Source organism: Microcaecilia unicolor, chromosome 2 (genome assembly GCF_901765095.1).
Source record: "Microcaecilia unicolor chromosome 2, aMicUni1.1, whole genome shotgun sequence".
NCBI lineage: Eukaryota > Metazoa > Chordata > Amphibia > Gymnophiona > Siphonopidae > Microcaecilia > Microcaecilia unicolor.
The window spans coordinates 266421629-266490720 of NC_044032.1; the positions used below are offsets into that span (position 1 = coordinate 266421629).

Below are 69092 nucleotides of genomic sequence, written 5' to 3' on the forward strand. Positions count from 1 at the left end.
CGTGACTTTTCCACTGAGGCTTGTTTTTGTGATATGAAATATTACAAGCCAGGGAAGCTGTCATATTACAAGACATCTATATTTCAGGTGAAGAACCAGCCACTTTGTGATTCCAAGAAACCTACGGACAGTAATATTAGAGGTTCCCATTTATACAGTGAGGTTCAGCCTGCCTGGAAGGGAGGGGGGGGAGTCATATGCATCTCAAAAGTAGGCCAAGCTAACCTCAAATCAATGGATCCTCAAAGTGATTCAACAGATCTATCCCTTGGAATGCGCAACCCCTATTCCTGATATCTTGCTAATGTTTACTGTTCCGCCAACAAAAGGCTGACAATTCAGTCATCTCTGGAAAGGCTCCTCTGATGGGTACAGGCTCTGTTTTATGAAGAGAGTGGGGTCATGGCTGTTAGATTTATTTTGTGATTCTGAAGAAGAATGAGATATTTCAGTCCGTTCTTGTTTTAAAAACTGTTAACAGCTGCTTATGAGTTCCCTGGTTTTGTATGGCGACTTTGTGGTCTATGATTGTGACAGATTGCAAGGGAGATTTCCTTTTGTCACTTGAACCTTTCAGAGGTCTACCTCCACCTTTTGATTGAGCACCACAAATTCCTATGTTTCTCAGTCCAGGTCCAGCACTTTCAGTTCCATGTTTTCAGGGTGCCAAAAGCCTTTTTCAAGGTGATGGTGGTGGTGGCCTGCCTTCTTCATAAGGAAGGGGAAATGTTTCACACCTCTCTGGATGACTGACTAAATCAGAGTCAAGTTGGAGCAAGACAGCAGGAGGACCACTGTCAGGTTCGCACAAGGGCTTGAGGCTGTAGGTTGGGTGATCAGGTTTGCGAAGAGCAATCTGGCTCCATCTCAGTTCCTCAAGTATCAGGTATAAAGCTATAGCACCAGGGAAGACAAGGAGTTCTTGAACAGGAAAAAAATATCTAGGGTATTCCAGTAGCAAGCTTACCTAGCATATTTCACACCCAGGGCAGATCATTATTTAACAATGGTCAGAAAAGAAATGCAGGCAGGTTGTTGGGAAGAAGTATTTTATTACTGGCATCGTTTAGAATTGCTAGTGCATAGTAGTGATAAAAAGCCAGTGGCATGCGATGACATTTACAACAGAGAATTCAGTAACTATGCCAAACAGCCCCAACACTATAGATCATCTATACATCTATAAAGAAAACTGACCAAGCCTAATTACTTCAGATCATTAAATAGAAAATTCATACTAACAGAATACCTGGTCCCAATCACACAAACAGAACACAGATACCAGATACAAAATAACTGACCACAAACTGTAAATAAAAATATGTAGATCGAAATTAAACTGAAGCCTCAAGAAGACAGCCTTGTATTTTTATTTATGTTTTATTTGTTACATTTATATCCCACATTTTCCCACCTATTTGTAGGCTTAATGTGGCTTACATAGTACCGCAGAGGTGTTACAAACTCCGGTGTAAACAAATACAAAGTGATGTTGTGGTAAGATAAAGTTCATGTGGCACAGCCACACTAGGGAATCGTACAACGGAAAAGTTGTGTTATGTCCATCACGTATGTAGCACAAAAGAGAAATAGAAAAAGATGCATTTCCCCCTGTGCTGTACAACATATAAAAATGCCCTTGACCCTCTGGCCAAAGATGGCCTCAAGCCTGTCTGAACCTGAAGAACACACAGCTTGGTAGTGGGTGTTGGGGTCCTGTAGGGGTGTTCCTGGTATATCACCTTTGTGTTGAGGCCTATGAACCAAACTCTGACTAGGCCAGGAATCATTTTTTTTAGGACAATACTGTCATGATTGCCTGAATGTTTCCTGCATTTATACACTGTCTGCCAACTCAAGGACACACTGGCATTCCAAAGCATCTACACTTAATTTTTGAGTGTAGATGCTTTGGAATGCCAGTGTGTCCTTGAGTTGGCAGACAGAGTTTGGTTCATAGGCCTCAACACAAAGGTGATATACCAGGAACACCCCTACAGGACCCCAACACCCACTACCAAGCTGTGTGTTCTTCAGGTTCAGACAGGCTTGAGGCCATCTTTGGCCAGAGGGTCAAGAGCATATTTCCTGGTTGCACTGCCCCCCCCCCCCCAAACTCTGTCTCCAATATCTGTCATCTTTATATGTTGCAAACACCCACAGAAGGTGAGCTCTCCACAAGGAAACCAACGATAGGCAAAATACACAGTGGATCCAAAAAAGTCCTCTCACAATGAGTGTCTTCCTGAACAAGGTCTTTATTAACAATAGCAAACTTGACCCGACACGTGACGTGTTTCGGCCGTGCGGCCTGCGTCAGGGGTCTATAAAATAATATACATAAATGCATAAAAAATTCAAATATATATTAAAAACATACATAAAAACATGAACATACACATGAACAAATTTATATGTTTAACAACATCAGAATGAAATATTAATCATAAAAAGAATATGGAAATATAAATATAAATCAATGAGAAAATCAATAAGAAAATAAATTTATCCACATGAAAATAAAAGAGGACAGAAAAGTAAACTACAATGCATAACATTAGATGATATCAAAAATGAAGAACATACCTAGTATTTCTGTAGAGAACAATGCCTTGTAGATCAAGTAAAGAAATGGCACTAAAATAGCTAAAAACGATATCTATAATAAATGTGTAGAACAATGAAATAAATAAATACATATTGTACATTCAATCATATATAAACAAAATAAATCAATAATAATAGAATGACAAGAATGATAGTAGCAGAGAACAGAAGTATGGACAGGGATCCCAAGACAAAAGTGGCACATGAGATGATAACTAGAAAAAATAATAATGGTGAACACATGCATAAAAAATGACAAATCAAAAAAATGTTAAATCAAAAAAATATATAAAAAATATATAATAAAAAAAATATATATAAAAAATATATAATAAAAAAGGATGAAAGATCAAAAAATTATAGTAAAAAATGAGAATGCAGATGAAATTAAAATATGACAAAACTGTGGTGATACGCACAAAAAACTATATAATTGTGATGCGGCATCATGCCGAGAGTTATCTAAATATAGATGAATAAAGCAACAAAAAAAGGGGAAACGAAAAACAAAACCTAAAAAAATACTTGAAATGATGATGAAGTATATAGATAGCGATGAAACTCAAATTGGAATGAAAAAAGTAGCATATACTGAAAAAAACGAGGTCTCACATTAAACTGCAGGAGAAACAAAACACAACGTAAGAAGAATAACCTATATGTCATATATATTGGACTTTGCAGATATGCAGTTGATAAGTGCAAAAAAATTATTGTTGGAACGATGGAAATTATATGAAAAATAACTGGAAATATGCCATAGTATGAGCTGCTGCACCAGACGACATAGCTATCAGTATTGCAGAAATAAAATAAAATAAAATGAAATGGAATAAAACGAAATGAAGCGTGGCCTTGGGAGCACCAATAGAAATGCTAGGTGTTGGAAAACGCGCTTAGTGTGGAGGCAAAATACCTTCATAAAATCATCGCTAGTTGTATAAAGACGCAATGAAAGCTAATTGAACCAAAGGCAAAAAAGAAAAAAATGTGAAAATACTCACCATTGTTGAAAAAACGCTGTGCAGCTATGTCATACACAATTGTAAATAAAACTTAAAAGCCACCGGAATAGAGATAAAAACCGGAAGTGGAGATAACATCGCTTACACGGGAGGAAAATTGTATAAGAAAATGTATATCGTTGTTAAGGTGAAATGACGCATAAACATAATCTATGAACCGGTAAAAGCAACAACACTCCTCAAAAAAATATATATATACTGTATATGAGGTGCCTAAGCCAGTGCTTCGTTAAAGCTGTAAACCATGAAACACGGGAATTGGTATATATACCACATATGATGAAAAATAATGCCGATGTAAAACATAAAAAATTGTTAAAACCGTATACTAACTCAGCACATATAGGGTCGTTATCTATATAAAATTGAATTCCATACTATGAGCTATGGTGCCAGACAGCTTAGCTGGCGGCATGACAAAAAATTGTTTTTTTGGGAGCGCCAAAATCAAATAATGGATATTAGGGAACACGCTAATTTATGCAGAGGCATAATGCCTTAACAATAACAGCGAAGGTAGTATGAAGAAATAATGAAAAGCGATAGATCCAGAAACAATGAAATTAAAAATGCTTACCATGCACGGAAAAACCGCTGTGCTGCTCAATCATACGCGATTTGAAAAGCAAAACGTAAAAAAACCACAAGGGAGCAATATATACCGGAAACGGAGATGACATCACTTACCCAGTGAAAAAAACGTTCCATCGTTGCTATAGTGATATGGCGCATACACCTGGGGGTGGTAATTGGTAATATGAATCAAAAACTACAATCTATAAGGGAATATGGGGAAATGCTAACCATGCACGGAAAAAACTCTGTGCTGCTCAATCATACGCGATTTGAAAGCCCACAAAGGAGGAATATATACCGGAAGCGAAGATGACATCACTTACCCAGTGAAAAAAACGTATTTATCGTTGCTATAGTGATATGGCGCATACACTTGGGGGCGGTATTTAATAGTATGAATCGAAAGGAAAACTATAATCTACAAAGAATATGGGGTACCAGAACCTGTGTTTCATAGAGCTGACAACGGTTGAATAAATACCACACATGATAAAGACCACTATATACTCGAACCTGCGTATTAAAAGAATGAAAAATAATAAAATAATAATAAGAAATGAAAATAAGAAATGCTAATGATAATCATGAAAAATACAAACTTGTACACAATAGCTCATAAAACAATGTTTTATATAATGACTCGGCACATGTGAGGTCCTTGTCTGAAAAATATGATATGTAAAAAAGTGTAAATAAAAAATGAATTATCCTAATATTGACACTGCACCCCACAGATTAAAAAGAAAAAATAAGATTAATAATTAATAATTGATAAATAAGAATTTAAAATTTTGAATCAAAAATAACCAAAAGAAAAATGGATGAAAAATGAAAAAACGAATCAAACTGAACCAAAAAACAAAAAAGAAAAAGGAAAACAATAAAGGGATCAACAAATGAAAGTGAATCATAAAAAAAGAACTGAAATCCATGTCCATATTAAGTCCATGTGGTACAACTGTACCTAATGTATATATAGTTCTCTGTTCTTCCCTTAACAATTTCTCATCTATATTGCCACCTCTCCAAGTCATATGTATCTTTTTGTAAACAAAAAATTTTAAATGTTCAATTGTGTGATTTTTTTCAACCCAATGTGTAACAAGAGGGGCGCTGTGTACCTGCCTTGTGAGACAACTCCTATGTTCTATAATTCTTGTTTTTATGGCTCTCTTGGTTTTTCCTACATAGAGTAAGTCACAGGGACATATTATAATGTAGATAACTCCAGTAGTGTTGCAATCAGAAAAATGTCTAAGGGTATAATTTTGGTTATTGTGCTTATTATAAAATGAAGTAATGGTAAGTGAATGTTTGCACACTGAGCATCTTCCGCATGGTATATGGCCAAAGGAGTCTCCTCTCGTGGGCCTAAGTTCTGGAAGGGTAGAAGGGACCACGAACTCTCTAATGTTACGATTGCGAGAGTGTGCAATGACTGGAACTTGATTTGTGAAACAAGTATGTGTCTCCAGGATATGCCAATGTTTTCTAATGATGTTTCTAATACCACCAGATAAATGTGAAAATTTCAAAGTACAGACCAGATCTGGGCAGAGTTTGTATGGCTTAGCACTAAGGAGATCATTCCTATCTTTATCAATAGCCTTCTTTAAACTGTTGTTTACACATTTATGTGGATATCCTCTGGAGTTAAACCTATTAGACATATCTACTGATTTAGCTTGGAAATCATCGAAATCTGTGCAAAGCCTACGCAACCTCAAGAACTGTGAATATGGTAGATTTTCTTTTAATGATCTGTTATGAAAACTGGTGAAATGTAAATAGTTATTCTTATCTGTGGGCTTCCTATATATAGTAGTTTTAAACCCATATGTGGTTTTTTGTATCAAGATATCCAGAAAAGGTATCTCACTAGGGTGATGGTGCATTTGGAACCGTAGATTAGGGTCCCTAGTGTTCAACCAGGTCATAAAAGAGGAAAGGCTGTCTGTGTTGCCTTTCCATAATAGGAAGATGTCATCAATATAACGTTTGTACATTTTTATCTCTTTTTTATATGGATGTATTCTGAGGAATCTCTCTTCAAATTGGGCAACATATAGATTTGCAATGTCTGGAGCCATGGCTGATCCCATGGCTGTCCCTTTAATCTGTTGGAAGAAATTCCCATCAAAACCAAAATAGTTCTTAGTGAGAGCAATAGTGGCCAAGGCGAGTATAAAGTGATTCGGAATGCGTCGCTCTTGGGTTCTTCTCTTAAGTGTGTTTTCTATTACTATCAGAGCTTCCAACTGAGGAATATTAGTGTAGAGAGCTTCTATGTCCAAAGTTACCATAGTTACATCTTCTAGGTCTCCATCAAACATTTCTAGAATATTGATCATATGGGATGAATCTCTGACGTATGAATCGATCTCTGGAACAAAAGGTCTTAAAAAGTGGTCTACAAACTGAGAAAGTGGCTCTAAAACTGAGCCATTACCTGAGATGATTGGACGACCGGGTGGCTTATCTAACCTTTTGTGTATCTTGGGAAGAGTGTATATGGTGGGAATAGAAGGACACTTGACTGTAAGATAATTTTTTTCTTTTAGAGTAATATATCCGGCATCGAAAGCGTAAGACGCTAATTCTGATATGTCTTTCTGAAGTTGGTCAGTAGGATCTTCTTCCAATTGGATGTAATATTCTATATCAAAGATCTGTCGATGTATTTCCATGATATATTCTTGTCTATTTTGTATAACAATTGCACCACCCTTGTCAGCTGGTTTTATAACAATATCTCGATTCTGAGAGAGTGTTAATAAAGCATCATGCTCATCTTTTGTGAGGTTATAATGAGCCTTACGGTTTTTCTTTTCGAGGCGTTCTATGTCTAAAAGAACACACTTATAAAAAGTGAAGACCACAGGATCTGGAGGACCAGGCGGGATCCATTTGGATTTACCCTTGATCACTGAAGTGTCTTGGTAACTTTCTGTGTTGTTGGAAAAAAAATTTTTAATCAGTAATTTCCTATAAAACCTAAACATGTCTACCCTTGTTTGAAAGGGATCGTATCTTGCCGTAGGGACAAATGAAAGGCCTTTCTTTAAAATGTTCAGTTGATGCTCTGAAAGAATAGAATTAGAAAGGTTAACTATAGGAGTATCTTCATTTTCTTCTCTTATATTTAATATTGTGGGTTGTATTGATAGTGGTAAGGATGGCTGTTGCCTCTTCCTCTTGCCCTGCCTCGGTTGTAACCCCGACCTCTTAGTAGTTGTCCTCTGTATTGTCGTGATTGTTCTAGAGACGGGGTCCTCATGGGCCAAATTTGATCTAAAAAAGTAGTAGAAGGACCAGCTATTGGAACATTGGTGGGACTAGATAAAGGGGAAGTGAAACATTCATCTGAGTCACTCCTAATCCTTTTGTTGTTTCTCCTACTGGGTGATTCTATATTTTCTGCTGGTCTTCTAGATTTTTGATGAATGTCACTAATCATTTGATTGGGATTATAGTTACTTTGAAAACGTGGCCTAGATTTGTGTTGAAAATTTTTTGTATTCCTTTTTGGTTTGGACCAGGGGTAAATAGAACCCCTCCGATAGTCTTCAGAATCTCTATGTAACTTATTGATTTTACTCTTTTTTATTTCATTTCTAAAACTGTCCATCCTTTTATTAACATCCACTATGATCTCATCGAATTTTGGATCAGTATTCTTTAATGTTTCTAATTTTTCATTAACTGATGGTCTCAAAATGTCATTCCTTTTTTTTGACGTTTCTATAATAAGAATCATTAAATCGAGAGAACACTTGTTCAGAATCGAACACCACTGAGTGAGGAAGTCCTCATCATCAGTGAACAGGCGAGGTTCCTTCATAATTCTGAGGCCCCTAGGTATCTTTTTATTCCTGCAATATTGTAATAAAGTAGCATAGTATAGCTCATTTTGTATTATAGATTTATTATTCTTAATCATATCTGTCCATAAATCTACAAGAGATGCAGCGGGGCATTCTTCTGCCTCCAATGGTGTAAAATCTTGCATCAATATTTCCTGGTTGCACTGCCCCCCCCCCCCCCCCAAACTCTGTCTCCAATATCTGTCATCTTTATATGTTGTACAGCACAGGGGGAAATGCATCTTTTTCTATTTCTCTTTTGTGCTACATACGTGATGGACATAACACAACTTTTCCGTTGTACGATTCCCTAGTGTGGCTGTGCCACATGAACTTTATTTATACTGATTTATACTGACACAAGCATGAGATAAGGTTTGTGGGCCTCCTTGGTCAGTGCCAGCACTTTCAGGGAGTTTCTGAATCAACTATGGATATCATTGTTCTCCAGGCCTGCATTTTGTCTGCTGAACAGGAGGAATGTGTGATCTGATGGGGCCAAAACAATCACCTGAGAACAGTAGACAGAAGTCTGGTACCGGAGTTGGTGAAAAACAAGAGAAGAGTTTTGGTGCGGAGCCAGAGCGGATGCACAACTGAGAGTTCTGGAGAGAGAGACTGTCTCTCTATGCCTTCTAAGTACTGAGCCTCTCTGTATAATATTTATAAAGAAGTACAAGTTGATAATTATGACTTCTAGTCTTGTGCTAGACTAGCCACTGGTGCTGGCGAGATCTCTACACTAACCAGATGTTTACTGGTAAGCTCACTGAGTAAGCAGCTGGAGCCAAAGGAAAGAATCCAGCCTTTCATCCAGAGATCCTGCTAGAAAGCAAGGGACTTGTGATAGTGAGAAATCGGGGTTCACTCCTGTAGTTTGGGGACAGTTAGTTACTATTTCTAGTCTGCCAAAGGCTGTGTTAGCTCTCATGGGCATGGTTCATTAGTCGAATGTCTTTGGCTTTTAGTATTCTCTTCTCAGGAATAATTCTTAGTACTGTAACAGAATATATAGCTTCCCCTGTAGAGCATCATCATCTTTGTGTCCATATCCCTTCTCCTATGTCTAGCATTGCTCCTCTGTATCCCTATCCCCCCCCTCCATATGCAGAATCACACCTGTGTCCATGTTTCCCTTTGTTCAGTATCATCCTTGCTTCCCTATTTTCCCATATCCACATCACCCCTTTGTGTCCCCAGTGCCCTGCATCACCCCTGTGTCCTTGTCCCTATACCCTGTCTGTGTCCATAACCCCTGTGTGCAGAGATGGGTAGTAACAAAGTATTTGTACTTTGTTATAGTACTTAAGTACAATTAGTAGTACTTCTACTTGTAACAAGTTACTTTTTTTTTTTTTGCAATACTTTTTACTTGTAACAAGTTACATTTAAGCTGTACTTTTGTACTTCGTAGAGTCAACTACTACTACTACTACTATTTAGCATTTCTATAGCGCTACAAGGCGTACGCAGCGCTGCACAAACATAGAAGAAAGACAGTCCCTGCTCAAAGAGCTTACAATCTAATAGACAGGGTTCAGCCAAGGGAAGTCTTGCCTCACCAATTTGCTTCATTTCTTTGAAGGTGTAAATAAACATGTGGATAAAGGTGAGCTGGTTGATGTAGTGTATCTAGATTTTCAGAAAGCTTTTGATAAAGTTCCTCATGAGAGACTCCTGAGAAAATTAGAGTCATGGGATAGGAGGCAATGTTCTGGTGTGGATTAGGAATTGGTTATTGGACAGAAAATAGATGGTAGGATTAAATGGTAATTTCTCTCAATGGACGAGGGTAAACAGTGGAGTACCACAGGGATCAGTACTGGGACCGGTGCTATTTAACATATTTATAACTGATATGGAAAATCAGGGGCGTAGCCACGGGCAGGCCTGGGCCCAGCCACATTCCCTCCAGGCCCGCCTACCCAATGTCCCTCAGTGCTGGTGCTGCTGCCTGCTGCAATGACGGTTCCGTTCCGGCGTCCCCTCCCTCCAACTAGTGCGATGTATCGCTCTCCCTCCTCGCTCCACCTTCCCTCCCCCCCCCCCCCCACTTTGCAGGCCTTTAAACTTACAGACCTCCGGCAGAGTGCATCAGCAACATGAGCGCTGCCTTCGGCCAGCCCCGGAAGCCTCCTCTGTACAACGTCCCGCCTACACGGGAAGCTGTACAGAGAAAGCTTCCGGGGCAGGCTAAAGGCAGCTCTTACATCGCTGATGCTGCATGCCAGTGGGGCTGGAAAGCTTGGAGGCTTCAGAGCGGGGTAGGGGTGGAGAGAGCTGAGGTGGAAGAGCGTCGCGATGTCAGCCAGACTGCAGGGTAAGGGAAAAGGGGGTGGAGAAAGATCACGCGATGCCAGTCTGAAGGGGAAGAAGGGGTGGAGAGGCAGAGAGTGATGCCAGACCTCAGAGGAAGGGGGAAGAAGGATGGAAAGAGGAGGGAAAGTGATACCAGGCCACAGGGAAAGGGAAAAGGGGGTGGAGAGAGGAGAAAGATCACGCGATGCCAGTCTGAAGGGGAAGAAGGGGTGGAGAGGCAGAGAGTGATGCCAGACCTCAGAGGAAGGGGGAAGAAGGATGGAAAGAGGAGGGAAAGTGATACCAGGCCACAGGGAAAGGAGAAAAGTAAAATATACAGGAGATACTGAAAAGCAGAAGATGGGTGGGGATGGGGAGAGAAGAGATAAAGATGGAGAGAGGGGGAGATGTTGGAATGCATTATGTGAAAAGGACAGAGGGGGCACATGCTGGATGGAAGGGGCAGAGAAAGCGGGCAGACACCAGTGGAAAGGGGGAGAGGGCAGACAGAATGGAAGAGAGTGCAACAGTGGATGGAAGGGGCAGAGAAAGCAGGCAAACGCTGCACGGAAGGGAGAGAGAAAGGGCAGACGCTGGATGAGGCAGAGAAAGTGGGCAAATGCTGGATGGAAGGGAGAGAGTGAAGAGAAGATGAGGAAAGCAGAAACCAGAGACGACAAAGGTAGAAAAAAAGATTTATTATTATTAGTATTTTATTTTTTTTGGTTTAGGATAAAGTAGTATTGTAGTTGTGGTGATAAATAGAAAATGAAAATAAGGTGATCTTTCTATTAGACTAATTTTAATACATTTTTTTACTAACTTTCAGAGACCAAAACCCTATCCTCAGATCAGGACAGGATCCCGTAACATACTGACCTGAGGAAGGAGGTGTTGGCCTCTGAAAGCTAATTGAAAAATGTATTAGTCCAATAAAATGGTATCATCTTATTTCCTTTTTTTTTTGTTTTATTTCTGTTAATTTGTAAAATGGTGATTGGTATTTGTCAGTTTTTTCAAATTTACATCTGCTGTCTTTATATTGCACAGTACTAGGGGACATGCATCACTTTTTCTGTGGTGTTGCATGTATGCAGAATCTTACTTATTGGGGGTTCAGTTTAACTTTTGTCTACATATTTCTGTTTTTAGTTTGTGGTAACTTATTCTATACTTGGTGAGGATGTATATGTGTTCTATGTGAAAAATACATGGTTTTGTGTTGGCAGGATCATTTTTACTAATGTATTGTGTAGTTTTACAATTGGTGTATTGATGTTCTAGTGCTCACTGCAATGTATAAGATGCTGCCTTTTCCTAGGTGTTCTTCTGTATTCTGGTTGTTTTCCTAGGTACACCCTTGTTGTGTGAGTCGTGGATTATTATTAAAAATATTTTTTTCATATAGAGGGGGTGTTAAAAAATGATCGGCCCCAGGTGTCAAATACACTAGGTATGCCACTGCTGCAGATTTCTTCTTTTCACCTGTCGCTGGCAGTGCTCTGACTGCTGCCATTCACACAGGCAGCTCCGCTCCCCCCGCCGCATCCATATGGCCCTACATAAACAGGAAGTGCATCAGAGAGGGCCAGATAGATGCGGCAAAGGGGAGCGGAGTGCCTGTGTGAATCGCAGCGCTGCCGAGGAATGAAAGCAGCAAACCTTTCTACAAGTAAAAGGTGGTTTGTTTTAGTTTTGCTGGTGGTGGGGGTTTGTGTTTTTTATTTGTTTTATACTTTCTGCATCCAGGATGGCAACTCTGACCCAGTATGGTTACCTTTATGTTTGTGCTTTTGGAATTTATGTACAACACTCTAAATCATGAAAATAGCTGCAAAGGAAAAGTGACTTGTTACTGGAGAATAATGAGGCAGCATTGTATTTTAGTATGGTGACTTATTTTGGCTTATCATGTGTTGTGGGTGGGTGGGTGGGTGATTTTTTTTCTCTCCTGGGGCTTTAGCTACTTTTAAGAGAGCCTGAAAACTGCCTATTTGAATTATTTATTCACTCACGGATTTGTAAGTTATTGGGAGTGGGGTAGGTGTGCGGTAGGAGTAGGGGTGTGGGCAGGGCATATCAGGTGCCCATCCATCCAACCTTTGGCCCACCCAAAAATTGCCTTCTGGCTACGCCACTGATGGAAATCAGAATGATGAGTGAGGTGATTAAATTTGCAGGTGACACAAAACTATTCACGGTTGTTAAAACATATGCAGACTATGAAATATTGCTGGAAGACCTTAGGAAATTGGAAGACTGGGCATCCAAATGGCAGATGAAATTTAATGTGGACAAATGCAAGGTGATATACATTGGAAAGAATAATCCGAATCATAGTTACCTGATGCCAGGGTCCAACTTGGGGGTCAGCAACCAAGAAAAATATCTAGGAGTCGTAGATAAAATGCTGGAATCTTCTGCTCAATGTGTGGCGGTGGCCAAAAAAAGCAAACTGGATGCTATGAATTATTAAGAAAGGGATGAAGAATAAGATCGAAAATACTATAATGTCTCTGTATTGCTCCATGGTGCGACCTCACCTTGAGTACTGCATTCAATTCTGGTCAACGTATCTTCTGAGATCCATGGTGGCCATCCTTAACTTAGTGTTTTGGGTAACAGCACATATGAGACCCCCTACAGAGTTCTGTCCTGACCAGATGATCATCTCAGTCACAAAATTATGAGGTTTTCCTAGATCTCCCTTGGTCAATTGGGGTGATCTCCTAAGTATCTGCTAAAGTGGATAGATCTGGAATATTCCAGTTGGATAGTGGTTACCCAAATGCAAGTCTGCAGGTTGGGGGGGGGGGGGGGGCGCACTGTCAGGACAAAGTTGCTAAGTTTCCCTGGGAGGCAACATGGTCCATCAGTTGTCTAGAAATTAGGGTGATCAGATTGATGTTGCTGTAATTTTTACTATTGTTGAGGGGGGGCATTGACATGTATTAACTGAGAATGCCTTAGTGGTGGTACCAACAGCTAAGATTGACAATTAGATCCAGATTCGCCTGACAGGGTTGATCTAGTGCTGGGCTTACCCATTGCATGCAGGGACTTGTGGTTCTGATTTCTCCATTGGATTCCCTAAGAAAAGCAAGGCTACAAGTCCCTGCATGCATTGGAGTAAGCCCCGGACTGGATCTACCCAGTCAGGCGAATCTGGATCCAATTGGCAACCAGGCCAACAGCTCCACAGTGGTCTTGGAAGTGAACCTGTTTTGATGGGTGAAACACTGTCTCGGTGATGCACAAAGCAGGTGTGGAAAACATTCAAAATGATTTTCTCAGTACAAACACCCTGAATCCAAGAGTAAGAGCTTAGGCAAGAGGTTTTTGATTAACAGTGTATCACTGGTGCAGTCCAAGCATGGATCTCTTGACTACACACTGCAATGCAAGGGCCCAGAGTATATTAATTTGAAGAAGGGACATAGGTTTCTCCTGAATCAACACTCTCATTTAGCCTTGGCTGCAGTCTGGCCTGTTCTGTGTATTTCCACCATGGCTCTGACAGACCACATTGTCAAAAGGATAGAGATCACCTGAGGCTAGTGATCCTTGTTGCTTTAGATTGATATGCGGACCTGGCTTGACCAGGGAGCTCCTTCTGCTATTAGGGAATGGCTTATTGCCTAGCCTTTGAACAGTGTAAGCTATGTAGAAAGGGATATCTGCATCCATGACTGCCACTCTTCTTAAAGCACACAAGTTCAACCACATTGGCATATGCTTGCATCTGGCACCTGTTTGAGAGATGGTAGCAGGCTCAGGGTCTGTTGCCATTTCAAGTCCCTTCCATTTTAGCCTCTTTACTGGGAGGTTTAGGGAAGGGGCTGGCCTAAGTTACCTGCAGAGTCAAGTGGTTGTGCGTTCATATTCCTGGGATCAGGTACAGGATCATTCACTGGTGCTTCATCCAGATATGTCTCTATTTATACAGTCAGGCAAAGTCATCCTCTGTTTAGACCTACTGTCCCATCCAGGGGCGTAGCCAGACAACAGATTTTGGGTGGGCCTAGGTAAGAAGTGGGTGGGCACCAAATGTTCTCCACCACCACCAATACCACCACCAAAAAAATATCTCAGCTGGCAGGAAAATGCTTCTTTCCACCTTGGCAGTCTGCAGCAGGCATGCGCTGAAAACTGAGCATGCGCAGGTGCCAGTATTGTGGAGAGTAGAATTTTGTTACTATCAGGGGAAAGTCTTCAGCTGACAGAGCTTGGGATCTCCACCAGCTACCGCTAAACATGTCCTACTGTTGGGTGGGCCTGAGCCCTAAGTGGGTAGGCCCTGGGCCACCCAGGCCCACCTGTGGCTATGCCACTGGTCCCATCATATCTTCTCAGTCTGGTTCTCATTGTTCTACTGGGGGCCCCCAAGACTCACCACATCACTGTGCACCATATCTCCAAGCTACAGGCCCTCTCCTGTCATAATCCATACTTGATTTCATGGTCTCTCCTTTTCAATTTAGGTTTATTTCCTTGAAATACTGCCTTTAGTACAAACATCAAGGCAGTTTACAGAGAGAAAAAAAGAAAAATGGTACATTGTATGCAAATTTACCTCATGCATAGCCATTCTGAGAATCCTGGAACCTGACTGGCTGGGTATGACCCAAGGGCTAAAAATTATATTGGCTAGTCCAGGGCCTCACCACTCCTTACAGTATGGGGGAGGGGTGACACTAGAAAACCTGCCTTCATCTACTGAATGAGGAATATAAACCCCACATCTCTGGACTGGTCTAGCAGGATCCAAGGAATGAAAATTAACAAGTAAGAGTAAATGACTCCATTCAGTAGATCTTGCAAAAGAGAGGCAGCTTCCAAATTCTCCTCAGTGTATCTATCAATCTATCTATCTGATGCTTGATATACTTCCAACTGGACTACAGTGCTGCTATGCAATTTACAATTAGTTAATTAAAATAGAAAATTTAAAAACAGGGAAAGAAAAAAGAGAGAAGAAAACTATAGTTGCAGGTCATATGAGGTTAGAGGATGTAATCAGCGGTCAATGTATCTAGGTTTAAAAAAGGTTTGGACAAATTCCTGGAGGAAAAGTCCATAGTCTGTTATTGAGATGGATGTGGGGGAAGTCACGGTTTGCCCTGGGATTGGTGTTGCTACTAATTGGGTTTCTGCCAGGTACTTGTAACCTGGATTGGCCACTGTTAGAAGCAGGATACTGGGCTAGATGAACCACTGGTCTGATCCAGTATGGCTATTCTTATGTTCTTGTGACTAAGGATCCTTGCTGAAAGGCCTGAAGCTCTGGAGACTTATGGAGCATATTTGATTAGAGTTCAAGCCTCATGTGTAGAGCTCAGAACAATTCTGCCAGAAGACATTCATTTGTTAAACATTAAAGCTTTGATGTGCAGGCCACAGGAGATGCTGCATTTGAAGCAGGCGTTATTAGAGTTGAGTTTAGCTTCCTCCCAGCTGAGTTAGAAAGGGCTTAGGTATTCTTACACATCTGTTAATTTAGTCTTACCTGTTAATTTCCTTTTCTTGAATCCTGTTAAACAAGTCTAGAACCCTTCTGGGAGGTCTACAGTTGTTGTGGGGTTTGGCTTGGTCCCTCATTTTGGGTTTTCTCAATTTGTATTTAAGATTTAGTCTTTCAATGGAGGGAATCTAAGAAGCCTCTTGTCTATTAATCTCATGCTGTATTTCCCCTGTTCTCTGAAAGAATTCTTGGAGGAAGGGAATTTTATTTATTTACCTCCTTTTTGAAGAAATTATACAGCAAGTATAACCTGGACATAGGCTTGTTATATGGTTCAGTTTTCATGGTTATCTTTTTATGTTTATTCCTCACTTAACATACCGCCATTCTGTAGATATAGTCACAGTGGTTAACATATACATTTTTGCAGGTACTTTTCTGTCCCCAATAGGCTCATGATGTAAGGTTATTTGTACCTGGGGCAATGGGAGGGTTAAGTGACTTGCCCAGGGTAACAAGGAGCTGCAGTGGGAACTGAACCCAGTTCTCCAGGATCTCAACCCACTGCACTAACCATTAGGCTGCAGCAGGATTTGAACCCAGTTCTCCAGGATCTCAACCCACTGCACCAACCATTAGGCTGCAGCAGGATTTGAACCCAGTTCTCCAGGTTCTCAACCCACTGCACTAACCATTAGGCCACTCCTCCACTCCTACCGCTTTGACATTGAGATACTGACAAGTGTCTTGTCTGTTTCAACTGTATATTACGCTGGTGACATCACTGAAAGTTGTTGTCCTCTGCTCTGTCTTTATCTACTGGCCGGGTGGAATAAACCTACAGGTCTGGACTGGTCTGGCAGGATTAAAGGAAAATAAATGAAGAAGTAAGGCTAAATTTATCCTGAGTCAACCACTACTGGACTAACCAGGAGTATTATAGTGCAAGACTGAGGCGTATTGGTAGAGTGATGTGGGCTAGAAGTCTTAGTTCTGGCAAAGCAGTTCATGTGTGTTTCATTATCAAAACAACTAAGGGAGAAGAGGTGTTGCAGGGCAGGCTTGACATGCACTGATAGAGCTATGTGTATGCATCTCACTCCTGGAATAACCAATTGAAGTGCTGAGAAAAGAGTACAAAAACAGAGGCAGCAGAAACTGCAGGAGGGAAAGACTGGGGAGGGTGAACAGGTCAGCCTAATTGTTTTTAATTTTAACAGGCACATTAAGATGCTCTTGGAGGATAAATTACAAATAAGCAAGCCTGACCTTTTTTCACCCTCTGCTTGCAGAATCCTGCATGTCCATTTTTTTTTAATTTCTCTTGTTTTATACCCACGCCGACAGCCTGGTTCCAGCCAGAAGGGCGAACAGCCAGTGCCAAAGGTGAAGCAACCCATAACACCACAGCATATACTTACTGGAAAGATAACCAACTGAAGTAGGGCTAGAAGAGCACAATGACAGAACTGAGATGGACATGCAGGATACTGCAAGTACCCTGGAAGCAGAGAGTGAAAAAAGGATCAGGCTTGTTTATTTGTAATTTATCCTCCAAGAGCAACTTATGTTTCGACGGTTTTTATTTGATGACAAATCAACAGAATACAAATCCACCTCAGTACATTGATTGCAGTACAAATTTACGGCACTTAAGGTGATAACACAGCAGATATACAACATTGTTTACCATCATCAAACCTTTAACATTTTTACCCCCCCCCCCCCCCCCTCCTCCAACTGTGTTGGAAATTTAACTGCCAACCCTTTTCATTTAAAGCAAAACAACGTACTTCTATAATCCTGATATGGTACATTAGCAGTGAATAACAAAAAGTACCTTCAACATTTATGCAATGCAACATATTATCATCACTCTTTTAGCTGTTATTTTCCCTCCCTATCCCTATCCCCCTTCCCCTCCCCTCCCCCACCACCACCACCCTCCCTCCCTCCCTCTATTTATCCAGCCAATATGGAGATCCAGCTTTCAGACAAAGTGCCTCCAAGAGGAACTTAATGTGGTCATTCAAAAACATTTTTTTGTTGTTGTTGAGGCTGACCTGTTCACCCTTCCCCAGTCATTCCCTCCTGCAGTTTCTGCTCCTTCTTCATCTGTCTGTTGTTCTAGCCACACTTCAGTTGGTTATCTTTCCAGTAAGTTTATGTGGTGGCTATGGGTTGCTTCACCTTTGGCATTGGCTGTTTGCCCTTCTGGCTGGAACCAGGCTCCATGTTTTAGAAGGGTTAAATAGGTTTAAGAAGGGGAAGTCTTCCTATCCTGCCCCTTCTCCAGTGAGCGTTGCTATTGGAGAAAGTAAGAAAATAACAGCAGTTACAGCAGCACCAGATAGATTGTTTCATGTAGTTAGAGCTGCAGTGCAGTCCTGGTCAGCAGGAGCATGTGTGGCTGCTGGTGGTAGTTGCATCTGATCTGACACAAGAAAGCTGGATTGGGTCCACCTCAGACAGGCTTGGTTCTTTTTGCTGCAGTGTAAGCATATGAGAGAGGTGGGTAAGAGAACAGCACTTATCAAGCTCTACCAGGGTAACATGGGTCTTGTCTTGTATGGTTCTCCATAATCAATATGGGTCTGGCTTTTGCTGTAGTTTCTCCGGTAAAGTTCTTCATAGGTCTACACTGTAGGCAGTTTCTTTGTGCTCCTTTGGGCTGGAAGCCTAATTGGAATCTGTAAACTAAACATTTTTCCCCCGCTCTAATTGTTCTGGTTTGGCTGTTTTCTTTCTGTTCCTTCAGGCTTTCAGCGCCATTGGAACCACAATTTTTATACCTTTCTCAAGTCGCTTGACATACCTATCATAGTAACAGTTCTCATCTGGTGCCTACAAAGCATGGCTCTCCCTGAAACCCTAAGTCTGGCTACTAGGCTTTAATATTGAGGGATGTCTGAGCCTCATTCCTTTGCCTTTACCCACAGTCTCCATGGGTTGTGAGTACTGCCACCGTAGCATGCCTATCTGGTCCATGGAGCAAAGGTCTGACCCAAGAATTGAACCCAGGATGCCTGCTTGGCAATGTTTATTGCATGCCAAGGAGTTAGCCCTGTTGTCTTTAGTTTCCACCTCCCACTTCCCCCTTCATCTTGCCTAACTGTGACCATGCCAATTCTCTGGGTAAGTGGCACAGACCAGTAGTCTTCATTGTTATACAATGACTGTGACTTACTCCTCAGTCTCCGCTGGCTCAGAGCTGCAGCAATGGCAACTGCTTATTGAAACTGTTTCTTGGCAGAGTGAAGCACGATAAGGCTTGTAATTCTAGTACTCACCAGGTGTGTGTAGTTCCCACCCCAAAATGGAGCCCTGCTTACGTTTTTCAGTGCTAGTTTGATGGCACTCTGAAAGGCCTCTTCCACATTTATTACGTCCTTGGCACTGGTCTCAAAGTAGAGGGCGTTGAATGCTTTGCACCAATCCTGCGCCTGTTGCTGGGGTACCTGAAAAGATTTAACGAATCCTGCTGGTGCATTAAACAGTCATGACTTCTCTATTGATGGCAATAGCCCCTCACCCTCCCATCTGCTCATCTCTGGACTACAGACTCAGCAGGTAACACAATACTGGAAAATATTGATAACACCTCAAGGGTCAAAGAAGAGGCAGGTGGACAGTGCCCATCAATGTGTTGTGTAGGCCAGGGGTTCTTGACCCAGTCCTCAGGACCCACCTAGCCAGTCAGATTTCATGATATCCACAACGAACATGCATGAGATACATTTGCATACAGTGGAGGTAGTGCATGCATGTTTATCTCATGCATATTCATTGTGGAGATCATGAAAACCAGACTGGCCTGCTGTGTCCCAAGGACTGGGCTTAGAACCTCTGGTGTAGGCTGAAAAAGTCTCTAGAAGCAACTGCTCTCTATTGCGAATAAGTCCTGTTGCCCTTTGAGACTATTCAGGTACTATGCCTTCTATTGACAGTTGGCTGGGATAAGAAGTCGATAATAATCGCTAGGGCAGTGGTTCTCAACCCAGTCCTCAGGGCACTCCCAGCCAGTCAGGTTTTCAGAATATCCACAGTGAATATTGTTGAGAAAGATCTGCATACACTGCCTTCTTGGAATGAAAATCTATCTTACGTATATTCATTGACATAGCACTAAAGACAACTTACTATGGTAATGACAAATTCTTTATTCATCATTAAACAAAATTAAACGTAACTAATTCCCACTCACTCTTTGCCCTTTTGATACCGCTTACTTGTACATAAACTCGATGTTATACTTAAACTTGCTTGCTTGTACATAAACTCAATCATAATTTAGCTGTTTACCCGCCTTGGGTGAATCTCTTCATAAAGGCGGTTAATAAATCAATATTTAAAGCAATTCTGTCCAGTTACAGTAGTGCAATATTTATAATTCAAATAATGAACACCACATGTCCTTATCTTGTGTTGATCAATTGTCCTTTTCAATCCTCCGTTGCTCATCCGAATCATGAACATCGTCACATCCACAATCGCTTTTTGAAGTGACAATAAGTTGTGCTCCCTTAGTGATTCTCTATCATATACTGCAAACTGCTCAGTGGAACAGTTCCATCAACTCAGACTAGTGTGGTAAAGAATCAAAGTCCACAATCAACTCAACACTTTTAAAACTGCATGCACTTTTGAACTCAAGATGGAACTGTTCCCCTGAGCAATTTGCACTATACGATAGAGCAGGAGTGTAGCCAGACAACAGATTTTGGGTGGGCCTAGGCAAGAATTGGGTGGGCACCAAGTGTTCTCCCCCCCCCCCCCCCCCCCGCAAAAAAAAAAAAAATCTCGTGGGGTGGGAAAACGCTTCTTTCCACCTTGGCAGCAGTAATGCACTGAAAACTGAGCATGCGCAGGTGCCGGTGTCATGGAGAGTAGCGTTTTCATTACCATCAGAGGGAAATCTTCAGCTGGCGGAGCTTGGGATTCCCACCAGTTACCACTAAACATGTGCTACTGTTGGGTGGGCCTGAGCCATAAATGAGTGGGCCCTGGCCCACCCAAGCCCACCTGTGGCTACGCCACTGCGATAGAGAACCATCAAGGGAGCACAACGTATTGTCATTTTGAAAGGAGATTGTAGACATGATGGTGTTCGTGATTTGGAGGGGCATAATTGAACGGGGCCGGCTCCTCTGACTCCATGTCAAGCGATCCCAAATATAGTCTTTGCTATGGGCCCTCTGGCACTCTTCAGTACTGGCATTAGGCATTTAAAAAATTCTCCCCCCCCCCCCAGTCTATTTTTGCACATACCCACAGCAGGAATATTCTTCTTTCGTTCCAGCAGTGGTTCTGTGCTCTCCGTGCTGCACAGATAATGAGCCATTCTGCTGGGGAATGTTCCTCCCTTATTGTCACGTAGTTTCCTCTGATTGGTCCGTCTTACGTTGCCTAGTGTTGCCTGGGAACGGTGTTGTGATGGTCCTTTGTGTTTCAGAATGTTGAGGGTGTTTTTTCTGATTGGTCCGTCATGCGAGAGCGGGGCGGAGAGACATGGTCAGTGTTGTGGCTTCACCACCATGAATCCATGAACCCTTCAGGGAGTGACTGAGTGACTTCAGAACGTTGTCTTCAGAACGTTGAGGGTGAGTTTTATTATAGTAGATTATTACCACTTTAATTAGATTGTGAACTCAGTTTATTTTTTTATTAATGCATATTCATTGTGGATATCCTGAAAGCCCAACTGGCTGTTTGAAGCAGTCCCCTTAGAATCAAAACTATATAGAGAGGAAAGAAAGGTCCCAGGTAACTTTTTTACTGAGAAGTTCTGAGAGAAGAGGACATTTCTTTGGGTAAGTGAACTTTTTTTTACACTGTGCTTTGGTGATATAAAGGTTGGCGTTTAAAAGAGGTATTGGATTTTCAAAAGGCATTTGACAAGGTACCTCATGAAAGGCTTAGCTGCTAAGAAAGGGGGTGTTGATGCCCCTGTATAAATCATTGGTGAGGCCCCACCTAGAGTATTGTGTTCAGTTTTGGAGGCCATATCTTGCTAAGAATGTAAAAAGAATTGAAGCGGTGCAAAGAAAAGCTACGAGAATGGTATGGGATTTGCGTTACAAGACGTATGAGGAGAGACTTGCTGACCTGAACATGTATACTGTAGATAGAGGAAAGGAGAAACAGGGGTGATATGATACAGACGTTCAAATATTTGAAAGGTATTAATCCGCAAACGAACCTTTTCCGGAGATGCGAAGGCGGTAGAACGAGAGGACATGAAATGAGATTGAAGGGGGTCAGACTCAAGAAAAATGTCAGGAAGTATTTTTTCACAGAGAGATTAGTGGATGCTTGGAATGCCCTCCCGCGGGAGGTGGTGGAAATGAAAACGGTAACGGAATTCAAACATGCATGGGATAAACATAAAGGAATCCTGTTCAGAAGGAATGGATCCTCAGGAGCTTAGCCGAGATTGGGTGGCAGAGCCGATGGCGGGAGGTGGGGATGGTGCTGGGCAGACTTATACGATCTGTGCCAGAGCCGGTGGTGGGAGGCAGAACTGGTGGTTGGGAGGTGGGGATGGTGCTGGGCAGACTTATACGGTCTGTGCCAGAGCCAGTGGTGGGAGGCGGGACTTGTGGCTGGGAGGCGGGGATAGTGCTGGGCAGACTTATATGGTCTGTGCCCTGAAAAGGACAGGTACAAATCAAGGTAAGGTATACACAAAAAGTAGCACATATGAGTTTATCTTGTTGGGCAGACTGGATGAACCATGCAGGTCTTTTTCTGCCGTCATCTACTATGTTACTATGTTATGTTACAGAGGAAATTGGAGAGTCATGGGATAGGAGCAAATGTCCTATTGTGGATTAAAAACTGGTTGAAGGATAGGAAACAGAGAGTGGGGTTAAATGGGCAGTATTCACAATGGAGAAGGGTAGTTAGTAGGGTTCCTCAGGGGTCTGTGCTAGGACCGCTGCTTTTTAATATATTTATAAATGATTTAGAGATGGGACTAACTAGCAAGGTAATTAAATTTGCTGATGACACAAAGTTATTCAAAGTCATTATCTCGCGACAGGATTGTGAAAAATTACAGAAGGACCTTACGAGACTGGGAGACTGGGCAGCTAAATGGCAGATGACGTTTAATGTGAGCAAGTGCAAGGTGATGCACGTGGGAAAAAAGAACCTGAATTATAGCTACGTCATGCAAGGTTCCACATTAGGAGTTACGGACCAAGATAGGGATCTGGGTGTCGTCGTCGTCGATAATACACTGAAACCTTCTGCTCAGTGTGCTGCTGCGGCTAGGAAAGCGAATAGAATGTTGGGTATTATTAGGAAAGGTATGGAAAACAGGTGTGAAGATGTTATAATGCCGTTGTATCGCTCCATGGTGCGACCACACACTGAGTATTGTGTTCAATTCTGGTTGCCACATCTCAAGAAAGATATAGTAGAATTGGAAAAGGTGCAGCAAAGGGTGACTAAAATGATAGCGGGGATGGGACAACTTCCCTATGAAGAAAGACTAAGGAGGCTAGGGCTTTTCAGCTTGGAGAAGATACGGCTGAGGGGAGACATGATAGAGGTATATAAAATGAATGGAGTGGAACAGGTGGATGTGAAGCGTCTGTTCACGCTTTCCAAAAATACTAGGATTTGGGGGCATGCGATGAAACTACAGTGTAGTAAATTTAAAACAAATCGGAGAAAATCTTTCTTCACCCAATGCATAATTAAACTCTGGAATTCATTGCCGGAGAACGTGGTGAAGGCGGTTAGCTTGGCAGAGTTTTAAAAGGGGTTAGACGGTTTCCTAAAGGACAAGTCCATAAACCACTACTAAATGGACTTGGGAAAAATCCACAATTCCAGGAATAACATGTATAGAATGTTTGTACGTTTAGGAAGCTTGCCAGGTGCCCTGGATTGGCCGCTGTCGTGGACAGGATGTTGGGCTCGATGGACCCTTGGTCTTTTCCCAGTGTGGCATTACTTATGTACTTATTGTAGGTTTATTGATAAAGGCAGTTAGGGGGTTAAAAGAGGTATTGTAGGTTTATTGATAAAGGCAGTTAGAATTTTAAAAAGCAAACCTTATTAACGTCTCCATACCCTTTTCTCCATAGTTTTAAAACTTTAACTTTCTGCCACAGACTACAGCATTAACAGATAGCATCTAGAAGGGAAGGGAAATGGGACTTGATATAATGCCTTTCTGTGTTTTTTGCAACTATATTCAAGGTGGTTTACATAGTATATGCAGGTACTTATTTGTACCTGGGGCACTAGAGAGTTAAATGACTGCCCAGAGTAACAAGGAGCTGCAGTGCGAATCAAACTCAGTTCCCCAGGATCAAGGTCCGCTGCACTAACTACTAGGCTACTCCTCCAGGGCCTAATTTAGTGTAGCTTTATTAACTAGTTTCCATAGTGTACAACACTGTTTCCCATAGTTTTAAACTGAAACTTTCTTCTAGTTGTCTGCAGGAGCGATAGCAGGGCTACTGACCTGAATTAGGTGTTAATTAAGGTTTGAGGAAGGTAGAATAGCTGCAACCTGATTACTGTGTTAGCTTCAAAAGGTCTCTTGAAGATGGCGGACCTCACGTGTCACCTAGATAGGATTTTAGATAGTGCTGGGGAGGAGCCAGCTGCCTTGGTACATGTGGGTACCAATGACATAGGAAAATATGGGAGGCAGGTTCTGGAAGCTAAATTTAGACTCCACCTTAACTGGGATGGAACCAGGCAGCTGGCACTAACATTTAAAAAGAAGACAGAGCAGATTTTAAACTAAAATGTGTGTGGGGGTGGGGGGTAGGGAAGCTGACAGTCATTCAGGAGTGCATGGTTTGGTGTGGAGTATCCTTGAAGGATACTATTGAAACAGGATCTTTAGGGAATCACAATAGAGAGATTTAAATAATGGTGAAAGAAAGCCAGGCGTGTTTAATGGGAGAACAGAGTAAAGGATGCAAATTATCCGTCAACCTAACAGCAGCTTGTACTTGCAAGGAAAAAACACATTTTGAAGTGTCTATATACAAATGCTAGAAACCTGAAAAATAAGATGAGAGAGGAAGAGTATATAGTACTAAATGAAGAGGTAGATAGAATAGACATCTCAAAGACCTGGCAGAAGGAGGACAATCAATGAGATACTGTGTTATCAGTGTACAAATTATATTGCAATGATAGAGTGGATCAAATTGGAGGGGGGTTGTGCTATATGTTAAAGAGGGAATTGTCAAACAGATTAAACATTCTACATGAAACAGATAGTAGCGTGGAATCCTTACAGATAGAAATTCCATGTGTGAAGGGAAAGAGGATACTGGTAGGGCTTTAGTACCGTCCACTAGGACAATGAACAGACATATGAAAACATGTTTACAGAAATTAGGAAAGCTGGCAAATTGGGCTACATTATAATAATGGATGACACCCCAATATTAACAGAATAAATGTTATCAGGGAGTGATAGGGAGGTAAAATTCTTAGATGTAATACATGACTGCTTCTAGGAGCAACTGGTCCAAGAACTGAAAAGAAGGGGAGCTATTTTACATCTACTCCTTAGTGGAATGCTGGGCACAGTACAAGAGATGACTGTATTGGATCCACTGGGAAATAGTGATCACAACATGATCAAATTTGAGCTGATACCTGGCGTGAAGTCATTAAGGAAATGTACTGTAACAGCCTTTAATTTACAAAAGGGCGATATGACAAAATGAAGAAAATGGTTAAAAAGATGCTTAAAAAGTCGGCCACAAAGGTTAGGACTTTAAAGCAGGAATAGATGTTGTTTAAAAATACCATTGTGGAAGCCCAGACCAGATGTATTCCACATATTAATAAAGGTGGGAAGAAGAGCAAATGACAGCCAGCATGATTAAAATAATGGAAAAAGGATCCGAATGAAGAAAATAAGAAGCAACATAAGTAATGCAAAGCATTGATAAACAAGGCTAAAAGAGAATATGAAGAAACATTTGCCATGGAGACAAAAACTCATAGTAACACCTTTTTTAGTAACACCTTTTTCAGGTACATCAGAAGCAGAAAGCCTGTGAGGGAATCCTTGGAATCGTTACATCATAAAAAGAGTAAAAGGGGCACTAAGAGAGGACGAGGCCATAGCGGAGAGATTGAATGAGTTCTTTGCTTTGGTTTTTATGGAAAAAGATGTAAAAAAAACCTACCTGTACCGGAAATAGTTTTCAAGGGCGATGATGCAGAGGAACTGAAAGAAATCTCAGTGAACCTGAAAGATGTACTGAGCCAAATCGACAAGTTAAAGAGTGACAATCAGTGAGCTGTCATTAAAATCATCCATAATATCTGAAGATTGGAGGGTGGCCAATGTAACACTGATTTTTAAAAAGGGTTCCGGGGTGATCCGGGAAATTATAGACCACTATGCCTGACTTCAGTGCTGGGCAAAATAGTCGAAATTATTAAGAATAAAATTACCAAACATGAAGACAAACATGGTTTAATGGGACAGAGTCAGCATGGGTTCAGCCAAGGAAAGTCTTGCCTCACCAATTTGCTTAATTTCTTTGAAGGCGTTAATAAACATGTGGATAATGGTGAGCCAGTTGATGTGGTGTATCAAGATATTCAGAAAGTTTTGGACAACGTTCCTCACGAAAGACTCCTGAGAAAATGTAAAAAGTCATGGGATAAGAGGCAATGTCCTTCTGTGGATTAGGAATTGGTTATTGGACAGAAAACAGAGGTTGGGTTAAATGGCCATTTTTCTCAATGGAGGAATGTGAATAGTGAAGTGTCGAAGGAATCTGTACTGGGACTGGTGCTATTTAACATTTTTATAAATGATCTGGAAATAGGAAAGATGAGTGAGGTGATTAAATTTGCAGATGACACAAAACTATTCAACGTTGTCAAAACACATGTGGATTGTGAAAAATTGCAGGAAGACCTTACGAAACTGTAAGACTGGGCATTCAAATGGTAGATGAAATTTAATGTGGACAAATATAAAATGATGCACATTGGTAAGAATAATCTGATTCATATGATGCTGGAGTCCACCTTAGGAGTCAGCATTCAAGGAAAAGATCTAGGTGTCATTGTAGACAATATGCTGAAATTTTTTGCCTAGTGTGTGGCAGCAGCTATAAAAGCAAACAGGATGCTAGGAATTATTAGAAAAGGGATGCAAAATAAGACCAAGAATATTATAATGCCTCTGTATCACTTCTTGGTGCAACCTCACCTCGAGTACTGCGTTCAATTCTGGTTATTGTATCTCAAAAAAGACATAGCGGATCTAGAAAAAGTTCGAAGAAGAGCAATCAAAATAATAAAGGGGATGGAACTCCTCCCATATGAGGAAAGGCTAAAGAGGTTAAGGCTCTTCATCTTGGAAAAGAGACAGCTGAGGTGGTATACAATTGAGGTCTACAAAATCCTGAGTGGTGTAGAACAAGTAGAAGTAAATCAATGTCTTACTCGTTCCAAAAGTACAAAAGACTAGGGGACACTCAAGGAAGTTACACGGAAATGCTTTTAAAATAAATAGGAGGAAATATTTTTTCACTCAACAAATAGTTAAGCTCTGGAACTCTTTGCCGGAGGTTGTAGTAAAAGTGGTTAGCATATCTGGGTTTAAAAAAGGTTTGGACAAGTTCATAGTCTGTTATTTAGATGGACATGGGGGAAGCCACTGCTTGCCTTGGGATTGGTAGCATGGAATGTTGCTACTAATTGGTTTTCTGCCAGGCACTTATGACCTGGATTGGCCACTGTTGGAAGAAGGATACTGGGCTAGATAGACCACTGGTCTGAGCCAGTATGGCTATTCTTATGTTCTTATGCTCCAAGGACTGAGTTGAGAATTACTGCCCTAAGGGGTCATTATCCAGTCTTTATTTAACCCATTGATTCCCAAACCTGTCCTGGGGGAACCCTAGCCAGTTAGGGTTTCAGGATATTCACAATAAATATGCATGAGATAGATTTACATACCAATGAGCCAGTGTATGCAAACTGATCTCATGAATATTCATTGTAGTTATTCTGAAACCTGACTGGCTGGGTTTCCCCCAGGCCATGTTTGGGAATCATTGATCTGACCACCTGTATTTCTCCACCTACCTGTCTGTCAGTGAGATCCATCTTGTTGGCCAGCACTACAAAAGGGAAATGGTCTGGGTCAGGAGGGTCTGCCTGAATCAGAAACTCTTTCCTCCAGAAGTCAATGGCCAGGAAGGAGGCAGGTGAAGTGATGTCAAATACCAGCAGACAGCAGTCAGAGCCTCTATATAATGCTGTCCCCAGCGACTGGAAGCGTTCTGTGCCAGCTGTGTCCCAGATCTGCTGGGGTGAAAGTACAAGCTGCTTAACTGCTGTGGAAAAATAGCTCCCATGTATGTCTGTTCTGTGAGTCCCAGCTGAATTTATTGCTTGTACTTGCGTTTTTCAGTCAGTTACTACAGAGTGGCAATGAATGAGAAAGCTCAGTGTGTGTTCTACTTCTGGTAAAAGTCCCTGTGTAACACTGACCTTTTTGGGTAGATAGATAGATAGATAGATAGATAGAGTTCTAGTGAGTAGAGAATGGCACAGGGGACAAACCCGTCCATGCCCTGTCCCCGTGGGTTCTGTGTCCATCCCCACCCCATCCCTGCGGGCTCTGTTCCCGTCCCCATGGGCTCTGTCCTCATCTGCAGAAGCCTTGAACAATTATGATTTTATATTTAAACCTTTTTATTAAATCCACCCTGTTAAAATATCCAGGGGCACAAAATACAACCCGTTCTGTATGCCCTAGAGGGGAGAAATATGCCCTATGAAGCACTGTTATGATTTTTTAATCTGTGGATGAATAAGAAGCCATCACAGTCTTTCCTGCAATAGAAGATGTCTTCTTAGAAGATGTGCTGGTAGCAGGAATGTACAGGATCCCCCATGGAAATTTTGCTAGTTGTGGCCAGAATGTCTGCTTATTTTTCCAAAAAAATTCAAAATATCACCGCCTGCATCACTCAAACATAAATAACAGTCCAGTTCACTAACAGGTTTCAAAGTAGAAAATGACACAGGGACAAAGATTGTCCCCGTCCCCGTGGACTCTGTCCCCATCCCCACCCCGTCCTAATGGGATCTGTCCCTGCAAGCTCTGTCACCGTCCCCATCGCCGCGGTTACTGCAGGTCCCAGTGTCATTCTCTACTAGTGACTGACTTATACTCAATTAGCTGTTTAATATTTCTTTGTAAACAGTTGACTTTTATAGTTAGGGTCCCAGGAAGCGCAGTCCAGAGTAGTGTAACTTCATTATTCATTCATTGCTGTTATGTAGTAAGCATTAGAGGGCATGAGAAAGGTTTAACCAACAAATGTGAGGGAGTTAAGTTAGAGGAAGCTGACAGCAACTGAGTATGTGGAGGGTCATCGGTCCCCTGAACACTCCCACCCCCCACCCCGGCTCCTGTTTCAAAATGTGTTGGTGTAATTGATTGTCTTGGAAATCCCCAGGGTTACTTGGAAAACATTGCCCTTTCCCTTGTGCCTGTCACTGCTGCTTGTACATGAACCTGGACTGTGATGGTTTTCTTGTCAATCTGCACCTCCTTGGTGAGGAAATCTGCTCCAATAGTGGCTCGGTACTGATTGGTGAAGCGGTGATTAACATACTGGTTCATCAGCACTGACTTCCCAACTCTGCGCAGGATGGAAAAACAAATGCAAGTTAAACTCAAGTTCCATGTGGTGTCCTGCACACTTGAGGCCTTGCATTATAAAGTTTAATATCTTTTATTGGATTTCAATACAATAGAAGCAGGAGCTCACCACAGTACAACAAGCAACATATACAAATCATGGCAAAACTGGAGCTCACATTCAAGAAGCAACTATCCACAACTAGAATCACATTAAGAAAAAGGGGAAGAAAGAGGCAGTGGCATTCCTAGAGGGGCTGACACCCGGGGCGGATCACCGATGCGCCCCGCCCCCCGGGTGCAACGCCCCCCCCTGGCGAAAGAACCCCCCCAGGTGCATGCTGCTGGGGGGGGGGGGGTGCCGCGCGCGGGTCAGCGTCGATCGTTTCCATGCTCCCTCTGCCCCAGAACAGGTTACTTCCTGTTCCGGGGCAGAGGGAGCATGGAAATGAACGACGCTGGCTGGCGCGCGGCACCCCCCCAGCGGCATGCACCCAGGGCGGACCGCCCCCCCCCCCTTGGTACGCCACTGGAAAGAGGAGGTGGAGAAGAAGAAAGGAAAAAAAAGGGAAGGGGGAGGGCTGGAGGATACAAATCCAGACATAGAGCATGCATAGGCCACAAAATACATCAAACTAAGTGCTTATCTCTATACCGAAGGCAAATAAGATACCAGTGGCAGCCATTTTTCCCTGTAGAAAGCGAAGCGAGAAGATTTTTTCGCCAGATGTAATTCGAATTTGTACATTTGGAGCAATAAGTTCCACCATTCCTGATAAGTGGCCTGATGTAAGGACTTCCAGTGAGAGAAGATCACCTGCAATGCCAAAGAGACCATGGCACTAACAAGAGCGAGTCAGCCGACCCCCAAAGAACTGCTCCCAAAGAATCACAAATGGATAAGAAATGGAGCCAGGGAGGGGAAAAATGGCTACCAGCTGTGACCAGACTTCTGACCAGAACTTGCAAAGGCACACACAATCAAATATAAGATGCCTGTGAGTACCCGTTTGGGAGTGGCAAGACCAACAGACATCTGGACTAGAGGAATCAATAACATGCAACTTATAGGGCGTCCAAAGGGATCTATGCATAAAGAAATACATAGACTGCGTGGTGGAAGAAGAGTTAGAGCACCTGAAAAGGGACTTCCAAAGCAATTCCCACAGTTTGCCAGAAATAGGTCGCTGCAAGTCTTCCTCCCAGCACCGTCGCAATCCAGTACATTTAGGCCTTGCATTATTTCCACTTTGTACTTCTTTCTACCAGCTCTTTTATTCTCCTATCTGTGTATTTGCCTGCAGCCTTTTAAGCTGGGTTGCCAACCCCTAGAAGCATTTTTAATAGGATTTTGAAATATGTTATATTACACTAAAAATAAGGAAATAGCAGCACATTTCTACATTACAAAAAAAAATAAACAAAAACTAAGAAATTAAGGTGATATAGAGGGGCATAATCGAACAGGGCGCCCAAGTTTTCCTGAGGATGTCCTCTAAGGACGTCCCAGCGAAGGGGCGGGGAAACCCGTATTATCGAAACAAGATGGGCGGCCATCTTTCGTTTCGATAATACGGTCGGGGACGTCCAAATCTCCACATTTAGGTCGACCTTAGATATGATCATCCCCAATTTTTGGCGATAATGGAACCCGAGGATGCCCATCTCAGAAACGATCAAATCCAAGCCCTTTGGTCATGGGAGGAGCCAGCATTCGTAGTGCACTGGTCCCCCTGACATGCCAGAACACCAACCGGGCACCCTAGGAGGCACTGCAGTAGACTTCAGAAAAAGCTCCCAGGTGCGTAGCTCCCTTACTTTGTGTGCTGAGCCCCCCAAACCCCACTCCCTACAACTGTACACCACTACCATAGCCCTTAAAGGGTAACGGGGGGCACCTAGATGTGGGTACAGTGGGTTTCGGGTGGGTTTTGGAGGGCTCACATTTACCACCACAAGTTTAACAGGTAGGGGGGGACGGGCCTGGATCTGCCTGCCTGAAGTGCACTGCAGTACCCACGAAAACTGCTCCAGGGACCTGCATACTGCTGTCATGGAGCTGGGTATGATATTTGAGACTGGCAAAGAGGCTGGAAAAAATATTTAACATTTTTTTTTTAGGGTGGGAGAGGGTTAGTGATCACTGGGGGAGTAGGGGGAGGTCATCCCCGATTCCCTCTGGTGGTCATCTGGTCATTTAGGGCACATTTTTGTGGCTTGGTCATAAAAAAAAGGACCAAATAAAGTCGGCCAAGTGTTCGTCAGGGACGCCCTTCTTTTTTTCCATTATTGGCCGAGGACGCCCATGTGTTAAGCATGCCCCAGTCCCGCCTTCGCTATGCTTCTGACATGCCCCCGGGAACTTTGGTCGTCCCCATGACGGAAAGCAGTTGAGGGCACCCAAAATCGGCTTTTGATTATGCCGATTTGGGCGACCCTGGGAGAAGGACGCCCATCTCCCGATTTGTGTCGAAAGATGGGTGCCCTTTTCTTTCGAAAATGAACCCAAACGTCCCCATTGTGGGGAAAGTGAAGGTAAAAATAAAGAACATATTAAAGAAAAGAAGCAAGATTACTAAAAAAAAAACTCTCAGTACAGGGCCCTTTTACTAAAGGGTGTTAAAGCACTTTACAGTATTTTCCCTGTTTGCATGCAGCGAATCACACGTGATTTTTAAATAATTTTTCTGGGAGGTGGCATGGAACGGGCTTGGAAGCATTATCCAGCTAACACATTATACTTAACACACACTAAGGACTAGATTCTGTAAATGGTGCTCACCTTTGGGCACTGAAAAAATGAGCAGTGAGCACTATTATATAAACAGTGTTCTGAGTTGGGTGCTTTTTACAGAATAGCGCATAGTACCAGGATCTGTGCACAACCTTGGGTGCAAGGATTTACACCAACTGAAACCTGGTATAAATTCTCATGCCTAAATTAGGCACAGATCCCCCAGATTCTATAACTGTGCATGCATCTTTGGTGAATGCACCTGACCCGTCCCTCCTCCCACGGCCACGCCCCCTTTTCAGTTGCATGCTAAAGAGTTACACATGCATCTTTTTTAGAATAGCGCATAGCAAGCTAGGTGTATAAATCCACATTGCCAATTAACGCCAATAGCCAGGGCTTATTTTGAGGGGGTACTGAGTACTGGCACCTTTTCCATTGTCTGCCAAAACTGACCCACGGTTCCCAAGTTTTAGTGAAAGAGCTCAGGCTCTACACACCAATTCTGCCTTGTCATAGATTCTGTGACTGGCTGCAGGGGCATTTGCTATTGTGGGATGGGTCCCTCAGTGATCACTCCACCCCTAAAGGGTGGCCTCGCATTTGAGTACCGGCACCTTTTTTGCTAGAAACAAATGCACTGCCAATAACTGATTGTGAACATCCATTATTGGTGCTAATTGGTTCGTTACTCAATTAAATTGTATACGCAAATTGGGCGTGCACACAGATTTGCACGCACAATTTTAAGCACCATATATAGAATCCGAGGGTAACTGGATAATGCAGAGGGTTTTTGTTTGGGTGTTTTACTGGTTTTTTTTAATTTCACACTTTTATTAGCATTAAAAAAAAACATCTATACTAATCAGACAAACAGAAATTGCAGAATAGTGAGGACATCCCCCTTCCCCCTCCAATTGAAATATACAAGAAGCACTAAAGGAACACTCAGAGAGCAATACTTCACAGTTACTTATTCAAATCTTAAAGGGGCCCATATTTGCATATACTTGTATTCTGACTCCATTGCTTTCTTGCAGTGCACCCTATGATTGCTCCTTGCGAAGTGGCCTTAAATGCATCCCAGTTTAAATCTGTAGGGGGTCTTTTCAGGATCCATAAAATGAAAATGCTCCTGAATGATATGTTTCACTAATTGCTGGCAGTCAGACTCAATAGGGCATTCATTATTGAACCTCCAGAGTGGTTACAAGGCCTTAAAGGATATATTCATCCCAGCATGGTCCAATACCACAATATTTTCACTAGATGCACTTTCAACCCATTCCAGCAGAGATATGGATATTAAATAATAACCAATCCTGAAAATGAACAATGTACCTGTAAGAAAAAGGTATAGTCCTGCCCAGAAATTTCCAGGGATCCACTAATCCTATACTCTCTTTGAAAATCTCTACATCCCTTATTGTTAGTCTGTTTATATTTCTTTTGTTGTTTGTTTTTTAATATAGGCTGGCAGTCTAAGAGGGGGTCTAAGACCTGAAATGGGGATAATTCAGTTAGTAAAGTTGTAATCACCTGAAAAAAATGCAGCATTAACAGTGGGAAAATTATATATTGAGGAGGGCCAGTTCCCTATCACCTGTCTGGATCGTAACTACAACTCGGTGCCAATAAACACCACCTTTATGGTCCAGCACATGGCTACCAATCATCATCAAAAACTATTTCAAGTATCCATGCCACAGTTTTTACCAGACGCTGGAGCATAATAACAATCTAAACGCCCCTAAAATACAAATCAACCTACGCATCCAGTTTTTCCTACATCAGCACACAACTATGGAACGCACTACCAAAAACCGTGAAAACCACGTACGACCACCTCCAATTCAGGAAAAAAAACTAAAAACCCACCTGTTTCAAAAGGCTTACCCCACCGACCCAACTTAAATACCTGAACTCCGCGACACTGTAACACCACAATCCGTACTGATCACCAAACAATCTCATCTGTTCTTGCTATCCTCTTTATGGACCCACCACATGTTCCTTCATGTGGTCCCTACCCTTCCTACCTCAACTTAACCATTATTTGTATTTGTTTTACTCCGAAGTCTATCAACACCCCTTCGGTACCATGTAAGCCACATTGAGCCTGCAAATAGGTGGGAAAATGTGGGGTACAAATGTAACAAATAAATAAATAACTCTACCATCTATCCCCTTTTAGCTTATTTGACTCTAAAGCAGACTAATGTGCATCTTGTATGAAACAAATATCTCCTTTCATAGCCTTTAAAGAGGTTACAATTGTCCGCTTTATGGGGTGCTCCAGACTGTTGACATTTAAACCCACCTTTTCACTGCTGCTTTTAGCTCCTAGCCACAATTGCCCTCCCCTTGTCCCTCCCTTCCTCCCTTCTCACCCATTACTTCCCTCACCCGTAACTGTCTTGTCTGTCTGTATTATTTAGATTGTAAGCTCTTTTGAGCAGGGACTGTCTCTTTGTATCAGGTGTTCAGCGCTGCGTGCGTCTGGTAGCGCTATACAAATGCTAATAATAATAAGAGCCTCCATAATCAATTGGAAATATTAAAGAATCAGAGTAGATCTAGAAATTTGAGATTCCTGAACTTTCCAGTATGTCCACTTTTATCAGCTGAGATATTATTGAGGAAGTACTTGAGGGAAATATTATTTCTTTCTAATGCTGACTGTTTATTTCTAATTGTTATTATTTGCCTACTAAAGGGGTAAGAGTTAACCAAAAGGATGGGATACTTGATGCAATATTTCCAGGAGTAACTGATTCCTTAAATTTAACTGAGTTTTAGAAACAACTCAGGATGATATTTCTACTTGTGCCATCCTCCTGGTGATATTCTCAGACATATTTTGGAAAGAAAAGTTTTTTTGTTTTGTGGGAGGAAACTTCAGGTTTTTCCTCATGTTTCAAGAGCAATTCAGTTTAGACATAAACTTTTTTTTTTATTTCCTGTAAAATGTGTAATTACTTTTTCAGATGTTACCTATATGTTTTTTTGAGCCAGAGCAATTACATAGTAACATAGTAAGTGACGGCAGATAAAGACCTGAATGGCCCATCTAGTCTGCCCAAGCATAAAAGACACAATTTACTCCCCCCCCCCCCCCCTTCATGATGTTGCTGTTATATTTCTATTTTTATATGCTCTAGTCCAGTGATGGCGAACCTTTCAGAGACCGAGTGCCCAAACAGCAACCCAAAATCTAATTATTTATTGCAAAGTGCCGGTACTCATTATGGGCGGGGTCACCACATATGACTCCACCCCTATGATAGCCACACCCCTTACACCAGCCATGGCGCATATAAACAGACATCATTGAAAATATTATACTAGTATAGGAGAAAAAAATAACATGATTTTTTTTTCATTATAAATAATTTCTGTAAGCTGTTACAGCTCCAGTATACCCAGTACAAAATAAGACAGCAGATGTAAATTCTCAAATTGGACATATTCCAAACACTAAAATTAAAATAAAATGATTTTTTCTACCTTTGTTGTCTGGTACCAAGCAGGCCTCCCTCCCTCCCACCAAGCAAGGTAGTGCTTTCTCACTATTGCTGACAGTCATTCCTCCTTTTTCTTTATAGAGCCTTAAAGGAAATAAACAAACATGACCTCTAACTAGATCAGATCCCTATGAATATGGGTGGTGGACTTTGGTCCTGGGGAACTGAGGAACTGAGTTCAATTCCCACTTCAGGCACAGGCAGCTCCTTGTGAATCTGGGCAAGTCACTTAACCCTCCATTGCCCCATATAAACCGCATTGAGCCTGCCATGAGTGGGAAAGCGCGGGGTACAAATGTAACAAAAAAAAAAAAAAATCAGAGTTGGCAAGTCCTGCTTCGGTGTCTCCAGTTGCAGAAGAAAAGTATCTATTTTATTGTTTGGATCCTGATATATTTGGCCTATTTCTTCTTACCACTCATAAAAGAAAAAAGGGTGTTTAACCACAGGAGAAGGATAGAAACTAAACTGATCGCAGGAGCTTCCCGTTCAGGTAGGTCGATCACCAGACCAGAAATCTGGATAATGCAGAGTTAACACAGGAGCACTTAGTTAAAGAGGAGGCGAAAAGTGTTCTCATCATAACTCCTAATAACATTAGCCTGAAACCTGAATTTAAAAAAACCCAACTGAAAAATACCCTAAAAAGTGCTGTTAGTTTTGCAGTTAACATGTTAGAAAATCTTGCATTAAGTTAACTCCAAATCTTAACACATTTTAGTTAAAGGGTCCCTAAATGTGGTATAAATACATCAGAACCCAATGTTAATCCACCCTATTGTATACCAACAGAAATGACTTTAGGATTGAATTGGATTCGTTAATTTTATATACCGCATATATACCCACAATGTCAAAGCGGTTTACAATTTTACAGTTTCAATACAATATTACAGATAAACAGTACCATTAAATAAAATCTATAACAGATCAATTAAAATGTTGTTCAAACAAACTAAGGGCTCCTTTTACTAAGAGGCTGTAAACCCAATGCAGGCTTACCGCAGCAGCCCTGAGGTACTTCCCACCACTAGCATGCCATCATTTATTTTTCTGGTTATTGCCAGGTTAATTGAGGTGGCAGTAAGGGCTCCCCCCCCCCAAAAAAAAAAATGGTTATGGGGTAAGTGCTTTACTTGCCGAATGGCCATTTACTGCAGGAAGGTGAGACTTCCCTTTTACCAGCTGCGGTAAAAGGGGGGCCTCGATGCGTGTGTAAAACACACGTCAATGCCATCATCGGGGAGTCATGGGGGAGTAAGCAGCAGAGAAATATGGAATGGGGGAGTGGAGTATGTAACGGGGGTAGCAGCTATTAGGCACCAGTGGCGTACCAAGGGGGAGGGTGGTGGGGGCGGTCCGCCCCGGGTGCACGCCGCTGGGGGGGGGTGCCACAGCGAGTGCTTGTCTGCTCCCAGTTCGCTATGCTCGCTAAATTCTCTCATTCGCTGCAGCAGCTCTCTCCTTCTGCTCCGGAATAGGTTACTTCCTGTTCCGGGGCAGAGGGAGGGAGCTGCAGCAAACGAGAGAATTTAGCGAGCGAAGCAAACTGGGAGCAGACAGGCGCGCGCTGCGGTACCCCCCCAGCGGCATGCACCCGGGGGTTGTCATTTCGCAGGGGGGGGGGGGGGCGCATCGGCGATCCGCCCCAGGTGCCGTCGAGGCTAGGAATGCCACTGTTAGGCACCTTACCAAAAACAAGTAATTGGAAAAGAGAAGTGAAGGAGAAAAGAATAAGAAGATGTGAAGAGAAAGAAGGCATCAAGACAGGGAGGGACTGAGAAAGAAGTGGGGATGGCCTGAGAGAAAAAAAAAGTGTATGGTGTGCACACGTTAAGTAGGGAAGATGACTATTAAGGACTGTAAAGATGGGCCAGGTGGACAGGACATAGCGTGAGTGTGGTGTAGACGGGCTTGGGAGTAGGATGGTAAACTGTGGCGATGAGCTGAGGTTAGGGAGGAAGAGAGACTAGTGGGACTTCAGTGCATTACTTTTACCCACAAGTCCTCCCTGCGTATGCACCAGCTGCTGTGCTCTTCATTTACAACCCACCATGCTTTAATTTCCTTTATATGGACTTGGTAATTTCATGAGCTAAGTTAAGAACCCCCAATCATTTTGAAAAGTTGGCTCCTATGACTCTTCTAGTGAACTAGGATAACGTGATAGTCTGTGTGTCCTGCTTTCTTTGGATTTGAATTTTACTCACACCTTTTTCAGTAGTAGCTCAAGATGAATTACATTTAGGTACACTAGGGCACTGATCATCAAATTCCCCACACATTTACGAACAACGCTGAAAAATTAGCGCCAGAACAGTGTGGGGAATTAAAGCCCTAATGATTAAAACTAATAGCATAGAAATGTACATGCGCTATTAGTTTTGCTCATCCTGTAGGAGGATTGTGCCTCAGATTTGCATGGTTTGCGCTCTAAATATGAGGAATCAGATCATGACACAGTTAACTGTGTGCATTGTGTGAGAATATCTCCATGTGCCAGAAAGCAGAGGGCTATATTTATTTATTGGGATTTATTAACTGCCTTTATGAAGAGATTATCCAAGGTGAGTAAGGTGCAGCTGCTGCTTGCTTCAAGACTGCATTCTCCTGCACATTCAAAGTCTAACATCTGAACAAATCAGGAGGAACAGGTTTGACTTTGCTTATGCCAGGAAGCTGGAAGAATTTGTTATTTCACATACAAAAACAGGATATTTTTGTTCCCAGGGATCAAAACCAGACAGCCAACATGAGCAGAAGGTTCTCCAAACCCACACGTGGTCTCTGGACTATCAAAATCTAGACAACATTTTTAAAGCTTGGGAACCTCTTCAGACAAATCTTTGTTATCAGCACAACTGCCACATATGCTCTCATTCATCAAGAGGACTCTCCACAAATTCTGAAAGAAACCTGGCACAATGATGCCCTAACAGAATTAGTTTCTTCTCATCAAATCTTTCAGTTCTTCCTCCATGCAGGCTTCAGATATTATATTTTTTTTTTTTAATTTTGTAAAGTTTATTGAACAAACCTTTATGACATTTACATTGCAATGTCTCATCCTAAATTCTGGTAACAACAATCATTCCTTTCTCTGAACTTCAGAATGCAAATATATATACAATAAAGAGTGTCCCCTCCTATGTCTCCTCCATTTTTCCCCACCCCCTATTTCCCCCCCCTCCCCCCCATTCCCGCTTCCTTGGTCCCTTCCATTCCCAAGTTCCCCTCCTTATATCCCCCCCCCCCCTTGCATTTCTTTCCCCAATAGTCGATCAAATTGTTTCCATTCTTTCGCCTGGGCATTAAACCTCCCCCTCCGTTTATCTGTCAACTCCTCCATCACCATTAAGCCCTTGACCTTCCCAATCCAGTTATGTAGTGTAGGTCCCTTGTCTTGTTTCCAAAACACCGCTACTATAAATTTTGCAGCCGCGAGGCCTAACCTCTTAATCCTTTGTTCCCATTTTGCTCCTTTCTGGTTCCCCCACCCCAATAAGCACCATTTTGGATCATATGGGAAAGGAGTGTCTAGGGCCTCTGTCAATAGTCCCGTAACTCCCTCCCAGAATTTCTGTATGAGCACACACTCCCACCATATATGATAAAAGGTGCCCTTTTCCTCCTTACATCGCCAGCACATATCTGAGGCTTCCGGGAACATTGCCTTTACTCTCTCCGGCGTATAGTACCATCTACTTAATACTTTATATGCATTTTCTTTCAGTAGTACACATACAGAGGCTTTTTTAACCTCTCTGCATACTCTTCCCCACTCAGAGTTGGTCAGTTCCTGTTTCAGGTCCCTCTCCCAGGCCTGCATGTATTGGTGTTTTACAAATTGTGACCCCCGTATATGATCATACAGCCTAGATATTCCCTTTCCCCATAAATCAATCTTCCCCCATATGTCTTCCATCTTTTCCTTTTCTACTAATTTATCTTTAATCCACCTTGTGGATGTTATATAGTGTTTTACCTGCATATGCGCATAGATATCAGATGGTGGTAATTCATAGGCCTCCTGTAATTCTGCAAAAGGTTTAATCCCCTCTTCTGTCAGCAGGTCCCGAAATCTAATCAGCCCTTTATGGAACCATGTTTTAAACACTCCACCCTGAATCCCGGCTGGGAAGCCTGGGTCCTGTGTGATCCAAGCGAATGTGGATTTAGTCTTAGATCCCCTAAGCCTATATTTTAGAGTGCCCCATAATACTAAGAGATGTGATACAAAGGGATTCAGGGTAAGTCCCTTATATGTATTATCCGGAATCTGAGCCCATAACAATCCCTCTAATACCCCCTCTTGAACGAAGATCTGCTCTAATTTTGTTATTGATGATAAGTCTACCTTTCCCCATACCGCAATTTGTTTAAGCTGTGATGCCCAATAGTACCAGAGGATATTTGGTATCCCCCGCCCTCCTTGGTCAGGTGTACCCCACATTAATTTCCGTGCTAGCCTTGCCGGTGCTCCCCCCCCAAATAAATGTTCCTATATCCGTTTGCAGCTTCATGAGCTCTCTCTTAGGTACTGGGATTGGTAGTGTTTGAAACAAAAATAGTAGCCATGGGAGAATATTCATTTTTACTGACGCAATACGGCCCCACCATGAAAGCCACCCCTTTTGCCATTTAGTCAAATCCCCTCTCACTTCTTTTAATAAGGGTATATAATTTAGTTGATATAATTTAGTGAGATTCCGCGGGATCTGTATCCCTAGGTACCTAAAACTATCTTTAGCTACTTTAAATTTGAACACTTCTTTTATTCTTTCTTCCTCCACTTCTGGTATAGTAACCCCCATCACCTCTAACTTATCATAGTTCACCTTAAATCCTGATACCCATCCATAATTCTTCAACTCTTCAATCAAAATAGGCATTGTCGTCATAGGGGATGAGATGTAAAATAAAATATCATCCGCAAATAATGCGATCTTGTGCTCCTTACCCCCCATCCTAACCCCCCGTATCTCTTGGAGCATAAGGATCCTCTGAGCAAATGGCTCTATAGCTATGGCAAATAATAATGGGGAGAGCGGGCATCCCTGCCTAGTTCCCCTCCGAATGTCAAACTGGTCAGAGTATCCCCCATTAATTTTAATTTTTGCCACCGGACGGGCATATAATTTTTGCAGCCAGCCTAAAAGATTCTTCCCCATCCCCATCTGTGCCAAGCTCTCCCATAGGAACTCCCAATCCACTCTATCGAATGCTTTCTCTGCATCAATCGCTAAGAGAGTTAGGGAGTCCCCTCTCCTCTGTGCTCCCCACTTAATATTCAAAGTTCTGCGGATATTGTCCGCTACTTGCCTGTGTGGCACAAACCCCGCTTGATCCTCATGGATCAAGAATGGTAAAAGCTTGCCCAAGCGCTCCGCCATCACCTTAGCCAAAATCTTAACATCTATGTTCAACAAGGAGATCGGCCTGTAGGAGCCCCATAAAGTGGGATCCCTCCCTGGCTTGAGGAGTACTGTGATCCCCGCTGCATGCATACTTATAGGCATCTCTTCCCCCTTAAAGCAGGCATTACCCACTCTTATCAGCAGGGGAGCCAATTCTTGTCTAAATACTTTGTAATATTTCCCCGTGTATCCATCCATCCCCGGCGCTTTCCCTCCTTTTAATCCTTTGATGGCTCCTAACACTTCCTCTAATGTTATTGGGGCTTCTAAGTTTACCCTTTGATTCTCCGTTATTCTATTGAGGCTTAAGTCCCTTAAGTAGTTTCGCTTCTCCTCCAGTGTTGCTCCCTCTTCTTTCGAATATAATTTCATATAATATTTCACAAACTCGGCTCTAATATCCCCGTCCTGATGCACCATGTTTCCTCCTCCCCTTTTTAGTTTAGTTATCGTATTTTGTACCTGTCTGCAGCGCAGTTTCCGAGCTAACATACTGCCTGCCTTATTGCTATATTCAAAGAATTTTTGTTGTAATAATTTCCGTTGGAATTCCATCTTCCCAATTTGTAACTTTTGCAGCTCAGTTCTACAAGCCACTAGTTCCCTGAACACGTGGGAATTCCCCTCTGCCTGGTGGAGTGCCTCACATTCTGCCAACCTTTGACGAATCACCATTTCCCGAATCCCTTGTTCCCTCTTTCGTTGTGCCCCTTTTTTAATCAGGTGCCCCCTCACCACTGTTTTAAGGGCATCCCATAAGGTCCCGTCTGTTACTTCTGTATTATCATTGAATTTCAGGTATTCCTTAATTATATCCTTCACTTCCTTACAATTTTCCTCTGTGTCTATCAAAGACTCGTTAAGCCTCCATACCCTTCCCCCTTTCTCCTTACCCAATCCTCCCACCAGGACCCACACCGGGGCATGGTCCGAAGCATGTATATTATCAATTTCAGACCCTCTAAGGGCTCCCCATAGCGAACGACTACCCCAGATCGCATCTATCCTACCATATGTCTTTTGTGCATGTGAGTAGTGCGTGTAAGTTTTTTGTCCTGGATGTTGTAACCTCCAAAAGTCCAGTAAATCTAATTCCCGCATTAGTTTGATAAATTTCCCTCTTGTATATTTCGTCCCTTGTTCTTTTCCTTTCGAATGGTCTAGCCCTGCTGCAGGGAAGTTAAAGTCACCCCCCAGTAGTATTTGACCCTCAACAAAAGGTATTAGGCTGGTTCGTAATTTTTCAAAAAATTCCCCTTGTCCCTCGTTTGGTGCATATATGTTAATGAGTGTTATTGGGTGACCCTTAATTGATCCTTTGATTGCCAGGCATCTCCCTTCCTTCCCCCTGAATTCTTGTTCTTTGATGAATTGCAGATTATCTTTAACATATATAGCCAGCCCCCCAGATTTCCCTCCTTTGGGATTCGCACATAGGTACCCCTCGCCCAGTACCTGGTTCCGTAACAATTTTTCATCCTTCTTTTGTACATGTGTCTCTTGTAACATTACTATATCCCACTCCAGCCTGCGTAGTTCTCGAAAAATAATACTTCTCTTCCCGGGACTGTTAAGACCATTTACATTCCAAGATCCTACCCTCAAAATCCCCCCTTCCCCTCCCCCCTTGCCCTCTAACCCCCCCTCCCCCCGCCCTTCCCTTCCCCTTCAACTGGCTCTCCTCCCTTCTCGCCAGTTCCTCCCAAAGGAAGTGAGTTTCCGCTGGAAATGTCCCCCGACATTAGACTCCTCCATATTCTCCCCCTCCTCCCCAAATAAACCTCCCCTTCAATCCCACAGCCTCAGTAAACTGTCATGTTACTTTATAGTCTATAGCTTAAGTCACTATATATGAAAACTTAAGTCCCCATGAATAGCTTATCTGATTGTATTCAGTCCACTCCTTCATCTTCGGATTCTCTCTGCCTCTCCTTCATGATGTTAGGTTCCTTTTCTCCTCTGGACTGGCTCACTCCAAAGCTCCGATCTTTCACTGGTGTCTGCTTGCGGTGTGGTGTTGAGCTCTCCCCATTTGGCAAGTCCTCACACCCCATTTCTCTCAAGGTCTTCCATGCTCCTTTAGGTGATGGCAATCTTCTGTGTGTAGTTCCAACAGTGACCTGGAGCCCAAATGGGTACAGCCACCGATATCTTAGGCCCATCCGTTGCAAGTATTGAGTCACCTCTTTAAATTCCTTCCGTTTCTGAAGAGTGGCTCGAGCTAAGTCTTGGTAAATTTTTGGTTTGCAGTTTTTCCAGTTGAAATCTCCCATTACACGAGCTGCTTTCCATACTGCTTCTTTCACTCTGAATTCATGGTAACATGCAATAATATCCCTGGGTTGCCCGCCTCTTTGTGGCCCCAGGCTCCGATGTGCTCTGTCCAGGACCGGTAGTTCTCTCTCTTGTTGGTCTCCACCTCCCTGCCGCTCTTTGAGTATATGTGCACTAAGTTCCTGCACCACTTTCAAGGCATCTCTAAATTGTTCTTCCTCTGGTATGCCTTTAAATCTGAGATTACATCTCCTTGAGCGGTTTTCCAAATCTTCTACTGTTTGTTCAAGATCCGATCTGGACTGCTGTTCTTTCTTCAATGCTACCTGTAGCGTCTGCACTTCGTCTCCCAGCGTATCCACGCGTTCCTCCGTCTCAGCTACCCGCAATCCAATGTCCTTCAACTCCTCTCGGAGCTCTGCCACAGAGGCCTGTATTCCCTTCCGGGTGGTAATCATTTCTGCCTTCAATTCTTTGAACCAGCGCGACACTTCATTTCTATCCAGATCTGTGCCACTCACTGCTGGTTCCTCGGGGTCCGGATCTGTTTCGGAGTCTCCGGCCGCCATCTTGCCGCCTCGTGTGCCCGATCGCGATCCCGCGATCTTGCTTGCCTCTCCTTTTTCGCTCGCGAACTTGAACTTTGCGAGACTTTTTCGGGCTGCCATTAGTTTAGCTATCCTTCCGATAGTAAGCTGCGAGTACTACGCTCAATTTGGAGGGGTTTTATCTTATTTTAGTTCCGTCAGGAGCGGAGCTCTCTCTTCAGGCGTCCATCAACCAGCGCTGACGTCACTTCCTCTCATCAGATATTTTTATTGCTAATAATCAAAACAAGGGATCATTTCTACATTTGAATCTTGAGTCACTGGCCCTGACAGTGTCAAAATTGAGCAGCATTCAGTTTCCACTTTGGGTCTCCCTATGCTTATTATACAGAATATATCTCAGTTGCAGCAAGAAAGCCCTGTATGAGGAGAGGAGTAGCCCAATGGTTGTCCAGTGGCCTAACAACCAGGAGAACTAAGTTCAATTCCCACTGCAGCTCCTTGTGACTCTGGATGACCTCCATTACCCCAGGTATAAAATAAGTACCTGAATACTGTCACAGTTCAGGAAAGGTGAGCCCCTTGGGCCACAGCCTAGTAGGCACTACCTGGTCAACCCAAAGGATAGCCAGGCCCCAAGTAGTGGCAGAGAAGGCACAGTAGACAACCAGAGTCTAAACAAACAGAAGACAGGACTGGAACTGGAATGGACTGAAACTTGGAGGCAGGGCTGGAACTCGAAGGCAGGAAGCAGGGAAGGAATGGGACTGGATACAAGGCAAAAACAAGCTGAGGGAAGGTTGGAGCCAACAGGAACAAAGGCAAGAACAAGTGAGGCAGGGCTGGAGTACAACACACACGTTAGGCACCACTAGGAGACCTGTGTTACAAAGGCATAGAATGAGGGTCCCATGGTTCCTTATAATGACCCTCACTAATGATGTCATGATCTCTGGTGCCCCAGAATAAGGCTTGGAGCACACTGAAAGAAGCAGTAGGAGCACCAGAATGAGGCTAGAATACTGGAACATCAGAGTGAGGCTTGGATAATCTCTGGAATGAGGCTTTGAGAATAGTCAAACAGGGAAACTGGCAGCAGAGGCATCAATGCAGGAAAGAGGCAGTGCTGATGAGGTGGTCCAGAGAAGCCATGGAGCCCACCCACAGGAAGGAAAAGTGAGTTGAGTGATTTGGGATGCGGGGGCACAGCCATGGCCATGACAGTGCCCCCTCCCCTTCAGTCTAATTTTGGATCTATTAAGAAACATTTGGTGGAACCTTCTGATGAGCCTTGGAGCCTGAACTTGGACCACAAGACAAGGCTGGAGCTTGTCGAAAGGACTGGAGCTTGAGAACAGGGATGGAGTAAAATGGTGGCCAGACTTCCACAAGCTGTCCTCAGGACCATAGGCCCCCTTGGAATCAGGGATGTCCTGGACCCTGAATCTAGGGTCTAGTTCTTCGGGCCTGGTGCATGGCATAGGAGGTTGAGGAAGTACCTTTCATAGATCTCTAGCCATGTAGTCAGCCATGGCCTGGGTCTTGGATGCTAAAAGCGAGCAAGTTTTACTCTGAAGAAACCTCTCTCCCAGTAGGAGATTCACAGCATCCTTGTTCTCCTGACATGGAAGACTTGTCTCTGCTTGCTGCTCATCCAGAATGCTGGCAGTGATGAGGGAGACCAGCAGATGTCTCGAAGTCCAAGCAATGTTGATCACAGGTATCACTCCAGGCAGTGATTTCGCCTCTCTACCAGTCTAGATTGTGTTTCTGTAGCCAGGCAACCCTAAGGTGATGGGCTTCACAGATGTCGGGCATTGTTGGTTGAATAAATTTATGTTTATATAGATTTCTTCATCTGTTCTGCTTTTTGTGTCGCTGCCATGGAGGACATACAAACCAATGTCCTCCCTGTGATCACCTACGCACGGGCGTAGCAGAACTGTCTGGGTTTTGAGATGTCTTTGAATATTCCCATAAACTGAAGAGACCAGAATGGTCTTAGGCAAATCCTGGGTAGGGATTTTAAAATGATAGACAAGAGCTTCATCAATTAAGTTCCTGTCTGCTCCAGAATCCAGGAAGACCTCAACACTTTTCTCTCCTTGATCTAGATCAAGTGCTGCTGGTACTAGAAATAGAGCCCCAGAAGCCCTGGGAGGGGGCGGATCCAGTGCCACACCCCTGGCTAGGACTAAGCTTGAAGATCCCAACTTGTCCCTTTTCCCCACAATAGAGGCATAAATTCAAGGCCCAACACCTCTTTCTCCTGAACAGAAATAGGAGAGTGATCCACCTGCATTGGTTCTTCAGGGTCATGAATTGGGCCCTCCCTTTGACTAGGAGTACGTGGGGGGTACAGGTAGCTAGGCACTTTCAAAGATGTCTTCTCTGAGAAGCGCCGGTCCTGAGTTTGCGCCTGGAACCGGATATCTACTACTACTATTACTTATAATTTCTAAAGCGCTACTAGACGTACGCAGTGCTGTACACTTGAACATGAAGAGACAGTCCCTGCTCGACAGAGCTTACAATATAATTAGGACAAACAGGACAAACAAGAGATAAGGGAATATTAAAGTGAGGATGATAAAATAAGGGTTCTGAACAAGTAGGGTTAGGAGTTAAAAGCAGCATCAAAAAGGTGGGCTTTTAGCTTAGATTTGAAGTCAGCCAGAGATGGAGCTTGACATACCAGCTAAGGAAGTCTATTCCAGGCATATGGTGCAGCAAGATAAAAGGAACGGAGTCTGGAGTTAGCAGTGGAGGAGAAGGGTGCAGATAAGAGAGATTTACCCAGTGAACAGAGTTCCCGGGGAGGAATGTAGGGAGAGTTGAGAGTGGAGAGGTACTGAGGAGCTGCAGAGTGAATGCACTTATAGGTCAATAAGAGGAGTTTGAACTGTATGCGGAAACAGATAGGAAGCCAGTGAAGTGACTTGAGGAGAGGGCTAATATGAGCATAACAACACTGGCGGAATATTAGTCATGCAGCAGAATTTTGAACAGATTGAAGAGGAGAGAGATGGCTAAGTGGGAGACCTGTGAGAAGCAAGCTGCAATACTCTAAGCGAGAGGTGATAAGAGTGTGGATGAGGGTTCTGGTAGTGTGCTCAGAAAGGAAAGGGCGAATTTTGGTGATATTATAAAGAAACGACAGGTTTTAGCAGTCTGCTGAATATGTGCAGAGAAGGAGAGGGAGGAGTCGAAGATGACCCCAAGGTTACGAGCTGATGACACAGGAAGGATGAGAGTGTTATCCACAGAAATAGAGAATGGGGGAGGAGGAGAGGTTGGTTTAGGGGGAAAGATAAGAAGCTCAGTCTTGGTCATGTTTAGTTTCAGATGGCGTTGAGACATCCAGGCAGCAATGTCAGACAGGCAGGCTGATACTTTGGCCTGGATTTTGCCTGAGACTTCTGGTATGGAGAGGTAGATCTGAGAGTCATCAGCGTAAAGAAGATACTGAAAACCATGGGATGAGATCAGAGTACCAAGGGAAGAAATATAGATGGAGAAAAGAAGAGGTCCCAGGACAGATCCCTGAGGTACACCAACTGACAGTGGGATAGAAGTAGAGGAGGATTCAGTAGAGTATACACTAAAGGTACACTGGGAGAGATAAGAAGAAAACCAGGAAAGAATAGAGCCCTGAAATCCAAGAGAGGACAGCGTATCAAGGAGTAGGCTGTGATCAACAGTGTCAAAAGCAGCAGATAGATCGAGAAGGATGAGGAATAGAGACCTTTGGATCTAGCCAGGAACAGGTCATTGGAGACTTCAGCAAGCGCTGTTTCAGTTGAATGAAGGGGGTGAAAGCCAGATTGAAGTGGATCAAAAATAGCTTGAGATGAAAGTCAAGGCAACGGCGGTGAACAGCACGTTCAAGTATCTTGGATAGGAAAGGGAGGAGGGAGATGGGGCAATAGTTGGAAGGACAAGTAGGGTCCAATGAAGGTTTTTTAAGGAGTGGTGTGACTACGGCATGTTTGAAGGCATCAGGAACAGTCGCAGTGGACAGTGAAAGGTTGAGGATATGACAGATAAAAGGGATGACAGTAGGAGAGATAGTGTTAAGTAGATGGGTGGGAATAGGACCAGAGGAACAGGTAGTTAGTTTCGAGGAGGAAATAAGATGTGTAGTTTCCTCTTCAGTGATTTCAGAAAAGGAAGAGAAGGAGGCAGGGGTTGGAGGGTTGAGAGAATGGACTAAGGGAAGGAGAGGTGGAGGTGACCTGGTTGAGAATTCAAGTTTAATCTTGTGAACCTTATCATGAAAGAACTCAGCCAGAGTCTCGGGGGGGAAAGTGAAGGGGGGGTTGGAGGTGAAGGCACTTTGAGGAGAGAGTTACTACTACTACTACTACTATTTAGCATTTCTATAGCGCTACAAGGCATACGCAGCGCTGCACAAACATAGAAGAAAGACAGTCCCTGCTCAAAGAGCTTACAATCTAATAGACAAAAAATAAATAAAGTAAGCAAATCAAATCAATTAATGTGAACGGGAAGGAAGAGAGGAGGGTAGGTGGAGGCGAGTGGTTACAAGTGGTTACGAGTCAAAAGCAATGTTAAAGAGGTGGGCTTTCAGTCTAGATTTAAAGGTGGCCAAGGATGGGGAAAGATGTAGGGGCTCAGGAAGTCTATTCCAGGCGTAGGGTGCAGCGAGACAGAAGGCGCGGAGTCTGGAGTTGGCAGTAGTGGAGAAGGGAACAGATAAGAAGGATTTATCCATGGAGCGGAGTGCACGGGAAGGGGTGTAGGGAAGGACGAGTGTGGAGAGATACTGGGGAGCAGCAGAGTGAATACATTTATAGGTTAGTAGAAGAAGTTTGAACAGGATGCGAAAACGGATAGGGAGCCAGTGAAGGGTCTTGAGGAGAGGGGTAGTATGAGTAAAGCGACCCTGGCGGAAGATGAGACGGGCAGCAGAGTTTTGAACCGACTGGAGAGGGGAGAGGTGACTAAGTGGGAGGCCAGCAAGAAGCAGATTGCAGTAGTCTAAACGAGAGGTGACAAGGGTGTGGATGAGGTTTTGGTAGAGTGCTCGGAAAGAAAGGGGCGGATTTTACGAATGTTGTAAAGAAAGAAACGACAGGTCTTGGCGGTCTGCTGGATATGAGCAGAGAAGGAGAGAGAAGAGTCAAAGATGACCCCAAGGTTTCGAGCTGAGGAGACAGGGAGAATGAGAGAGCCATCAACGAAATAGAAAACGGGGGGAGCGGGGAGGTGGGTTTGGGGGGGGGAAATGAGAAGCTCGGTTTTGGTCATATTTAATTTCAGGTGGCGTTGAGACATCCAGGCAGCAATGTCAGACAAGCACGCTGAAACTTTGGTTTGGATGCAAGGTGAGATATCAGGGGTAGAAAGGTAGATTTGGGAGTCATCAGCATAGAGATGGTAGGAAAAGCCATGGGATGAGATTAATGAACCAAGGGAAGAAGTGTAGATAGAAAAGAGGAGGGGACCAAGAACAGAACCCTGAGGTACGCCGACAGGCAGAGGGATAGAAGTAGAAGAGGATCCACCAGAGTGAACACTAAAGGTGCGGAGGGAGAGGTAGGAAGAGAACCAGGAAAGGACAGAGCCCTGGAATCCAAGTGAGGACAGGGTATCGAGAAGTATGCTGTGATCGACAGTGTCAAAAGCAGCGGAAAGATCAAGAAGAATGAGGATGGAATAGTGACCTCTGGATTTAGCCAGTAATAGGTCATTGGAGACTTTAGTAAGCGCAGTTTCGGTTGAGTGGAGAGGGCGAAAACCAGATTGTAATGGGTCAAGAATAGCATGTGAGGAGAGAAAACCAAGGCAGCGGCGGTGAACAGCACGCTCAAGTAATTTGGAGAGAAAAGGAAGGAGGGAGATGGGTCGGTAATTAGAGGGACAAGTAGGGTCAAGTGAAGGCTTCTTAAGGAGAGGTGTGACCACAGCATGTTTAAAGGCAGCAGGGACAGTCGCAGTGGAAAGTGAGAGGTTGAGAATGTGACAGATAAAAGGAATAAGAGTAGGAGAGATGGCATTAAGAAGGTGGGTGGGAATGGGATCAGAGGAACAGGTGGTACATTTTGAGGAAGAAAGGAGAAGTGTAGTTTCCTCAATAGTAACTTCAGGAAAGGAGGAAAGAGAATGAGGGGAAGGAGAGAGAGGGGAACAGACTAGTGGAGGGAGAGCTGGTGAGGTAGAGAAAGCAAGGTTTATCTTTTGAACCTTGTTGTGAAAGAATTCAGCAAGGGTCTGAGGAGATAATGAAGGGGGAGTTGGGGGAGGGGGCACCTTGAGGAGAGAGTTCAATGTGGTGAAGAGAAGTCGAGGATTAGAGCCAAGAGAGTTGGTCAGTTGGATATAATAATCCTGTTTGGCACGTAAAAGAGCAGATTGGAAGGAGGTCAGCATGAACTTAAAGTGTAAGAAATCAGCAAGGGCCCGAGATTTCCGCCAGAGGCGTTCGGCGGAGCGGGTACAGGAACGTAGGTAGCGGATATTAGAAGTCAGCCAAGGTTGGGGTTTTGTACGCCTTACAGGGCGGGTCATCAAAGGTGCAAGAGTGTCTAAGGCAGAGGATAGAGTATTGTTGTAAGAAGAAACAGCCTCGTTGACAGACATGGATGGTGCCACAGTAGAGAGGAGGTTTGAAACATGGGAGGATAGAGATGAAGGGTCAATATCGTGAAGATTCCTAGATAAATTAGATAGGATAGGACGGGACTGGGAGGGAGGAGAATTAAGTGTGAAAGTTATAAGATGGTGATCAGAGGAGGGATGATCAGAGGCAAGGAAACTAGAAGGTGAACAGTTGGAGGAGAAGATGAGATCAAGACAGTGACCATTTTGATGAGTGGGGGAGGTGGAGCATAGTTGGAGATTAAAGGACAACGTTAAAGCGAGTAACTTGGAAATATAAGAGTTGGAAGGATCATTAGCAGGAATATTAAAGTCACCAAGGATGAGAGAGGGGGAGGAAGGATCATGGAAGAAGGCAAGCCAGGCGTCAAAGTCACTGAGAAAGGATGAAAGGGACTTATCAGGGGGACGATAAATGACCGCTATTCGAAGAGGCAGAGGAGAGAAAAGGCGGATAGAGTGGACCTCAAAGGAGGAAAAACAGTGAGATTGAGGTGGAAGAAGGGGTTGAAATCTGGAGGAGGGAGAGTTCAGTGTGGCAAAGAGACGTCGAGGGTTTGAGCCAAGAGAATTTGTCAACTGGATGTAATAGTCCTGTTTGGAAGTAAAAGAGCAGACTGGAAGGAGTTCAGCAAGAATTTGAAATGTATGAAGTCAGCATGGGCACGGGATTTCAGCCAAAGGCGTTTGGCAGAGCGGGCACAGGAATGTAGGTAGCGGATTCTAGAGGTCAGCCAAGGCTGGGGTTTGGTACATTTTACAGAATGAGGAATGGAAGGAGCGAGAGTATCCAGAGCAGAGGAGAGAATAGTATTATAGGAAGAGACAGCCTCATGTTGCAGAGACTGATAAGGTCATCCAATGTAGTAGGAAGGTCTCACCTCACCAGCTCATCCTTGATTTAGGGTACCAACCACTGCCAAAAAACCACGACGAGTCTCATTATTCCAATTCAGTTCAGAAGCTAAAGTACAGAATTGGATAGCATAATTGCCCAAGGTCTTTGTCCCATGCTTTAGTCTCAGAAACTGCCCATATGACTTTTCCAGGGTCCTCAAAGACTCTCTTGAACTGTCCCAAGAAACTGTGGAGGTCATCGAGCAGTGGATCATTTTTCTCCCATAGAGGCGATGCCCACGCCAGGGCTTGGCCAGCCAGTAAGAAAAGAATATAAGCTACCCGGGCTGTATCAGAGGGGAAGTCTCTAGCTTGAATTATTCAGCACTGGTTAATAAATCTTAACCAGTCCTTAGGGTTCTCGTCATACCTTGGGTGGTGGGGGGGGGGGGGGGGGGGGCAAGAGATGAAAGCCCAGAGTTGTAGATGCAGGCACCAAAGCAGGGACTGAAGAAGAAGGGGCTGACACCTGGGGCGCCACTAGCATCAGATGGTTCAGGCAATTGGAAAGGAACTGAACAAACCCTGCAAGTTGCTGAAAATGGTCCATGCGAGAAGTCCTGGACAGAACTAGATAGATGCTGCAGTTGCTGGAGCAGACGCAAGGTGGGTGAGTCATTGGAGCTCATGGCCTTTGCAATCTGTCACAGTTCAGGAAAGGTGAGCCCCTTGGGCTGCAGCCAAGTTGGCGCTACCTGGTCAACCTAAAGGTTAGCCGGGCCCCAACTGGCGGCAGACAAGTCACTCAGGCAAGCCACAGAACAAGGCACAGTAGGCACCCAGAGTCTTGACTAACAGAAATAGAAGACAAGGATGGAACTGGAAGGCAGGAAGCAGGGCAGGAGCAGGACTGAACACAAGGCAAGAACAAGCTGAGGCAAGGTTGGAGACAATAAGAATAAACAAAGGCAGGGCTGGGAGGCAAGGTAAGAACAGGCTGAGGGAAGGCTAGGAGACAAGGCACGAACAGGCTGAGGCAAGGCAGAAACAACTGAAGCAGGGCTGGAGTGCAACACACATGCTAGACACCACCCGGAGACTCGTGTTGCAAAGGCAAAGAATGAGGGTCCCATGGTTCCTTATAAGGGCCCTCACTAATGTTGTTATGATCTCTGGTGCTCCAGAATGAGGCTTGGAACACACTGAAAGAAGCAGTAGGAGCACCAGAATGAGGCTAGAATACGAACATCAAAGTGAGGCTTGGATAATCTCTGGAATGAAGCTTGGAGCATAGTCAAACAGGGAAACCGTCAGCAGAGGCATCAGTGCAGGAGGGAGACAGTACCAGGGAGGTGGTCCGGAGAAGCCACAGAGCCCAACCACTGAAAGGAAAGGTGAGTTGGGACACAGAGGCACAGCTACAGCTGTGACATATCGTGACATATATAATATGTAAACTGGTTTGATTATAACCTCAGAAAGGTGGTATATCACATACCTATGCCTTTAAGTGGAACAGCTTCTCCATCTGGTGTTTCACAAATGTCCATGGCCTGTTTGATCTTCTCTGAATACCACTTCTATCAACTGAGTCTACAGATGTCTTCCATCAGTGTACTCTTAGCCTATCATGCCCCAGTTTATAATCTCCTGATTTCACAATGTCTAACCTCTAAGATAATATACCTGAATGGTTACTTCAGCTAGAAGAATAAGTGAACTTCAAACACTCATAACCTATAAACCATGTAATCAGTTTCATTATCATAAAATAGTTTTCATACTCATCTCAAATTCTTACCCAAGGTACTCACCTCTTTTTATGTCAATAATGAAATGGTGTGCCCTCTGTTTTGCCCTAAATCTCATAAGTATCCATGTGAGACATTCCTTCACATTCTGGACTGCAAATGTGCTCTCACTTACTGCCCTAAAAGAACTGAACTGGTCAAAAAAAAAAAATCAATGTAGCTGTTTGCTTCAACCCTGACAGAGTTGGTATTCCAATAGTCAAGTGAACTTTGGCAGACTGGCTATCATCCTATATCCAATTCTGTTATGAACACATTAGCACTCCTCTAACCAACCAGTAAAGTGAAACCTCATCATCTCATAGCCACTACAGCTATTGTGGTTGTACTGAAATCTGTTTCACTGACAGCATCCCTTTCTTGATCTATGGAGTTAACTGAGGAGATTGATAAAGTGGGAACTTGGAAGGGCCATATATACTCAGAACTTTACTTTAACTCTGGGAGAGGTGTTCTGTCCCCGCAATGTTGTGTGTCTCATCAATCTTGCTGTCCACAGGAAAGCACCTGTTGCAGGTTAGAAAACAATGCTTTATCCTCTGTACACCATGGGCACCTGATATAAGAGGCAGTGTAGGATAAGAACAAAGCAATGGAGACTGAGGCCCAGATGCATCAACCAAACGTAAAAAAATCTAAAACGTAAAAGTCCTTAATTAATTTTAAAAAACGAAGAATGCACCAAAAAAACAAGCCGCACATGTTCGGTGCGGTATTGTAAAGTACAATGCATCAAACTGGTGTAATCCCCATCGTTAATCGGCCCCTAAAGCATGCGCAGAGCAGCCAAGCGTTATGCTGGCTGCTCTGCGCATGCCACAAACGTCAAAATAAAACAAAAACAAATAACACAAACACGTTGAAAATAAAAGGGGCAAAGATGCTCGTCAGGAGCATCCTGTATGGACGCCCCCCCCCCCCCCCCCGTCTGAGGTCGCTGCTGCTCCCCGCTTCCCCCTGTATTAAATAAAAAATCAAAACAAAAATCAAAAGTTTAGCAGCCCCGGCCCCCTCCCTTCCTTTCTGTCTCTTTCTCCTTCTCCCACAGCTCCGCCTCCCGCCATCCTCCGCCCCTGTGCCCCGCCTCCCTGAGGTCGTCGCCACCGCTCCCCCCCTCCACCGGACCCCCCCTCCGCCTTACCGGGCCCGCGCAGCGCCTCTCACCTCTGTGTGAAGGCGCTGCACGGGCAAGAAGAACATCTGATCGCCGCGAGTCTTCAGGACGTCTCTCCTTCCCTGACCTGGGCCCGCCCCCATCTGACGTAAGTAACCTACATCCTCTTCCTGAAACTAGGTAACTTGGCATCTCTGGTGTGTATGTAAGAATGAGTGAGAGAGAGAACCAAGGAGGGGGCAGAAGGGAGGTAGAGATTGAGAGTTGGGTTGTGGGGGACAAGTGTGTAGGGGGGCAGAGAGGTGAAAATAAGGGAGGGAGAGGGGAGATCAAGAATGTGGTGATGAGTAAGAGGGGAGAGCAAGGATTAAACTGGGCAACCAAGGGAAGGAAGGGGTGGGAGAGAGTAGGGAGTAGGAGAGGGTGAGTAAATATAGGAAAGAAGGAATGAGCAAAAGTGGAAAATGGGAAGGAGAGGATCAGAGATGGCAAGTAATGGATGAGGAGAGGACTCTAGTTTGGTGAGTTGGTGGGGAGAGAGGAAGAAAAGAATCCAAGATAATATAGGAGAAAAAGGTGGAGGAAAAGTAAAAAGAGAACAAATAGAAAGAGAAGACAAGAAGGAAGAGATTACATTAAAAAAGAAAGAAAATTATCTGCTGCCGAAGAAACAGAATGACAAAGGGAAAGAGAGAGTTGAAATAGAAAAGAAAAAGGAATAGAAACAAGGAAAGAAAATATCAAAAGGTTCCTAAGCCAGGAAATCAAGCTAGTGACACCAGAGGTGGAAAATGTTTTGTTTTCTGTTAGGGAAAGTTGATAGGATTTGATATACAGCCTTTCTGTGGTTACAGTCAAAGTGGTTTACATATTATACAGATACTTATTTTGCACCCGGGGCAATGGTTAAGTGACTTGCCCAGAGTGAATACAACTCCCCTGGATCTCAGGCCACTGCACTAACCATTAGGCTACTTCTAAAGAATATTAATCAAATAGAAAGTATTTTCCTGGAGGGGGGTGGGGAGTGCTGCAGGAGGTGAGAAAGGTTGTGCAGCCCATCCCTTTGATGCCCCCCACTAACTCCTTGGCTTCCTCAAATGAGTTTGTTTTCATCTACCTGTGCTTTACACACCTTAACAGGGTGGTGCTGAGAACACATTCCAACAGGAGTGTCCCAAACTGGAATCATGCCTTGTGCAATACATAGTAACATAGTAGATGACTGCAGAAAAAGACCCGCACGGTCCATCCAGTCTGCCCAACAAGATAAACTCATATGTGCTACTTTTTGTATATACCTTACCTTGATTTGTATCTGTCATTTTCAGGGCACAGACCGTAGAAGTCAGCCCAGCACTAGCCCCGCCTCCCACCACCAGCCCCGCAATACATACTCCATTCACCTACTGCGCTGTGGCCAAGCAGGACAGACAATAAGCGGGGAACAATTTTTGCACTCCTATCTCCTTTGCATCATGTGTAGCCACACTACTCGCAAAGCACTCGGGATGGCCTTGTATCCCAAGTTTCCCCCAGAGGTCCTATCAAATATCCATATTGATCACTCAGTAGGTCTGTCAATCTTCCCCCTCACCCCCCCCAAAAAAAAAATGCATACTTGAAGAAGCAAATGAATTCTGATCACCCTGGATTGCAGGCATGCTATCCTCCAATATTAGGAAAGTTCGAAATCTCATTGGAAATTTTTGCAACTCCTCTTGTATTTGACCAAAACTTGGCTCTGCTGTCTCAAAGGTGACATGTAGCCTGTTCCTTCTTGCACGTACAAGATCACAAGATAAGATGTGGCCTGTTTTAGGTTTTTTTGCCACTTGTCAGTTTAGCTGTCATCTTCAGGCAGCCTCAGAAATTTCAGACTTAACCACGAAACTGTGCTTGGTATCCAAAAGTCTGCAGGATTTTCATTCTGCTGGTTCATGAAGCTACAGCACTGTACCTACTGATGGTCACCTGACCCAGAAAAGGTTTGTGAGATGCAGCTGGGTGGATAACTGGCACCAGAATCGCACATGCAGTGGGTTAAAACGCAGCCACTGACTTCTGAGTGCTGAAACCTATCCCCACAGCATCATAGAGACAATCATATCTGGCTGCTGCTTCCCATATACACACGTCCTGGCAGCGGAGATGTTTTCACTGACAATAAATTATTATAAATCAAATTATATGGACACCATATTTTGAAGCAGGGATACCACAGCAATAATGTCACATAATCTCAGCATAAGCAATAGTTTTTATCTGTAAGTCACTCAATGTTCAAACATAGCATGAAACAATTTGTTGAGACCATCAGAAATATGGCAGACAGAGCACTTACCCTCCTGTTTACTAAGCCATGTGGCAATGCCAGCACAGCTCATTCAAGGTGGATGGCCTCAGGGGCGTAGCTACGTGAGGCCACGGGGGCATGGGCCGCCATAGATTTGGCCCTGCCCCCCCCCCCCCCCATTGCCAATCCCTTCGACTCCCCTCCCGCTGCCAACCCTCCCCCACCGCCACTGCCGTCGGGTACCTTTGCTGGTGGGCGTCCCCAACCCCTGCCAGCTGACTATCTGCAAGGGCAGGCTTCTGTTTCTGTGAGTCTGACGTCCTGATAAACTTCGGCTGGCAGGGGTTGGGGACCGCCGCCAGCAAAATACCCGATGGCGGCAGTGGGGGAGGGTTGGCGGCGGCGGCGGGAAGAAGGGGTCGAAAGGGTTGGCGCTGGGGGGGGGGGTCAAATGTGGTGGTGGCGGCGGTGAGGAGGTAAAAAAATGGGGGGAGTATTAAAAATGGCGGGGGGGGGGGTCGGCGGTGCCGGGGGGGGGGGGGGGCTAAAATGTGCCCCCTCACCTCGAGCTCTGGACTCCTCCTCCCGCCAAAGTCTAGCTACGCCCCTGGATGGGCTGTGTTGGCATTAGCACACAGAAGCCGCCAGTGCGGCTTAGTAAACAGGGGGATTAGTTTCTTTATGCAATAGCAGCTGAGCCTTCATCAGTTTTAGTTTGTAATTTTTTTTTCAAAAGAGTGACTTTCTTCAATATAGATATATATATAGATATACTTTCCACAGCTATGTACTTAGCTTTTAGCACTTGCTGCCGACATGGCCAATTCAGTTCTTGGCTGCTGGCGAAGAAGATTGTGATTATAATGCTCGAACTGCTACCCTGAGGAAGAATCGAAACTTGGTCATGTCGGCAGCAAGTGCTATAAGCCAAGTTTATAGCTGTGGAAAATATATATATACTAGTAAAACATGCCCATTTCTTGCGGCAATGAAACGGGCGCTAGCACAGTTTCCTTCCGGACCTCCCCCCCTCCCTACTCACCCCGTCGGCGTTCGTCCGCCATTGTTGCGGACCTCGGCACGCCACCTTCAATCTGCTGACATTGCTCCGCCCTCGCCGTCATCACGTCTGACGCGAGGGCGGGGCCCCAACACAGTGTTTTCGGTGGCTTCACCACCACGAAGGCTTCGAACTGGAAGGAAGTGCCCAGAGGACCTGACAGTGACGTCAGTGTCCTCAGAACGTTGAGGGTGAGTTTTATTATATATATATATTGAAAAAAATCATTCTTTTGGAAAAAAAAGACTGATGATGACTTGCTCAAAGTCTGCCATATTTCTGATGGTCTCAAAACAATTGTTCGATGCTATGTTTGAACATTGAGTGGTTTGCAGATAAAAGTTATTGCTTCTGCTGGGATTATGGGACATTATTAAATTATTATAGACACACTATTTTGTTTGCAAGAGGGGACTCCTTACTGACAGTTGGCAACCCTGCTGAGGAGAGCTGGATGAAATGACCCTCAAGACCACACCCTGAATCAGTGACAGAACCGGGGATTAGAACTGAGGCATCATGTGACAAAAGCAAGGCCTACAACTGAGGCACAGTAAAATAAAGTGATTCCCCTGAAGGTCGGGGATAGAGTTGGAGATTAGAACTGAGGCACAGGAAGATAAAGCAATTTGCCCAAGATCATGCAGAGAATCTAAGGCAGAACCAAGGATTAAACTTTCTAATCCTAGTCTCACCATGATCTCAGAAAGGGGGTGGGGGTCAATGCACACACTTACCCTGAGCTACCAATAAGAATAACCTTAATATGTGATCTTCCAAACATGGCACAGTGTAGCAAACCTGTAGGGCATGTAAGGAAGAGTAAAGCATCAGAGCAGCCCACGCATCAAGGATTCATATTACTACTTTATACTATATTTAGCTGTTTTATCCATTTTATGTTATTTTGTAAACCTGTTATATTATGTAAACCGCACTGCGCCTGCTAACAAGTGGGAAAGCGCGGGGTATAAATGTTACAATACAATACAATACTTAGCATTTCTATGCAATGTTCTACAAATACACCAACAGGACAGTCCCTTCCCTATAGGTCAGAGGTTCTCAACCCAGTCGTTGGGACACACCCAGCCAGTCAGATTTTCAAGATACCTATAATAAATGCACATGAGATAAATTTGCATTCAGTGCTTCCACTATAAACAAAACTATCTAATACATATTCATTGCGGATATCTCCAGTGGCGTTCCTGGCCTGGATGGCACCCGGGGCGGAGCGCCGATGTGCCCCCTCCCCCGCTAAATTGCACCTTCCCCCCTCCAGCGAAATCCCCCCCCTGGGGTGCATGCCGCTGAGGGGGGGGGGTGCCGTGGTGCGCGCCTGCTCTGAGTTCGCTAAACTTCGCTTCGCTGCAGCTCCCTCTGCCCCGGAACAGGAAGTAACCTGTTCCGGGGCAGAGGGAGCTGCAGCGAACGAGCGACGAAGTTTAGCGAACTCGGAGCAGGCGCGAGCTGCGGCACCCCCCAGCGGCGTGCACCCGGGGCGGACCGCCCCCACCCCCACCCCCTTGGTACGCCACTGGATATCTAAAAAAACAGACTGGCTTGGTATGTCTCAAGGACTGGGCTGAGAACCCCTGCTCTACAGCACACAATATAGACAAGTCAAACATATAGGAGAAAAAGAATGTGGGAATTTCACTTATAGAGAAAATCATTAATACCCACCTAAGAGAAGCAGGTTAAGGTTTAACCCTCCATTGCCCCAGGTATTAAAAAAAAAACACCTTAGGGACAGAGAAAGTGCCTGCACATAATGTGACAGCGCTGTGTATATGTCTAGTAATGATAAGTAACTGTAGCAAAAGCAATCTCAAAAAGATGTGTTTTTAAACTGGATTTTAACATAAATTCAGTGAGGAAGCAGAGCACAGTGCAGCAAGGTAAGAAAAAGTGGTTAGTCATGGATTTGGCACAGAAGGGCACAGATAAGAGGGAGTCGCCCGGTGAGAGATATTCCTGGGGAAGGTGCAGAAAAAGATCCGAGGAGACACACACACACCCATGTTAAAACCCACATCATGAAAATCTGTTTAAAAGAAAAACATAACAAAGCAAACCAAAGAATACTAGAGGAACTGTTTTGAAATTATATGAGGCAAAATGTAAACTTTTAATCCACCGCTAACTTTTTTCCTAAGTGCAGCACAACTACGGTCCCAGTTTATTTAGAGAATCTGGCATGTGTCTTCTGGATTAGAGAGTCTGATATTAACTAGCACAGTGTGCCTTCGGGCCTGAGGTGTGTATGAAATGTTGTTTACTTTCCCCCAGGCACAAAGGCTGCTGCTGCTGCTTCCCACACCTGCCAAATTTCAAAGCACACACCTTGTGCTTTACTGGCTTTCTTGCCTTAAAGGCCAAAACCCCCTACCAGCATCCACTCCTTCTCTACCTGCCTTCCTTGGCTACCTCTCCAGCCATGCCGGCCTCCCATTTACCTTACCTCTCTCTCACCTCTTGAGCTGGTAAAAGGGCTGATTTTGTTCTGTCCTTTAGCTTACTTCAGGATGGTTTTGTGTAAGTAATGAAACTGAGGACAGAAACACAGCTGCAGAGCTGGCTGAAGATGCCAGCTCACAGTTCCTGGTTCCTGTTAGAAGAGGAGGAAGATAGGAAGGAGGGAGGGAATGAGTTTATGCATTTAAGAGATGCAAAAAAATGAAGAAAAAAAAAGTTAATCCGTTGAGTCAGCAGTGCAGTACTTAAAACTGAACCTCATCTGTTTTAGAAGTCTTACTTTCACTGGATTTAAATTCCTTACAGAATAGAAATGTAGAATATCACAGCTAATAAAGACTTCAAGTCCATTCAGTCTGCTTTGAATGGATCACTCCTTTCAATACTTCTTCTCTGCCTTGATGGTTAATTCTTGAGCAGGCCATTATAAATCCATTAATACACACTCATTTAATGGGCATGCACCTTCCTAAAAATATTGTTTCTAATCCCATTATTAACACCACCCACAAATTATTATCCTCTTTTGATAAACAGCTAAATATACCTTGGTCTACTACCACACGCATACCTATATGGAATAATTCTAAATTTATAATTAATAGAAAACAGATTTCCTGGTCACAATGGCAGTGTATTGGTATATCGGATCGTAGTAATTTCCTTGATTTAAAAAATCATACTTGGAAATCATTTTCTGTTATGAAAGCAGAATTCTCTTTAATAGACTCTCAATTTTATCAATGGTTACAACTTACTACTACTACTACTTAACATTTCTAGAGCGCTACTAGGGTTACGCAGCGCTGTACAAAATAAACAAAGAAGGACGGTCTCTGCTCAAAGGAGCTTACAATCTAAAGAACGAAATGTCAAGTTGGGGCAGTCTAGATTTCCTGGGTAGAGGTGTAGAGGTTAGGTGCCGAAGGCGACATTGAAGAGGTGGGCTTTAAGCAGAGATTTGAAGATGGGCAGGGAGGGGGCCTGGCGTATGGGCTCGGGGAGTTTGTTCCACGCATGGGGTGAGGCGAGGCAGAAAGGGCGGAGCCTGGAGTTGGCGGTGGTGGAGAAGGGTACTGAAAGGAGGGATTTGTCTTGAGAGCGGAGGTTACGGGTAGGAACGTAAGGGGAGATGAGGGTTGAGAGGTAAGGAGGGGCTGCAGATCGAGTACATTTGTAGGTTAGTAGCAGAAGCTTGAATTGAATGCGGTACCTGATCGGAAGCCAATGAAGTGACTTGAGGAGAGGGGTGATATGAGTGTATCGGTTCAGGCAGAAGATAAGACGTGCAGCAGAGTTCTGAACGGACTGAAGGGGGGATAGGTGGCTAAGTGGGAGACCAGTGAGGAGTAGGTTGCAGTAGTCAAGGCGAGAGGTAACGAGAGAGTGGATGAGAGTTCGGGTGGTGTGCTCAGAGAGGAAAGGGCGGATTTTGCTAATGTTATAGAGGAAGAAGCGACAGGTCTTGGCTATCTGCTGGATATGCGCAGAGAAGGAGAGGGAGGAGTCGAAGATGACACCGAGGTTGCGGGCAGATGAGACGGGGACGATGAAGGTGTTATCAAACGAAATAGAGAGTGGAGGTAGAGGAGAAGTGGGTTTGGGTGGGAAGACAAGAAGTTCGGTCTTGGCCATGTTCATTTTCAGGTGGCGGTTGGACATCCAGGCAGCAATGTCGGATAAGCAGGCTGATACTTTGGCCTGGGTTTCCGCTTAAAAAAAGTAATCTACAAATTCAAAAAATGTTTCACATACCTGAACTTATTGATATATCTCAACAATTCCAACTTTCCGGTCATGTGGCATCTCATATATATAAATTTTTCCTTAATAAATCTTCTATTAAATGTATAGGTTTACGTAAATGCTGGGAAGAGGATATCCAGCAGCCTATCTCAGACAAAGTATGGGAACAGATATGGAATTCACTATTTAAATGTTCTAGATCCTCACCATTAACACAATCTCTTTATTTCTCAAATCACAATTGATTGACCCTTCTATCTCAAATTTATATTGGTCTTGCCAATCTCAACAAGGCACTATCAAACATATTACATTTGATTGCATATGTATTCAAAAATTTTGGATTGTCTTTATTAGTAGATATATTCAATTTTTCTGGTCCAATATTATATAAATATGTGATACTTAAAGCTCAATGTTTTAAAAACACTTTAAAGCCTAATGAATGCACACTTGTGAATACCATGTTGAATTTAGCTCTGAGAGTAGTCTTTTCACATTAGAAAATTCTCCACCAAGCTACGTATCAGGAATGGTGGAATCTGTTATTTCAAACTTATAAACATGAAACATATTTTGCTAAAAAATCATCTCATTTTGCTTTGTATAAGGAAAAGTGGTCTCCTTTAATATCTTATTTTCAAGATGTAAAATGAGAAGTGTTCTTGTATTTATAATATATTACATGCATGACTTATAATCTTCCCTTTTTTTCTCTCTTCTCTCTTTCTTTTTATATTTTCCAATGTTAAATTAAATTTTCTAATCCATTTGTTGTTACTCATGTTTCTCTTGTACTGAAATTTACTAAAATTAATAAAAATACTAAGACAAAAACAGAGTCTGGAGTTGGCAGTAGAGGAGAAGGGCAATTAACATGATACGAAGTTTCCTGAACATAAATGTTTTTAAGAACTTTCTAAATTGGCCATAGCTGGTTACAGTTTCAGCTGAACCGGAAAAGTATTTCAAACCAGGGAAGCCAGAAATGAGAAAGTGGTGAAAAGACTGATTTCAAGCAAACAATCTTCAGACTTGGATGTGTGCCACTTTAGCATGGGAAAATGTACCCAGTCTTTATCTCCTACTCCCCCACTGCAGTGGAGTCTCTGTCCCTAAGCCTTTATCATCTCGGAAGCTTAGCGGAGATTGGGTGGCAGAGCCGGTGGGGTGAGGTGGGACTAGTGGTTGGGAGATGGGGCTAGTGCTGGGCAGACTTCTACAGTCTGTGCCCTGAAAGTGGCAGATACAAATCAAGGTCAGGTATACACATAAAGTAACACATATGAGTTTATCTTGTTGGGCAGACTGGATGGACTGTACAGGTCTTTCTCTGCCTTCATCTACGTTACTATCCAGATTATTTTCGAAGGAGAAGGGCGCCCATCTTCCGACACAAATCGGGAGAAGGGCGTCCTTCTCCTAAGGGCGCCTAAATCGGTATAATCGAAAGCCGATTTTGTCCGTCCTCAACTGCTTTCCGTCACAGGGGCAGCCAAAGTTCAAGGGGGCGTGTTGGTAGTGTACTGAAGGCAGGACGGGGGCATGGTTAACACATGGGCGTCCTCGGCCGATAATGGAAAAAAGAAGGGCGTCCCTGATGAGCATTTGGCTGACTTTACTTGGTCCCTTTTTGTTCACAACCAAGCCTCAAAAAGGTGCCCGAACTGACCAGATGACCACCGGAGGGAATCGGGGATCACCTCCCCTTACTCTCCCAGTGGTCACTAACTCCCTCCCACCAAAAAAATAAAATAAATTAAAAAACATTTTTTTCCAGCCTTTATGCCAGCCTCAAATGTCATACCCAGCTCCATCACAGCAGTATGCAGGTCCCTGGAGCAGTTTTTAGTGGGTACTGCAGTGCACTTCAGGCAGGTGGACCCAGGCCCATCCCCCCCACCTGTTACACTTGTGGTGGTAAATGGGAGTCCTCCAAAACTCACCATAAACCCACTGTACCCACATCTAGGTGCCCCCCGTTACCCTTTAAGGGCTATGGTAGTGTTGTACAGTTATGGGTAGTGGGTTTTGGGAGGGGGGTTTGGGGGGCTCAGCACCCAAGGTAAGGGAGCTATGCACCTGGGATCAATTTGTGAAGTCCACTAGGGTGCCCGGTTGGTGTCCTGGCATGTGAGAGGGGACCAGTGCACTACGAATGCTGGCTCCTCCCATGACCAAATGGATTGGATTTGGCCATTTTTGAGATGGCCATCCTCGGTTTCCATTATATGCGAAAACCGAGGTCGGCGATCTCAACATTTCGGTTGACCTAAATGTTGAGATTTGGCCTTCCCCGACCATATTATTGAAATGAAAGATGTACGCCTATCTTATTTCGATAATACGGGACGCCCTTAAAGATGGGTGCCCAGTTCGATTATGCCCCTCCATGTTACTTTACTCCTTGCTCGTTCATTGCCGAGACGCCCTCTGTAACTGAGATCTGGCTTTTATCTCGCACCTCTGAGGAGCTTGTGCATTATCCCAGACAACCCTTTTTTCTTCTCACTTCTGTGGGTCCTCCATACCTGCTCCAGGTTTTACCACTACTGAGTATTGTGCAGCACTTGAAATCTGTCTTTCTCTGAGGAAGCAGGCTACCACATCTCTCTACTCTGAGGAAGCAGGATCCAAGCCCTCATAACTGTGCCATATCATCTGACAGAACCCACTAGGATAAGCTTAGAAAAATGTTAAGGTAGCCTTTAAAAGACACCACTATGTGCTTCCTATTTCCAGCAGTGGGAATGTGGCAGGCCTTAAGTATGCACAAGAACTCAAAGAAAGGCCTCATGCTTGCTCCTTCTATGCCCCTTTTAAGGCTGGCACCTAGGACTGTGATCACCCAGCCATCCACTCCCCATCAGATTTCCAACTTAACCAATCATCCTTTCAACATTTTTCCTTAGGCCACATACACACAATGATGAACAGGCCTTACACACTTTTGGGAATTAATAGGAAAGGAATGGAGAACAAAACTAAGAATATTAATAATGGTGTGATCACGTCAAATATTGGTTGAACAAAGTGGCAGGAATGGTGTGACTGTACAGTGCCTGAAGCATGCTATTGCCTTCTAAAATGGCTGCTGTTCCTACCCAGTGTTGACATTTTACTGATGAAGCCCCTCAGCCAATCTCATGGTCTGCATACAAATGGAAGTCAAGGAAAATAGAGGCTATCCTGCTCTGAGCTGCAGCAATCAGAAGTCCCATGACCCCCAGCTCCACACTGCTGCAATTTGGTGACCTGTATTACTGCCAGCCTTGACCCAAAATGCACTGCCTGCTGTGGTACAATCATACCCGAAAGCTTAGCCTAGCCAGTTTCTTGTGGTATCCCTCAAGGCTCAGTTTTGTTGCAGCTACTCTAACATTTTTATGATTCCTTTGGCAACTTTCATTCAGGATCTTGGACTTTGCCCCCTTTATTATGCAGATAATAGTTTATTGGTATGTTTTACTGATTCTGTCAATCCTGATATTTCCTTTTTTTGTTAAATCAAGCCCTTGCCAACATTTCCCAATGGCTGTGACAATTATCTGATATGACTATGGCAACATGGATTAATGCCTAACACAAAATAATCCTTCTCATGATATCTGGAAATCGCTGTAAAAAAGACCATTAAATTACAGTATTCAAAATAGAGAAAAAGGACCTCAGTATATGTCATAGACCTCCATATAAAATTAGGTCTAACTAAAACCATAACTGGTCCTAAAAAAAAAACTCCTTTATAACAATAAGTGATATTTTCTGATTCAAATAATCTTCTCCCAAAAGGATTGTAACATTTTATCTCCTTAAAAAAATTATCACACATAATAAAGTCACACTTACCTTAAACTGATGAAATTTGTCAAAAGCTGGTTTCCAGTGGCACAGTAAATTTCTTATGCAGATGACTAGCCTTTATAGTCCTCTCATGCTAATACTTCTGCAATGTTACATCTTTGATCATCCCAACAAGGGCACCTTGTTTCCTCCAGTTGGCCTGCCTCAGGGGCCATCAGATCTTTAAACAGTACTGTTTAAGTTGAAGGCTATAAAAATGGCAGATTACTGGCCACCCTTGCCCTTCCTCTGGTCCGTCATTGATAAATATACATTAAAACTAGTTTGAAATACCTAAAGCATTAGTTCTGACCAGGAACTTTCATTTAAGCCTCAGAAAGCCAATTTGGTTATATGCTTCTTTATTTCTCCAGCAGTTTCATTCAGTTCGTATTTATCTTGATGCATCTTCTTTAAAAAATGATTCTTTATTTCTTAATTATTACCTGCTTAGATTACTGTAATATAATTTACTCTGGTTTACCTAATACTACAAGCTGATGACTTCAGACTTTACAGAATACAGCAATAATTCTTTTCCTGTACTAATAATCATTTTGTTCATGTCACTCCACTTTTTCCATTATTTCTTTTATGTATTGAATTTTTTCTGTTTAGGATCTAAGACGTCCTTTTACTAAGGTGCATTAACAGATTTATTACATCATGTACTAAATGCTAACAAGCCCATAACTATAAAATGAGCTTCTTAGGATTTAGCGCACCTTAGTGAAAGGACCTCTATGTGTGTGCATTATCTTTCCTATTTTAAATGGCATTATGTTTCTACTTCTAGTTTTAATTCTTAATTGTAAACTGCTTAATTTTGTTCAAGAACAGTGGTATATAAAACTCAATAAACCATAAGCCATGATCCAAGGCAGTCTCTCAATGCAGCAGCCCTCGCAGGACCCAGTGGTGGAGATGCCAGTGAAACATTGCACAGAAGCATGCTTTCTTTATTTAAACATCCTTTCAAGACACAATGCTGGCACCACAGGTCAGCCACAGAGTAGGGGGAAGCAGTGCCCACTGTGTGCATTCTTACCAGGGAACAGGGGTAATACAGCTCTGGGAACTAGTTGCTTTCTGGAGGATAAAGAGATTAGTCAAGCACTGCCACTTCAAAACCTCTTTGGCTCTAGCTTCAGTAGAACAACCCAAAGGCCGTTGCCCTGGGAGCCTTGTCCATAACCCTACTGTACAGGTTTAAACACGTGCCACTATCTGTTGGAGACAGAAGAGTGATGTGTCAGCAACAAGCTTTTTCTCTGTCTCCCTCTGCTGGCAGAAGGGCATAAACCCACAGATTTGGATTGCTCTGGCAGGATAAGGAAAGCCTGTGTTGGGCAAAAATATCCAGACAACCTGGCCTAACTGTGGCTCTCATGGACTGCAGTCATTGCCCTTTTTTTTTGTTTAAAGTTGGACCTGAACTTGCTCCTGCTCCTTCCAGCTCAATCAAACTAAGGCTGGGTTCTGGCACTATGAACCTTCATTCTCAACTACATCATGGATTTTTTCAACCAATTTTACATCTACTATGGACTTTATGTAGGTCTAACCCAGTGCTTGTCAACTCAGTCCTTAGGACACACTAAGCCAGTATAGTTTTCAAGATATCCACAATGAATATGCATGAGCTAAATGTATAGACACTGTTCTCTTTGGTATAGCAAAGTTACTTATATTCTCACAAAACAGCTGCCAATGACAACATCCTACCACTCAGGTACAAAAACGACAGAGAGACAGGGGACATCGGCCCCCCACAGGCACCAAGCAGAACCAGGGCCTTTGACCATGCCCCGATGCAACACATCCCGTGGGGGGCCAAGGCTTTCCTCCCCTCCAGGTGGGCGCCGACACCATCTCCCACCTGGCACAAAACATCTCACCTCGCAGGAGGGCATCAGCATGCTCATGCCTTCGCCTACTCGGCCACATGGTGGCTGCGGTGTATGCTGTCCAACACACCAAGCTCCACATGCGACCACTGCAGTGGCACCTGCAACACTATTGGAACCAACACACACAGCTGCTTTCAACCAAAATCCCTATCCTGCAATCCACACGCTCAGCACTAGCCTGGTGGATATCCAGGACCAATCTCACCAGGGGAAAACCATTTACGACACCCCCCCCCCCCCATCAGATGACCATTACCACAGATGCGTCACACTACGGATGGGGGGGGGGGGCACATCTCCTCCACCTTCGCATGGGAAGAACATGGCCTGCCAAGATAGCACGACTTCACATCAACATTCTGGAACTCAGGGCCATGGGCAATGCCCTTAGGGCTTTCAGCCCATGGATCAATGGCAAGACAGTCCTCCTCCAAACAGACAATCAAGTTGCCATGTTTTACATCAACAAGGAGGGAGGCACCGGCTCACTCTCCCTCTGCAAGGAAGCCTGCAGAATATGGAGATTTTCCAACTCCATCAGCTGCCCCATACAAGCCACGTATCTGCCAGGAGACGAGAACAGACTAGCTGACAATCTAAGCAGGCAGCTAGACCCACACAAATGGTCCCTGAATCCCAGCACTGCCAGGAATCTATTTCAACAATGGGGAACCCCCACCATCGATCTCTTTGCGACACAGCACAATACAAAGTGCCCCAGCTTCTGCTCCAAACAGCCCTCCTGGCAACGTCTCTGCGCGGATGCATTCTCACTCGACTGGAGTCACGGACTACTCTATGCCTACCCCCCAACGCTGCTTCTTACCAAAACCCTGATGAAGATAATCCGTGACAGAGCATCTGTGATCATGCTCACCCCCTTCTGGCCTCGTCAACCGTGGTTCCCGTACCTCCAACATCTAGCTACCGGCCCGCCTTGCCGCCTACGCGTAGCTCCACACCTAATCACCCAGAACAACAGGTCCACTCCCCACCACGACCTCCACACGCTGGAACTGACCGCCTGGAGGTTGAAATGATAAAACTCGCACCTGACATCGAACAAGTCCTGTTAGCAGCATGGAGACCATCTACAAGACGCTTCTATGTGTTCAAATGGAAGTAGTTCCACATAGGGTGCTCTTCTAATCAGCTGCAGCCCCTCTCATGCTCCATTCAGTCTATCCTGCAATACTTGTTCGCCCTATGTGAGAACGGCCTAAAACCCGCATCCATCAAGGTACACCTAAGCGCCATTGCGGCCTACCACCACCACCACCACTTAGATAACAAACCAGTCTCCAACCACCTTCTTGTGACCCGATTCATGAAAGGCCTAACAAACTTATATCCACAAGTAGACCACCACCCCCTGCATGC

General features: G+C 43.8%; 1 protein-coding gene across 4 annotated transcripts; it reads right to left on the minus strand.

Annotated features, from left to right (window-relative positions):
* Positions 1 to 17788: 17788 nt before the first annotated feature.
* LOC115463524 (ras-related protein Rab-7a-like) lies at positions 17789 to 60348 on the minus strand. Of its 4 annotated transcripts, none has more exons than XM_030194112.1 (6): positions 60211 to 60348; positions 58470 to 58533; positions 29368 to 29494; positions 27927 to 28148; positions 19163 to 19288; positions 17789 to 18317 (listed from the first exon to the last, which is right to left on the minus strand). In XM_030194112.1, exons 2-6 carry the CDS (start codon positions 58514 to 58516, stop codon positions 18222 to 18224), a joined length of 618 nt encoding a protein of 205 aa, XP_030049972.1. In that variant the 5' UTR covers positions 58517 to 58533; positions 60211 to 60348; the 3' UTR covers positions 17789 to 18221. The 4 variants fall into 4 exon arrangements, with proteins under 4 accessions (XP_030049972.1, XP_030049975.1, XP_030049974.1 ...); XM_030194115.1 differs by having other exon boundaries at positions 27927 to 28145; positions 29401 to 29494; positions 60200 to 60348; XM_030194114.1 differs by having other exon boundaries at positions 27927 to 28145; positions 60200 to 60348.
* Between the last annotated feature and the right edge of the window lie 8744 nt (positions 60349 to 69092).

What these genes read in the sequence shown, in the direction of transcription:
- LOC115463524 (XM_030194112.1), bottom strand. Translation starts at nt 58,516, where the DNA reads ATGTTTGGAAGATCACATATTAAGGTTATTCTTATTGGTAGCTCAGG. An exon ending in AGAAAACCATCACAGTCCAG is followed by an intron (nt 28,149 to 29,367) that starts GTTCATGTACAA and finishes CTTTCACCCCAG; the next exon opens with CAGATCTGGGACACAGCTGG. An exon ending in TCAAACTAGCACTGAAAAAC is followed by an intron (nt 18,318 to 19,162) that starts GTAAGCAGGGCT and finishes CTTACACTGCAG; the next exon opens with CAAAAAGAACCAAGCCTGTC.